Source organism: Amblyomma americanum, chromosome 1 (assembly GCF_052857255.1).
Source record: "Amblyomma americanum isolate KBUSLIRL-KWMA chromosome 1, ASM5285725v1, whole genome shotgun sequence".
Classification (NCBI taxonomy): domain Eukaryota; kingdom Metazoa; phylum Arthropoda; class Arachnida; order Ixodida; family Ixodidae; genus Amblyomma; species Amblyomma americanum.
In genome coordinates this window covers 472,773,448-472,845,536 of record NC_135497.1, presented here as the reverse complement: position 1 = coordinate 472,845,536, position 72,089 = coordinate 472,773,448, and the positions used below count along the sequence as shown (strand labels likewise).

General features: G+C 46.6%; 1 pseudogene; it reads left to right on the top strand.

Annotated features, from left to right (window-relative positions):
- Positions 1–24,166: 24,166 nt before the first annotated feature.
- LOC144126311 (organic cation transporter protein-like) lies at positions 24,167–44,425 on the top strand (annotated as a pseudogene).
- Positions 44,426–72,089: the final 27,664 nt, after the last annotated feature.

The following is a 72,089-nucleotide window of genomic DNA, read 5'->3' as shown; positions in this document are numbered from 1 at the left end:
GGTGTAGGCAGGCTCGATTCAGTTATGACTGTAGAGGACTGCGTAACCCATGTTTACTGATACATTGCCAAGGCCACAGCATCGAGCATCCGTGACGGTGGACATTGACGGAGGACAGCACTTGTCGCGGAGCCCACAAGCCACTGTATACGCGTACCATGTAGAGCCTGCCGAGATGGCGTCCACCTTCCAGTCCATGCAATGGATGGGGCCACCTGTGTCTGTCTTGAGCGCAGTATGTTTTGTAATTTAGCTGAGAGTACCTGCCGGAAGAAGTGGTTCCTCTAAACCAGTTTCCGGTCAATGCAGAAGTCAAACTGCATTTCTTTATCTTCCCCTGCCTTCTTGAGATGAATCACTGCTCATAAAGGGGTGGTGACCTCCTTCACGGCAAGCTTTTCTGCCACACATTTCGGCCAAGAGATTCTGTAATAACGGCCGAGTTTTTGAATGAGCAAAGTAGTGTTCTCGCATTACAATTGCTGCTTCGCCAATTTTCAGGAAGCACTGAGAGTTCGTGGCAGCATGTCGGGTGTAGTGACGTAAAAGCAGTCGAAGTAGTTCCGGCCCGAAGAACATGAATATCCTCTTTTTCTTTGGTATTTTCCATTTGTGTACTGTTGTGTTCGCATCGCTTCAGTATTGATTTTTATTAGTGTGTTCTATAACAGCATTTTCAATGTTCATACAGTACAGAGACCATGTTTGGGTAGGCTCAAGCTTCCTGAATAGTTCTAGGGTCACACAGAAACACCATTGCAATCGGCGGCATACATTCCTGATCAATGCTTAACTGCTGTGCCGTGTGTGCAAGCAGGAAACGTCCACGCGAGCATGCGAGACTGTAAAAACTGTACCCTCTGAAAACAGATGGGCATACACAAAGTAATGAGTTCTTTTGTGTATTCCATTTGAAGCCTGCAACATACCAAGCAACTTGTGTAATATCAAATAGTGTTCACTACATTAATGTTCATTCGCCATGTCTGAGCATGGTCACTGACGAAAGCAGAAAAATGAGGGGTGGCTGCTGTATGGCATCACGTCTGTTGACTGATGTTTGGTAGAGGCGAATTATTTTTCGCAAGAATACATTTATAGCATATTTCCCTTCCAGTAAACATAGTGCCTGACAGTGAAGATACCTTGATTATGAAGGCGGCACTATTCGTTGTAGTCTTTTGCGCATTTGGAGGTGTACAGCACCAGAAGCACCATTGTCCATGCCATCAGCGTGCGATATTTACACATGAACAACGCGACTGTGAAATAACAGGAACAGGAGAGAGAGTTACAAATTTATTACGATTTGAACGTGACATGATGATAACCAATTTTTATGGCCCAAGTGCATCCTGAGCCAAACACCAACATGGCACAAGGTGTTTTCGTCTTCTCAAGGTGCAGTCAAAACCCAATTACCAAGCATTTCATCCTTCAGAAGCCGAGCACCAGGCCAGGGAAAGCTTACATCAATGTATCACCGGTGGGCACCCGGCGGCACTGGGAATTGAACCCATCACTTCCTGCGTGCGGTTTTAACGTGACGTGTGATGGCCATGGCAAAGGCATCGAAGTACTCGGAAAGAAAGAAGACGACACACGAAAAATGGGGATGCAAACGATATGTCCATATTGTTGCGAGGCTGCACTTAAAAATGTGTATAGGATCACCGCGTATCAAAGCCAGTCAGTCACCACAGCTTCTTGTTTCGTAGTTCCCTGTTGTGTTTGTGTTTGCCCTTCCTTTCTTTCCCTGCTGCACTAAACTCTTCATGGCCTGTCTTTTCCAATGGCACGCATTTCTCTCCCGTCTGTGCTGCATTTCCTCCACGAAACTTTAGAAGCAGCCGCCTCCTATCACCGGGAAAGTGTGGTGATGAAGGTAGCGCTAGTTATCTTACGAAGTAAAAAAAACCATTTGTACCTTGCCGCAAAGTATAATGTCAGGCACCCTATGAAGTAGCCGAAGGAAGGAAGAAACTCACAGCAACGCTATAAATGCGACAAGCAGTGATGATCAATTAAAAGGCCAATGCAGGCAACAGTGAATAAGCGTGGCCTGAAAACGCCTTGTCGTGCAACATCTTGGTACAACTGTCCAACCTGACCACCAACCACAGCAGTTGCTATCATATAAGGCAGCTATAAGGCAGCTGTTATAAGAAATTATATCAAAGAGGGCTCTTTCGCAAGCAGATTTGATGTCTGTAAATATAAAGATAGCAGCCACAAGTCGGCAACGACTGTTTTCCTTCGTGCACTGTTGTGACAAGACTAATCACACTGTAGACAGGAACGCGCCCGTCCTGAATCCCGGCCACAATGGCCGAAACAACTTTGCTACTTCCTAGAAATACAAGCTTCGCCAGCACCGTTTGCTCTATCACAAAGACAACACAGCTCGGTAGGACAACAGCGGAAGATGAGGAAAGCTCACAAGCAGCCTTTCCTTATTTCTTATTTGAAATATGGCTGCTGACCTTCCTGTGTTTTGGAACAGTGTGAGAAACTCATCGGCTATTTAAATTCTTTAGTGGTGATGTTCCAGTCTCCCCACCATCAGAATGTAGTCACGTATGAAATCAAATGACAATAACAGCTTATATGTGGCCAAAGCCACGTTCAAATCAAACAGTGCAACAGCAATTCCTGGATGGGCAATACTTGCACGTTCGGCGCAAATCTCCAAAGCAGGATATGCTGACGGAGTCGAAAGTATATATGTGAAATGTCATGCTGCAATGGCGTAGCCCAATATTGGATTCCTAATAGATGTGATGAGTCGCACGTGAATGTCTGCAAGGCGCAATGAAGGCCGCATGCGGCTCCCTCTTTGCTCACTTCTGTTCTTATAACCTGCCATTGTACATGTTCCCTCGGCTGCCGTCGTGGCGTGTTAAGGCTCCATCATAAGTCCCTTTCCCAAGCTGCGACATGCTCCCGCCTTCCTTCTCAGAGTTTGGCGCGTTAAGATGCAGCGTGTTCAGCATGAAGGCTTTAGTGCCGGGCACGGCGCTCAGTCGTGCAAACTGTGTGACATGGCACAGTGCTCGCCCACTCTTTTTATCATAATGCACGCATTTAATGCTATGCTCACTTTTGTTTCCACCTTTGTTACAATGCCATTGTCAACACCGGCAGGCTCTTCAACCTCTTGGCTTAGCGGCTCAACAAAAAGACCACGGCCGCAGCCTGGCAATAATGACTGAGATGTGAACCGCGAAAAGAGTTCATGAGGAACACGATGGCTAACAACGTGGAACTTCAGAGGTCAGCAGTTTAAATATGAAAGGGGATGCGTGAATGAACGCATAATGTGAAGCATTAGAAAACGAGATTGTGTTGTTCCCTTTGGTGGAGGTTAAGAATCTATTCAGGACCGTAAGTACAGAATTTTTTCCTGTGCTCTCTACCTTAGTGAGGAAAGTTTGCAAACTTTCCATGACGGCACACACTCTCACAAGAGTAGGTAACCTTTGCCGACAATAGCAGTTAAATAGTTTTCATGCATGAAAACAACCATCAAAAAAGCAAGCGTCACAAGTGTGTCCCTTTGAGACGGACAACAATAACGTGAAACATTCCCCTCAGCGGTAACTTCTCCCATTACAGCTAAAAATGACAAATAAATATGAAAACAAGACTGAAACATTACATGAAAAATAAACAAGCAAAGAGCAGAGGAAAATTAAACCTATGCAGCATGTGCGCTCTCTAAGCTTTTAGAAATCAGCCCAGCGAAATAAATATAAAATTAAAGGAACGGCTGGCTTGTCAAAAACGAAGTGTTCCCTTGAGGTCCTGCCTCCCCTTCCTTGCCTCCGTGAGACGCACCTGTCGCTCGAGGGCCGCAACTATCCGGTCCATCGACTGCCGAATTCTTGAAAGTTCGTGCTCCATGGATTGACGAAAACCTCTCGGCTCCTCCGTAAGCTGCGATGAATGTAATAATGCCCTCAACAGCAGTATAAACGAGACCGCATGCTGTACTTCACGGTTAAATATACGCACCAAATACTGTAAACAATCATGAGATTCAGCTGCACAGCGTTTACGCAGCCACACCTAAATTGCTCACCGCCTGACTTCAGCAAGTACTGCTGCTGTATTTGTGTTAGCCTATAGAACATTCCGTACAGGATCTATGCATCTGAGAGCCAAATTTGTACTACGTTTATGCTTATAATCTGTACATAAATTTGATTTTCATTTGTTGCAGTATTGATGCAGAATTTATAAACTTTCAACATGTGTACACCACTCATCACATGAACTACATATGGCGCAAACTTTGATGCGTAGGCACGTGTTTAACAGGGGTGATATATTAGCAAACGTTTTTCAGAATTAATGTTGTCTAGCAGCAATGCTGTAATGTACCTGAAAATTTTTATTTCTGTCTGTATGCCACTCACTAAACACACATAGGCGTAGACAGCATTTTTTGGTGCTGTGCCGTAAAAGAAGGAACGCAAATGTACAGTACAGCAAGGAACCTTGAATGGTTCTCGTCACACGGCATTGCAGCATACATTTATGCGAAAACTTAGGCCCACTGAAATATCAATGCCTTCTGTGAGTAATTTCAGCTGTCGCTGGGGTTATCTTTCTCTACACCTACAGACTAAGCACAATTAGGAATCATTGCACACAAGGTATGCAGTGCTCAAATATGAATTTTAGGAAAAAAGGTCTCTATAAGGACCCATTTCTTTCGGAATACCGGCCTTAAAACATTGTGCCACCAAGTTTCCCCGGGCGGCTCCTTGAGGACAAAGAAGTGAGACGCGCGTGCTCTTGCAGCTGGAACACTGCTTGCCTGTTTGCGGCCTGTGCCTAGCCCTTTTGGTTCTACAACCTCTTTGTGAGATATTGTGGTGGAGGTGCTGGGTAAATCGCCCTGTAATATGTTCCATACCCCTCCTAACACCGAGAACCCCAGAGGTGTTGCTTTCGACACGCCAGTGCAGCGGGTCAACAGCCGAAATCTTGGACTCCCCTTGAGCATGTGCTCTTAGAAACAACCTCGCCGCCTGGCCGACTGCCTCCTGCGCTCAGGCCATTCGACTCTACATCGGCGTCTACCCCTCAACCGGTCATGCAAGGCGCTACGTGCTACACCCTCCAGAACCCAAGGCTACCAATTTCCTTTCACGGGACTGAAGTGGAGGACGTGGAAGATTGGCTCTTCTAGTGTGAACGTGTCACCTCTTTTAACCAATGGAATTAGGCTGCCAAGCTGAGGAACGTTTTCTTAAGCTTGGAGGACGGTGCTCGTACGTGATACGATAACCGGGAGGACACTCTTTGATCATGGCCTGAATTCCAACTCAATTGCTCGCCGCGTATGCAAGCGCTGATCGTCTTGAGCGAGCTGAAAGATCCCTGCAGTCTCCTATATAAAAGCCCAACGAAACGGTTACCATGTGCGTCGAAGACACGACGCGGCTCTTCCGACGGGCTGCCCAGCCATGTCGGAAGCCAAAAAGCTGCGCCACCTAATGCGCAGTGTTAAAGAACAGCTTTTTGCCGGCTTCGTGCGCAGCCCCTCAAAAACTTTTGCCGAGATTCTGTAGGAGGCAGTCACGATGGAGCAGGTCCTCCGGCAGCGCTCCACCGCGTGCGACCGGCCAGTCCTTGCTGCTTCTGTTACGGAGTCCCTCCCGGCTTTCAACAGCAATACCGGCTTTCTCCGCGACATGATCCGCGCTGTTGTCCGTGAGGAGCTAGAGAAGATTGGTTTTACGTCGCAGTCAGCTTCCCGCTCCCTTATGAGCGTTATCCACGATGAGGTGCAGCAAGCTGTCAGGCCTCCGTTACACGCGCCGAACCACAGCCAATCGAGGCAGACTACTGCCGCCCAACATACGCTGAAGCTCTGTGACGCCCTGCCCCAAATCCACCGGCATTTCTACCGCCCAACTAGAGAGACTACTGCCGCCCGATCTACGCTGACGTTCTGCGACGCCAAGCCCCAAATCCAGTGGCAGTTTACCCAACTTCACGATGTCCTGCTACCCTCCGTGCAGCCAGTGCAGCACCGCATCACGAGGGATTGATAATCCACGCGCCGTGCGGACGTCTGGCGTGGCCCTGACCGCCGGCGTTTGTGCTTCCTCTGTGGGGGTCCAGTCACCTGTTGCGCCGGTGGCCATATCGAGAGCTTGCCCTGCAGGGTTTTTCCTACGATGCGCCAAGGCCACGGTTTGGCCAGCGGCTTCTTGAAATTGAAGACTACGTAACCCAGCAACCTCTTTCGTCCATGGCGCGCCGCCAGTCCTGATCGCCGTCACCTCGCCGATCATCGTTTCCCCCAAATGCGTAACACCCCTCGCGAGCGACGGCGGACCGCTCGTCCAGCCCTCGCCGGGAAAACTGAGGACAGCGACCTCTGGGGTCGTGGTCGCTGGATATTGACGCTGTAAAGACCCCCTAACGAGGCAGACGACGCGGACATCCGATGATAGAACTTTAACAATGTCGACGACTGCAGCTGAACTAAAGGATCGCTTCTGCCTCGACATGCCCGAGCTTCTCGATGGTCACATAATTAGCGCGTTGGTGGACACAGGAGCAGAGTTTTCAATTATCATTGGCAAATTGGCAGTGCTTCTAAGAAAGTTGCAACTCATTGCTCTGACGTGCATATCCGGATGGCGGGGGTACATAACAATAATGCGCTTGGACAGTGCCCGGCTAGGGTCAGATCATCGACTCGACGGTCATAGTTAGCTACCTGGTGTTCCGCGACTGTTCTCGTGACCTGATTTTGGGCGTAAATTTTCTCCTTGAGAAAGGCGCTGTTATCGACCTGCGGCAGAGAACTGTTAGGTTTTCTACAACGAAAGCCGACGTCACCTCCGAAGTTTGTGAACGCAGCTCCGCCCTTCGTATTTCCACTCAAAATGTATTGATCCCGCCTCGCTGCAGTGTTTTTGCAAGCGTTGAATGCGATGATGGCCTACGTGATGTACGAGCAGTCGCCAAGGGCAACCTTTCCTTGCTGCTGACACACGGCATTTGCTCGGCACGAAGCGTTGTCCACCCGAAGCAAAGTTTTTTTCATAATCTGTAACGATTAAGATCGACACAGTATCGTGGGCTAGATGTTCCCACTCCTCGATGACACTTGCGATAAATAGCTCCAAGTTTTCTGCAGTGTGAGAGTTTGCCATTTTCTTGCAAGATAATGCATGCACTTCTTGCACGATGTCCCTGTAAATGACCTGACAATTTAAACGTAGCTGGCGTTTGCCTGCGATATCCAACCATCAGGTGTGATTAAATGGGACTCCACTCCGCTTGCAAAAACGTCCCCGAGCTTCTTTCTCACTTTCTCTGTGCTTTATGCGTAGAGGTTCGGAATAATGGCTCTCGAGAACGTTGTTCGAGATGGCACTGCATAGTCCGGCATAGTGAACTTCATCATGCCGAGGAAACCCGGCTCTTCAACAATGTTTTATGGGTGCATACCATGAGCTACGAAGCGAGCTATCATTTTTGTCTTCTGTTCGGCTTTTATGGCCAACGCGTTCGTTTTCAGTTCAAAACTGTCGGCTATGGATGGCTGTTAACCACTTGCCTTGCTTGCCCCTTGAGCTCGGATGGCCTTTCGCGTGCGTCCCGCTTCTCTTGGTAGTCCATGTGAAGGCCGGGTGTGTCCTTAAATGCGTTGCTACTGTTGTTTTAGTACTTGTCGGGGTCTTCAGGACTGCCTTGAATTTAAAACATCGAGCTTTGGTTCACGGTTGAATAATTACTTAAAAGTTTCAAATCAGAATGCTGGCCGCATGCAAGTCCCCCATGGTGCTCTCTGGAGTGGTCCAAGGCGGCTGCGATTGATCAAATGCCGTCGCGGCAAAGACAGAGGCGCCAACTAAACGCAATCGACCACACCACCACGCCGACGAGATGCGTTTTTGTACCCCTTTGTTCTGAGCTTTCCTAACTTGGTTTGGATGGGATTGGATTGGGAAAAGTATCACCGAATCCTAAGCCAATACTTCCGAAAACGCCTTCTACCTGCTGCGTCTGGCTATTCGTTCGAGCCGAATACTTCGAAATTTCAGAATAAAAAAGTTCGAACCGAGGCGAATATCAAATAGCGCATTATATATTAAACTATTCGAAAATATCGAATATTCGCACAAGCCTAGTGTTTAGCAGTCACTTACAATAAACCATGAACATCACCGTGATAGAAGCTGAGCACGATAATTTGTGTCACTAAAATTACTCTCCAAGAATACAGTTCTTAATGCTACATCTTAGTCTGCATCTTAGTCTCAGTAATAAAAAGATTTATAAATTATTCATTTAAATATCGGGTATTGCTGCCTTATTTTCATGGGTGACTTGTTTTATTTTATCTTTGGGAACATTTTTCACTGTACATTCGCTTATACAAAACATTTGTACACAGTGCACTACAACTTCATGACTTCTAACTATCACACTTAAATCGCATTTTTATCGTTTTACTTAGACTTGTGGCTACTTGCACATAATCACCAGTGTGTTCTAAGCTTTGTCAAAAAGAACCTCAAATTCTGCTTACCTGGATTTTTGCTTCCATAAAGCGTACCGGATACGTCGGCGCAACTGATCAGCAAATAATGGCCAGGAGCCGGCCCCGCGGCCCCGCGAAACTGCCCCTGCCAGTAAACGTGCGTTAAGCATCACCACAAACATTTGAAACAACCGGCCGCATAACTGTGCGGTTAAAAATGTAACAGCACTTACCCTATTTGAGTCGTAAACGAGGAACCATCGCGCCTCGCGCGGCTGGCATACTTAGTATACAAAAAGCGCCCTTCCTTCGCAGACCAAGAAGGCGGGCCTTCTTCATTTAACAACTCGGCCAGCCTCCACCTCAACCTATTCTTTTGAGCTGCTGTAAAATTTGGGTCCAAATCGCCTCCCGATGCGAGATGGGAGTTGCTCTCCAAAAAAATAAAATTTCTGCTTGCTGCCGAATAATGTGACAGGTAATTTGCCGCGAAGCCATGGCGCCTTTGAATGATGTGAAGTTATCATCTGCACGTTTGGCTGCAAAACAACAAATAATTTTACAGGTATTTTCGCAAAACGCGAATTCTTTATTCCCCCCACCACTGGATAAACTTATTGCACACACAAGGAACAACAGTAGTGCAAAAACTATGCATGTAGAACAGTTCTACGGTAAGCATTAGTATCTTCTGCTCTGTCGGGCTGGAGCATGTCAGGCGAAACTGAATTTCCTTCGATATAAATCACGAAGGTGCCGACAATGCGTTGTGCGACGAGATGACTCTGGCCGAAAATGTATCAAGCGAAAAACAACTGCCGTTCATAAACGTCCTTACATGCGAAAAGAATGAACACGATAAGTAATACTATCATCTGCTGAGTCGTGTTGGCGCCCGCCATGCGAACTTACTTTGTACCGCTCTAAACAGACAACGAAGCAGACGCTCTCCGCTGCGACGAAATGGACTTGGTGGTGTTTGCGATGGCGGCTACACGACTCTTCAAAAGGCTTTACTGCACATCAGCGGAATGAAACAGTGTCCACACGACTCAAGCAGCCATTAATTCATTAGGTCGACTTTTACAAACATACATTTAATAGATTAAACACCTCCGTGTTACCGACCATATGTTTCAACCACCGATGCGGCAGGAAACAACCCTGAGAGAGGCTATCAGGCATGATAGCGCCACGAAATACCTTCCACACAGGCTAAGCTGCCACAAAACGTACATGACAACGTTCACACACGCATTACTGAATATTAACGAGGAATGAATTGTCGATAACACGTTTCAGACACTCACACGACCGGCGCAATTTTTGTTCCGGCTTACACCGCAGTGGCCTTCGTAAAACGAATTCCAATTCAAAATAAGTGGCATCATTTTAGCACTATAGTTTCTCCTCGAGTTTATATTGCATACAATACGCTGCTTGAAATAAAAAATAAATACCTCTACAATTGTAAACATCTGCGATTCCTAAATACGAAACTAAAGCTTTGAGTGAATCAGTAATGTTTCTCTGTCGCTTTTCAGAGTGAATGAAAGCACCGCCGACGAAATTGGCGGCAGCGTTTTTCGTTTCTTCGACAACTGTACGCACTTTTTCATCCGCGCCCAAATGCGACATGCTGCAAGAGAAGACACAGCGAGAATGCCATCCTTGCCCTGAGTGCAGCCGCGCGCCGCGGGTTGCAGGGTTTTTCATACTACTCCCTTTCTTTGCTCTTGTGGGAAGGTCATGCAGCAGCCTGCCGGTCAACAATAGTAACCGCATCCCTTGGAAGTGTAGCGAGCACAGAGAACTTACTTGTACTTTACACGTTTTTATTGACGCATCCTTCCCGTTGAATGGAGTCGAAAAGATATATTACTTCTCAAAATCCAATATATATGTATATTACAGCGATTCCGTACAATAAAAGCCGCCGCGGTGGCTGAGTGGTTATGGCGCTCGGCTGCTGGCCCGAAAGACGCGGGTTCGATCCCGGCCGCGGCGGTCGAATTTCGATGGAGGCGAAATTCTAGAGGCCCGTTTACTGTGCGATGTCAATGCGCGTTAAAGAATCCTAGGTGGTCGAAATTTCCGGAGCCCTTCACTACGGCGTCTCTCATAGCCTGAGTCGCTTTGGGGCGTTAAACCCTCATAAACCAAACCAATTACGTAATATACAAATAACATGTGTCGACGCATCAACATTCTTAAGTTTACCTTAAAGAAAGACTGAGGAGAAATTGAAGTTTGCTTGTATCGTTAGAATACCAGCTCCTTATCGTAAAAACGCCACTCTTACCGAAAGCAAGTCTTGTAAGGTAGAAAATAGCAAGAACCAAAATACAGGTATTGCCGCCACAGTCCAATCTGGCAAGTACAAGCGTGGTGACGTCATAGGACAAGACACGCCACCTTGGAGGAATTTTTCTTACTGCATGGAAGCCACGAAGCTCTGAGGCTGGCAAAGGAAGGTTGCGGGGTGCAATACTGAAGTAAGGTTTGTTTTGAAACCAATAGTGCACTTTTATCACACAAGGAAGACCGAGAAAAGACAACCGAAGGTTGGAAGTAAAGAAAACCGATGCTTGATGGCGCTACAAGCGGCCAGGAGTGGTTCAGTTTGTTATTACGCTTCGCCTCTATGAGCTTTGCGTGCCCCATGGTTTCGTTTTTGACGCGCCTCTATTTACAAGCGCCGAACAGCAGAGGAACACCAAGTGACGCTTGAAGTTCCAGTTAACCTTTGAAGGACACTGTTAAGGGTTATCAGATGATCGCCACGGTCGATGAAAAACTATTTGGCACGATGGTCGGTGATCATACAAGGCAGTTACCAGTATAAATAGCACTTGTGTGAATTCGTACGCTCCCCGCCCAAACGTTTCCGGCGGTGCAGCTCAACTTCGAACTACTTGACGGAAATCGTTAATTAGGAACGGGAGACAAGATACAAGGCAGTTAAGAAAACAAGATTTGGAACCTGCAGATACCGTTCCTCTTCACTCCTCCAACTCCTTTATTTACGGCTCCATTCAATAGCTTGGGCAATAGGGCGGAGCTGTTCTATTAGAGCTCTCGGCTATTTTAATCCATTCACTGTAAACATCTGAAGGTGCATGCAAGTCGGCGAGAGAGCCCTATCCAGTGAACCCCGTTCCTCCGGACACGCGCAGAACCCGTTGAAGCGCCGTGCGTCCGTTTTACTCTCAAGCTGTCAACTTTATAGGCAGCGTCCCTTAGTACCAATCCGTTTTTGTGGCAAAAAATAACCTGGCCGTTACAACCGCGAGAAACCTCCTCGACGCCGCCTGCGGCACGCCGGGACGTCGTAAGAGGGGGCCGAGCTTGAATCGGACAGCAGCAAAACTTTTCTATTTTCGAATCCAAATTTTTTTTTAATAAATGCAACTTTCGTTCCCGCACAAGCGACAACAAAGCCATGAAATGCCGAACTATCAGATTTTGCTAACAAAAAATTGATAGGGTTCTCCTCACTGTTCCTCTAAGTGTATGTCAAACTGATCAGCCGATATTTTTATGCATTATTTTCAGAAATGGTGACGTGTCATAAAATGTGATGAGGTGATCCGGCGCAGCAAGCAGGGGCACGTGGCGGAAGGCGGACTTCAAGGCCTGCATCCAGAGAGTGAAATTTCGGAAGGAAGGCGTGACTCACTTCTTTAACGGGTAGGCCTTAGTGATGCAAGACTATCGATACTACTATCGATACTATTTACAGTTGTGTCACTATCGAATTATCGATGGTAAAAAACTATCGATAGTACTATCGATATTACGATGCTACTATCGATAGTAATATGGATAGTAATATCGATAGCACTATTGATATTACTTTTGAATGTCCAAGCTACCTTTTAAGCTGAATTGTCCTGCTTTTGCGTCCCAATTCAAAGTGGTATTCATTTTATTTTAACTCCAGTAGGCTCTCACAGCACCGTCAATTAACATTAAAATTGGTTACCTTCCATACAGCTCGTGTAGAAGAAAAATGCACTAGTCATGCACAGTGCATGTGCCATGCCATAATGGGGCACAGCAATTAACGTTCGCTCTTCTTCTTGCGTCGTCTTGTTGCATTCTTCTTGCACGTGAAAGAACCACAGCTGGTATAAATCATTCAGACAACTGAAAAACGCACCCCTCATACCATGAGTCTCTTTCGGGCATTAAGCCTCATAAAACCTTGAAACAAACAATTTTTCGGCTGCGTTTTTATGGAGGAAAAACGCTAATGCGCCCGTGTGCTGTGCGATGTCAGTGCACGTTAAAGATCCCCAGGTGGTCGAAATTATTCCGGAGCCCTCCACTACGGCACCTAATTCTTCCTTTATTATTTCACTCCCTCTCTTATCCCTTCCCTTACGGCGCGGTTCAGGTGTCCAACGATATATGAGACAGATACTGCGCCATTTCCTTTCCACAAAAAACCAATTATTATTATTATTATTAAATGTATTGGCAATATCGCTAGGCAACGAACGCAGAATATGATAGTTTTACGGTCAATAGTCTTAATATCGACCACCTTACTATCGATAGCCTTAGTGTCGATGGCCGCTCTATTAATAGCCTCACTATCGATTGTACTATCGATAGTCTACATATAGTAGCACTCGATAGCTTCTGTACACTATCGATAGCTTTAAAAAAACTATCGATACTATCGAGAGTATATTTTCCTATAGTTTTGCATCACTACTAGGTCTGCGTGTGCGGTGGTGCAAAGAAGGTCTATATAGTGGGTCGGAGTGTGTTTTAGGATAAGGGAGAGGACAGTACGGGATATCCGACCGGCGCCGGAATGGCAGATCGCTCATTTAGAATTACTGACAATAGTGGTAGGTTTTCCCCGCTAGGGGACCAACGGAGAAGCTTGTGCTTCGTATAGGCTCCGCATTCGAGCACCTGCTGCAGGTGAAAACACCAGGATACGTCGTTTCTGACACACGAAGAAGGGTGAGCGTATAAGGCACCTTTCAAGAGTACATTTAAGCAAATCGCAGCTCGGGCAACCGAGCTACAACTGTCTTAAGCCAGCGTCACTCCTGCGCCCTAGCTTACCCGAACGCCACTGCGGCAACATGGAGTATTCCGTACGCAGTTCGGACGAACGCCTTCCCCATTGAATTCCATACGACCGAGTATAAAGCGAATGTTTCTCTGGGCAACATTATTTTTCTTTATTTTTCTTTGCCCACACAATATGTGTAATAGAGCTGATGGGTCACATTATTTTTCTTCCTTTTTCTCTGCCCATACTACTATATGTATTACAGCTGAGGGAGGAAATCCGACTGAGCGGCCGACCTTTGCCCCCCCCCCCCCCCCCCCCCCAAACGAATACAGGTCGGAGTAGTTTTCGAAACTAGGCTATTTTCCAGTGCAACGCCAGCGGTGGGGATGAGTTGGCCAGGCCAATCCTCTGGGGATGCAAACCCCAGTGGAGTGGCAGCGACTCCCAAGCGACAGTGAGGGCCAGTCGCGCCATGAGGTTCGAAGCCGGAGCGGAGGCCGGCATGGTTATATCATCAGGCTGGACCCAAGGAATCCGGCACGGAAGGCATGTCAAAGGTCAAAAGGTTTTCAGATATATGCATCAAGTCTCTGGACGCGGGGGCATGCGCGGCTGGCGACCGACGCACAGGTTTCTGGCTACGGAGAGGCCAGGTGCGCGCGGGGTTACAGCAGCCAGGTTTCTGGGAATCGACGTCCTCGGGGGGCCAGCCTCACGGCTAGCCGCGGTGCCATGGGGGTTATTGCGGCATGCCCAGGTAAGGGATGCGTAATACGACCAGTGCAAAAACCGCCGATGTTTTGCAGCACCGCCGGAGTAGTCCCGGTCATCTCACCCCAAAGCCATGTTCTTGGTTTGTTGGTCGCCCGGCCTAGAACACTCTCTGCTCAGTAGGCGCGGATCAAGCTATGGGAGAAAATAAATATATGGTTGGTTGTTTGGTTGGATGCACAGATGGGTCCCTCCGGAGGTGTTAGGTGATGGCACCGAGGGCCAGAGGATCGATAGGCCGACGACCTAAGCCTCTACTGGCTGTACCACACCCCACATTTTTCCGAAGTCTGGAAAACCGGGAAATGCACTTGACGGCTAGTAGCGGGCAGGTCCGAAACAAACACTCAAAATTGTGGAGGAGCCCGAGGTAGCTGGCCCCGGGTTAGGTTCTCCTGTCTCCGGTGGTTGGAGCCCGTTGCGTTTGTGGGTGGTCGGGCATCCCGTGAGTGGAGCAGCACCATTGGGCTATCTCGGCGCTCTCCCTGTTCTGGCAAGACAGGGAAGCAAAGGAGTCGAGACGAATGAAGGATCAGGGCCAAAAGTCGCTGTCCCCATTCCCTTCCGAATTCCCATAACCGCATCTCAAGTCCCAATTCCTATACCCATCATCCAACATCTTCCGCTATGTCCCAGGGGAGATCAGGGGAAACTCCCTGGGCCTGCATCTCGGCTGTGGATCGCTATGTACCATTTATACTCCCTATCACTTTTTTCAATTTTTCTCACCTACGGGTGGCAAAAATGTACCAGTGCCTCGATTGTTTTCATTTATTTTAAGATTGAATTAAGCCTGGCATTCTTCAGTGACGCAAGCAGGTGCTCATTATTTTTCATTCTTTTTAGGTGGCCCCAACATATTATTTGTAATAATGCTGAAAACCCTTCATATTTAGTAGTACGGGCTGGGACATTTTCTTTTTCGTTCTTTTGATCGTCCCTCAATAATTTTTCTAATATAGTTGAGTAATTAACAGCTCAGAAGCCGAATAAGCAGATTGGGAAGCTGAAGGCGAAACCTCTCCCTCCGCGCACTCCAAAGAAACCCCTTCCCGGACGCGTTGAAGAGGACTATAATATCATCTACAGACAAACGGGTGGCGCAGACATCAAACGCTACAGAGAGAGGCACCATCTCGACCGAAGTTGATAAAGAAAACTCCAGAACAAACTCTGCAAAAAATGTTTTCACCATATCCATGCCAGTGCTGAAAAATGAACTACGCTACGTAGCAGTCAAGCAACGCAAGAAAGAAGTTAACTACATCGTCATGACTTCGTACTTCGCCGCTCCGGACAGGGCACTGCAGGGCATCGTCTATCGGGATTACTATGGCGAAACTCAACAAAAATGATGGCAGAATTCCGCAAAAGAAACCCTGAAATCGACCAAGCATGAGCCATAGGAAGAACATCAAAGTCCCTTCTGCTGCTCTTTGCTGCTGGCGAACTGCCAGATAGCATTGTATACTTTAGAGTCCTGTATCCTGTCTACCCCTTCATTGCAAAATTGGAGGCATGCACGAAGTGAAGAAGTGTCGGACACAAAATAGACTTATGTCCGGAGCCACCGCAACAAAGGTGCCCGTACTGCGGCAACCAGCACCTAAAAGAGGAACTTTGTGACCGAGTTTGCATTGTCTGTGGAGGAGGGCCCCGTACAGGCGATATGAAGCTACAAGAAACGATTTCAATGACACCTAACGAAAACAGCAGCAGTCAAGATTCAAATCGCGGACCTGCAACGACCCAACATCCACCCAAAGAAATCACCGCTCGAGCTTCTTCCCATCCTTGGACAGTGGACGCAGCAGCAGCCGCAGCGGAAGCAGCATCTGCCGATGGAGGTAGCAGCACCAGCAGCTGGACTCAGACCCCCAGACCGAAACAGGTGAGCTAGGAGGGAGTGGCATCTCTCGGGAAGAGTACGGAGCTGCCGTCATGACAGTCTAAACTCGCCCAGGGACTCCACAGATTCAAAAGCTCACGGAGCGATTAAGACACTTGGAAAGAGGAAATAGTAAAAAAAAATTGTATACCAACCTCCTACAAAACCACTCCCAAAGCCGGAAGTCACAAAAATTGAAACTACTGTGACCGCATCAGTCGAAACACCAGTAAGCGTAGTAAGCAAAGAAAAAACACCTCGCAAAAACAAGAGTAGCTGACGTAAGAAATCTCTCATTGGAGGATAGATGCCCAGAACATGAACAAAATGTGCAAGACCACAGCTAGAAACTCGATAATCTATCACAAAGAGTTGACAACTTAACACAAAGACTAGAGCAACACATAGAGAATGTAAATTGCAAGTTCGGAGTAATCGACACCGTTCTACAGGAAATTTTACACCGGGTTCCCTCGTCAGCTCAAGGGGCGCCAATCAATCTATCCTCGCAAAATGTCCAAACCTAAAAGCATACCAGTTTGGTAGTAGAACTGCAGGTGTTGCGCCACAAGAAAACAAATCTGCAGTTACACAATCAATCGCAATCCAAAAAACCTGATGTAATAGCGATCCAAGAACCCAGAATGTCTCGACTAAAACTGCCAGGGTACTCGGAAGTTCTGCCATGACAATTCAAAGAACAGCCTTTAACACTACGATGTTACGTAGAAACCTTGCCGTGGTTAATCACGAGATTGAAAACGCAGAGCTCGAATGTATATTAATCGAAATTCTACCGAGCAAAAGAACTCCTCTTCTCTGTTCGTACTTCTCTGTTCATACTTCTCTGTTCATAAAAGCTCGCGTTCGAAAACCTCAGACGTATTTCGCTGACGTCTTGCATAAGAAAAGTGATAACAGTCTAATTTTTGACAAAGGCCATACATCAAGGAACTACAGAATCCCTTCATGTGGTGCTTCAGCACTGAAATTGAATCCCCAGCCTTGCTCATTGATAATCTGCAGCATTGAAACGAGGGCTCTAGTCTGGCTCGCAGAACTTCCAAACACAAAGTGTCTGTACCTAAACACCTGCAAGGCTAAGCCTTTAAAGCTGTGCTCAATGTTTTGGTCTACACATGCCAAGGAAATATCGCTCACGATAGAAACTACTCTTGAACTCATGCAAGCTCCTTTTTTCTTTTTCTTCGTGCAAAATCTCTTCTGTCCACAACTATGGTATTTTCGTTGATGCAGTTTTCAAGGCTCTGCAATTTCATCTTGATTCATTAGTTTTGAAGGAACAATAGGGCCTTTACGTGCGGAAGAATTTTGGGCAGGTTCAAGTGTGGCTCCTATCCTGAGTAATATTTTCTTTTCGTGTGTGGAACAAAACATTTAGCACAGTTTGCAAGGCATTGCCTTACAAGTGTTTAGTTACAACTACTTCGTGTTTGAAAGGCCTTCAAAGAGGAAGGCATAGCATTGAATTTCAGTGTGAAAGTTCCAGATGAAAAGATTGCAGTTCCTTGATGCTCTTTTGGAGGGGAAAACATGACATGTTTGCTAGGCTTACTACCTAAGGTCAAAAGCACCTATCTTGAGTTTCTTGTTGACATTTTCCAAGTTGGTGAAGAGTGATGTCTCGTGCTTCAAGTCAATGCTCATTAGATTTCGCCACCATCTTATGGTATTGCCATTCAGTCTAAAAAAATAGCAATAGCCAGTTATTCGCAGGATCTAGTTGCATCTGCATGTGCAGGTTTGATACAAGGCCAAGTGAAGACACCAGCTCAGGATAGGCCAGTAGGGCACAAGGTTGCTGTCATGCTACCTTAATAAGCTATCTCTTGGCCTTAGCAATGTGAGCGTGAGGTCAAAGTATGTGTGGTTTCACGCACCAAGGAAGATTGCACACCGCTTGAGTTTGGTGTTAGGCACAGGACAGGCTACGTGCCAATTTCGGTGCCATAGGTGCAAATGTTGTGTGGTATGTATTATATGTGCCAAATTCCATGGTGTCAGCGGGCAGCAGGAAGAGAATTTTTTTATCTAGTTACGCTGGCAGGCCTACATCTGTCAGCGCACTGTGCCTCGTGTGGACGGCGTAGTGGAAAAGGATGAAAGAAAAAAATGTAACAATTTGTTCCATAGGACTAAGATTTTCTCTTTCATATTCCTTCAATGGAATCAGTTAAAGTAGATAGCCTCAGAAACCTTTCATATCTGAAGAAATGAAGGTGATTGCATCAGTGGTCTCTCCATTCACTAATATAAGAAATCTGCATTTTTGGCTCGGCAGTGACGGCGAACATGTGAAAGTTGCAGCCTTCATGAATGACGCGCCTTCCCGCACTGCCTATCTTGAGTTTATAAAGAAGTTTCTCTTGTTATTAAACAGGAACTGGGTTTATGTTCTCTGGGTGTTAGCGTTTTTTGTGCTGTTTTATTTTAGTATGATTTCTGAACAACTAGTCCGTTTCGCTGTCTTAACTGGTGTATACCCTAGCTCAAGCTAAGAAGCTAATGAATAAATGATTTTATAGTGCATAGGTCGAATACTTACATAGTAATTGAAGCAGAAATAAATGATTTCGTGATCAATTTTTAGTTATTCTCTGCCCTTTGCCCAGCAGTGGGCATAGTCAGGCTGATGATGAGGGTCTGTATTGATAAATTGCGGCATGCTAACTTGAAAGATCTACTTTCACTGAAAAGAGGTTTTGAAGCTAGTGTCTAATTAAACGCAGGTACCACTACCAGTGGTTCTTTTCACAAGGAAACTGTAGTGTTCTCATGGCAGTTATTGTGAGCATATGCTTGAAGGTACGCTGCACCGCCATTAACTTCAAAACAGTCATGACAGAGTCCTAATTGGTCTTGACCTCGCAAATGGAAACCGGAAGCTGAGAAGTGAGGAAATGTCCCATTTTTAAATTCGGTTGTCTGTGCAATAAACAGAAAGTGCCACAAATTCCGTGACTCAGTTTCTACATGGAACAAAAAGTAGATGGAGTCCTCAGTGCGTCCTTAATTCGTACATGCCAATCTTGACTGCGGACACTGTATCAGGGAATGACTTCTTGTGGTGGTTCACTGAATTGCAACCCCAAGGATCCATAACGGGGCAAGAATACATTTGTACTGCTGCCATTTCTGTATGCAATCATCCTCAATCCTTTTTACAGGCTTGAGGAACACATCAATGACCGCCCACAGCGTGCTGTCCCAGGACCGTTTCTGTGTATGAGTGCACAAGTATTGCTAAGCAGCTCTATGTAAGCCAGGAGCCGAGCCGTACAAGCTCTGCATACAAATAAACCTGTGATGGTAGCAGGTTGTATTTCTCTGTCTGCAAACAGTGAAAGCAGGCAGCCATATTTTTCCTTTACATCACCATAATTTATGCTCTGCAGGTGGCAGTGCATCAATTTATTGTTTATCATGCAGTGAATGTGCTCCTTAATCTTAGTTTAATGCATCACATAGAGTTTAGACGAGTCTCTTATAATTATATCCGGTAGCTGTAATATTTTATTGAGGCCCATTCCACTTGCCGTTTCATCAAATTCCCGACGTCTAGCATGCTGAGCAACAGTATAAAGCAGTAGTACGTTGCGTATGCCAGTCATGCGGCTACCCAGCTTGCTCGTTATGGCCGTCGCTCAATATTCGGTTTATGCCTGGCATAAGAGCTGTAACTGAGCAATGCATTGCAATTTACATTGTACTGTGCCAGGCACTCAGCAATGACCGCCATAATACCAGGCGCCTACCAGTACCTGGTACTATGCTGGCCACGCAACAGTGCCCGCCATATTTCCCGGCACACACCACCACCCGCCAATATGCTGGGCAGTCAACAGTGCCCACCATTTCACCCGACACCCTCCAGTACCCACCATTATGTTGGCCACAGATCATAATACCCACCACCCAAAAATATGGAGGGCACCCACTACCCTACAATATGTTGGGCACCCAACATTACCCAACAACATAATCCACCGTCATGTTGGGTGGCAGGTTCTAGTATACCCAGTAGAGAGTATTTTTCCAATAAGGAGGTGTGCATATATAGCGCTATAAACAGAAAGGAGTAAAAAGAGGCCAGCTATTCTTTAAATCACTCCCATTTATAAAATGGAGTGCGCTAGAAGGCAGTTTACTCGTCTTTAAGAGCGTTAGTTCTTATTCATCACGTTTCTCGATTTCTTGGGGTCTGCTACCACCTGCCTTCGGCAAGGTGGCGGCCCCCATAGAAAATCGATATAGCGACCCAGTTGGTGATTTATTCGTGACGTCATTAGTATATCGAATTGGGGATTTATTGGTGAGGTTAAAGACGTTGTGACGTCAAAATTAACTAGCTATGTGACTATTTTTTATTCCCTAATAACTCAGTAGTTAATGAGGTCTTTATAAAACGAATTAGCTATTTGGAATCCTCTAGATGAACAAAAAACTTCCGAGGCAAAAACTGACCAATGAAGTCTATATTTAGTTTTGGTTAGGCTTATATTCAAATGCTTATAACTAATTAACCGACAATCTTTCGATCTACTTAATGGCGTATTCGTAACGGGCTCGAAGGGATGGAACATCTTAGACACCAATATCGCCTAATTAGGTTAATATTTAGGTTAAATAGGTTAATAATATGGCTAAGCTTACCATGGCTGCTGTGACGTCAGCACTAGGCAGCTCAGTCGGGTGGTAATACATCGCATGGACAATAGATGGCGCTATTGAACAGCTAACGCTCGTTACTTCATCTTCTAGAATGTGGCGGCATTTTTATTACTCCCATATAGACGTATTCTTGATCAGTGTGGTAGATGTTACCGACCAAGAACATCAGACAGCTTCGATGCTTCAATTTGTGCAATCTGACAAGTACAAATGCTAATCGTTATAATTATGTCGCCAGTGCTGACAAGACTGAATTGATGAAAACAAAAGTGGCACTAAGAAACTGGGTTGCAACGCGTGTCTATTGCACCATACTTTCTTCCCATGTGATTGCATCATTTCTATTCACATGGAAGCAAGAAGCAAATAATTCTTCGTGACAAGACAACTTCCGGCTACTCAGCCTTCATTGAACGCGAACATGAACTACTTGTCGCGGATATCCGAGACCTCCATCACACAGCCATCAGCAGAGGGTACGATATTGTTTACCAATGACTGCCAGGACAGAGCAGCATCGCAGGCAACCACCGCGCGGATGAGGCCACGCGAACTGCTCATCATGAGGACGATTTTGTGTCCATCCTCATCTCGAGAGAAGATGCAGCGGGCTGGCTTAGACCACTGTTGCGGGACATCACGCATGCCGCGTGGAATTCAGGACAATTCTAGCATTCGCATTTAAAACCTTTGACCGAGATCTGAAGCTTCGGCTTCCATCCGACCTACCACGACGTGAAGCAACTTTGTTTTGTCGCCTGTGGCTTGGTGTAGCATTCACCAAGCACTACGCCTTCTTAATAGGTATAGCTGACAGCCCTGCATGGGCCATCTGCGGGTGTGATGAGACTATGGCCCAAACACTTTGTGAATGCCCGGCCTACAGCACCGAAACAGAGTATCTAGACCGGTGTCAACTGAGAGAAACGAAGGTTCTCGGCCACGGGCCGCGGCGGTCGTCGGCGGTGAAGGCTTCCAAGGCACGGCTCCACTTTTTGAGCACTTCTGGCCTGCACGGTAAGCTGTGACTTCACTGAACGCTGTGACTTTGCGTAGTGACTTTAATTTCCTGCAACTGTCTTTTCTCCTTCATATTTTTCTCCCCTCACCACTTTTCCCCCGTGCAGGGCAGCAAACCGGCTATTTTAGTTAACCTCCCTGCCTATCCTCTTTCTCTGACACGCAAACACTATCTATGGTCAGCCGGTGTATGACAGATTTCACGCTTCCGACGCAAGATGACGCAGTTAACTCAATTAAAGTTCCTCCTATTGCAACGCCGTGAAAGCTAAAATGAAACTTGAAATATAATGTCGGTTATGATTATATTTGTTTGCGGTTATGATTATATCAGTTGCGGTGTGCTGACTGAAACTTCAATCTCAGCAGCTCATTTACAGGCCTACTGACGGCAGATGTATCCTAGCTGAACCGTTAAATAAGTACTGGCATTATCAGGAATTATCCCCTGCTTGCACTGCAAAAATAAGCCGTAAGCATAAACTTACCCACAGTGAATGACCTCTCCTTGAAGGAGAAATATGTAAACCGGTATTACTGAATACACGGTCATCTAATAGAAGCTTGAGTCTCGCAGCATGTTGACAGGCATACGTCTATTAAACCCGATTCCCACGCTCCAAAAATCGCTACAAGAAATCTCGCGACGTATTCTAACAGCCTTGCGGTTCACAGAGACCGTGCTGTAAATGTGCAACTGTGCGGCGGCATAACGACTACGAAAAGCATCAAACTTAGGACATTCCCCAAATTTATCTTCTTATAAAAATAACAAAGAACTGGCTTTTTAGTGCGGTAAAAATGAAAAGGCAATAATGCGCTTTTTCTCTGTAGGCTCCTCCCTTTCAATGAAGTAAACCACTCTCACACTGACAGCAGGCCGTCACGACAGATCACGAAAACCAAACGCTACTTTCTGTGAAAGATAAGCGCTATTGTCCGAATTTCATTCGCGTTTGTGACTCCCAGAGGCTGTTTTCAACGTACACGCTTTGGCCCCTTCAAACACAAGTTTTTACTTGAAAGTAAAATCCAAAACACAGAAATAATCAGCTCAACAGCCTGACGGCACAGTAAAAGGCTTCTCACAATAGGCGCAATTTTATGTGGTAAAACAACGACGATTCGACAGCGCCGCCAGGTCTCACTTTTCCTTGAAATTTCAAGTGCCATGCACCGTCCTTTTGACGTCAAGGGCGAAAAACGCGGAGGCTCTAACTATCACGAATCTCCGCGTTGATATTGGCCCGCTCGTTAAATTGTGCATGCATGGCCTGCACGGTTTCCAATCAGCCATCCGCTTTGCAGTTTTTCTTGTTCTTTAAAGGAGAATGACGTGTTATTGCACAAGTGCTGATTCGAATAATCCGTCACATATAAGTGAACGTCATGTTTCATTCTTTGTTGTTACTCCTTTGTTCGGGTCTCGCTGCGTTGTTTCACCTTAAAAAATATTTTTTTCACTTTGAAGCCACCAGTGTAACTCGCCTGATAAGAACACAGCAGTGGCTTGACGGTTTTCGTTGGCGCTCAGCTGCTTCGAGGTTTTCAGCTTGCCGGGAAATAATGGGTGTCAGAGGAAGTTTTTTTGTCGTCCGTGAGAGTCACGGACTTTTCATTGAAAGAGCGACCACATTTTTATTCCGCATCGAGCAGAAAACAAGCGTGGAGTCATTTTTTCTCATCGTAAGCTGCGAGAAGCACCCACGAGAGCAAACGCCTGTCTCCTTTTACATGCAAAGATGAGGCAAATGGCTGATGTTAATCTTAGGTTCTGAGGAGCGATAATCGTCCGTGGAAGTGTATATTTGCAAGCTCGGCTTATGCTCAGGGCGCAACCACCGCAGCGGAGACGCCAACGACCGCTGTTTCATCAGTCATGTGGAGAGGAGGAAAATGCGGGTATTCTGATTATAGGTGTCATTTAACCGTGTGGCGTTCTTTCGCCACTCCTAAGGAGGTAATCATAGCAAGTCGACGGAAAGGCCGCTTACAGGAGTGGCGTCAGGCAGCGCTAGGTTGATTCGAATCTTTTCTGTAGGAGCCGCTTTTAAGCTGGGCTTTAAAGAGCCCGCTGAGATATGCCACTTAAATGAGTGACCTTGACAAGGACGTTACTAAGAGTGTCGGGCTTCTTAAGGCTCTTTAATTTAGTGCTTTCTGAAGCATTCAACCCAGCACTTTTCTTGTGACAGCTAAAGGCAAGTCGTATTCCCCCACTTGATTTCTTTAAAGAGTGTGGGACATGGCTTTGACTAACGTGGATGCTGTGCTGGATAAGTTGTCATCTACTCATGCCGTCATTTTCGTGTTTGGCCTCTTAAGAGGCTTGCCTGCAAAGTGGCACTTGATGATGCCCGTATTCGCTGCACCGTCAGCCATCAATTTCCACTGCGCTGACGACCTGGAGACGGCCTCCAACTGGGATTCTTCACCCACGAGCCACCTGTGGGTGAACTGTAGCCTCAGCATTGCAGGCAATGACACGGTAGATTATTTTCAACCTGACATCATTGAAAACGGCCTACAGATCAACGTCACCGTTTCGAAACCCTGCACGGCTGGGTCTACGACCGCAGCATTTACAGCAAAACTGTTACAGCAGAGGTGTGCAGCCTCCATATACTTCCAGGTAATGTTTCTTAAAGCAAGAATGCATCTCAGCCAATTCTTGTATATCCCAATGATTTTCTTACTCACCATATGCTTTCTATGAATTTGCAGGGGACGTATCTCTATCTACGCTAAAAATTTATTGGTCTTTTACGTGTTAGCATGGTTCCTCCGACTATCGTTTTGATGATCCTATTCTTCTGAGTGGAACATGGTATGCGGGAGCAGGTAGATGATTTGTTTGCTCCAAAGTATCCATCTGCCTGGGATGGTCATCGGAACGCTGGCCTTATCCCAATTTTTGGACTGATGAGTACATGACACCACTTTTTATGTTCACTCTGTTTGATTCGATCATTCTTTTGTTTATATATATATATATATATATATATATATATATATATATATATATATATATATATATATATATATATATATATATATATATATATCAGCAGACAAGTTAAAGGAAATGAGGGGCCCGTTTGACAAATTTATGAAGGGAGCCAACAGTCACCGAAACCAAGGTGCATAGGGGAACGTTAATTTTTTTTTTAATGTGTTATGCTTATCAGTAGGATAATAATTCTTAGATTAATAAATTGCTTAAAAAAAATTACTTATAAAGCAGCAGAAAAAACAACCATGCCGCCGGTGGGATCCGAACCCACGACCTCCGAATATCGCGTCCGGTGCTCTTACCAACTGAGCTACGGCGACGGCTGTCCAATCTGCTGCTCTCGTGGGTATTTATGTTTACTGGGTGTAAGCGAGCCTTGAGAGTGTTCACCAGCGCCACCCTCGACCATAGCGGCGGACGTAGCACGTCCTGTAATACCGCGAGCGTGACGTAGAACGTCATCTAACGGCGAGGGCGGAAACTGTGCGAGAGCCCTCTTATGCTACCTTTGGCACTAAGACTGCCAGAACCGAGACCCTCGTTAAGCTATCAGCAGACAAGTTAAAGGAAATGAGGGGCCCGTTTGACAAATTTATGAAGGGAGCCAACAGTCACCGAAACCAAGGTGCATAGGGGAACGTTAATTTTTTTTTTTTAATGTGTTATGCTTATCAGTAGGATAATAATTCTTAGATTAATAAATTGCTTAAAGAAAATTACTTATAAAGCAGCAGAAAAAACAACCATGCCGCCGGTGGGATCCGAACCCACGACCTCCGAATATCGCGTCCGGTGCTCTTACCAACTGAGCTACGGCGACGGCTGTCCAATCTGCTGCTCTCGTGGGTATTTATGTTTACTGGGTGTAAGCGAGCCTTGAGAGTGTTCACCAGCGCCACCCTCGACCATAGCGGCGGACGTAGCACGTCCTGTAATACCGCGAGCGTGACGTAGAACGTCATCTAACGGCGAGGGCGGAAACTGTGCGAGAGCCCTCTTATGCTACCTTTGGCACTAAGACTGCCAGAACCGAGACCCTCGTTAAGCTATCAGCAGACAAGTTAAAGGAAATGAGGGGCCCGTTTGACAAATTTATGAAGGGAGCCAACAGTCACCGAAACCAAGGTGCATAGGGGAACGTTAATTTTTTTTTTTTTAATGTGTTATGCTTATCAGTAGGATAATAATTCTTAGATTAATAAATTGCTTAAAGAAAATTACTTATAAAGCAGCAGAAAAAACAACCATGCCGCCAGTGGGATCCGAACCCACGACCTCCGAATATCGCGTCCGGTGCTCTTACCAACTGAGCTACGGCGACGGCTGTCCAATCTGCTGCTGCTGGTGAACACTCTCAAGGCTCGCTTACACCCAGTAAACATAAATACCCACGAGAGCAGCAGATTGGACAGCCGTCGCCGTAGCTCAGTTGGTAAGAGCACCGGACGCGATATTCGGAGGTCGTGGGTTCGGATCCCACCGGCGGCATGGTTGTTTTTTCTGCTGCTTTATAAGTAATTTTCTTTAAGCAATTTATTAATCTAAGAATTATTATCCTACTGATAAGCATAACACATTAAAAAAAAAAAATTAACGTTCCCCTATGCACCTTGGTTTCGGTGACTGTTGGCTCCCTTCATAAATATATATATATATATATATATATATATATATATATATATATATATATATATATATATATATATATATATATACCCTAAGGAGCAGCGGAAGAGTTGTAGAGGGAAGCTCAGATGGCCTTCCAAAGAAGGAACGTTCAGGATCTCTGAATTAATAACGCATAAAACATGGCGTCAACTGCGGTTGATATTTAATCATTTTTTAATTTTCAACTTAGGCATGCCACCTTCGATTCAAACTCCTGTGTGAACTTTAGTCGCAAAATACCTTCGGTGTCTATTACTTCAAGCTAATCGTACTCCTGTTTTAATATGAACGGTAAAAACCAGTTTACACGAAGTTGAAATTTTCGGGTTATTGCTCTGCTAAAGTACAATATGGCTTTTGAATATTATAAAGGAAATGTAGTTACGAAAGAAAAAGCTATGCTTCTCAGTCATAACTATGCTGTTCCATAACTTAATCCTCATATTTTGTTCCGTCTCGTATTGAAAAGGGAAGTTGGCAAAGGAGCACAATTAAAAGATATATTGTTAAATCAGTTAGTTAGTAGGGTAAATCTGATTTCCTGTTAAATCCGCAACATATAAAACATTTTGAACCGAGTATAATTATTGTACTCCATGCGGTGCTCACAAGCAGCAAGGAGTGCTATGGTTATGGGAGGATGGTGCTTCCAAATTCCCTAAAAATGGCAAAAAAGTCACTTAGTGAAAATTTCTGTACCTCTTGTATGCCTCGTTTTTCTTTTTGTGGTGTAGGGAAGATTTATCCCTGAAATAAACAGAGAAGTAGTAAAAAAAGATTCGTGAACTCCGGCGGCTGTGCATTGCTGGGACACGCTCAATCAATGGTTTTTTTTTCAGTTCCTGTTTTCTTACTAGATACCTTGCGGGGTAGACTTCTTGACTACTGTTTTATTTATTTTAACCTCATTTGTTTTGTCGCACTCCTGAGACCCCGGTGCACGCCAAAATTGTCTCGTGTTTCAAATTTACGAGCTTCCTGTATACTTCCATGCATAATGTTTTTTCTCAATCTGCATGAGTCAACTGACGGACACCTAAAAATAAAAATTAAAAACGAAATCTTGCACTTTGCGAAAATTAAGAGTCTATGAATGTCTTGGCGCCTGCAGGAACGCAGTGCGTGTTAAACCAGCCTTGTCAGCACTTTTTTAACTATGCTGCCATTTCACAAGATATTCATGAAAGGTACATACCAGAAAACAGTTTTCGGAACAAATAACGCTGAAATTTTGTGAGTAGACATGTTATAAATTCTAGCATTAAGAAACAAACAAATTTTAATAAAAGTCGTTACCCCCCTTAAACATGAATTTCAGTTAGTGAGTTAGTGTTAGTGAGGAATGTTTTTGACAAATACCGAGTGCCAACAAACATCACAAAGGGGAGGTGGTTCATGTGTGAGCGTAGTGCATCAATTTTATTGTACGCATAATGCAGGAACGCGTCAAGTTTTTCTTCTAGACTCTTCAGAATGGCGTAACATGCCATTCCTAAGAGTCCCTGTATCTTTTTCAAAGTGCCATGACCAAACATTTCACGCAGGTTAGGCCGCAAGCGGACGATGATGGTTGGCCTCCTCTTGTCGGTCCGCGCGAGTGCCATGACCGCCTTCTCTACTCTGGCCGCCATGTGCCATGCATCGCGCATCCTCTTGGCCCTGGGAATATCCGGATTCACCGAGGTATTTTACACTTTCAGACAGAGACCAGCATGTGACCAGCCAATCTGCAGATGTCTGTTAGGTCCAGCGTGCGTCTGAAGTTCCGAATCCACAGGGCCTGCTTTTGAGCAGTATGTCTCGGCACTGAATACGTTTGTTACGCTACCAATGTTCCAAGCGGTGAGAATATTATTTAAACCACCATCTACTGAGATTTCTACTTTTTTGAAGTTTGAAGTTTATGTATTGCTTTGTTTTACAGGTAACAAACGCGCAATATACCAGGAGCTAAAGGCGAACCTAACAGGGGCTCCTGTCCTATCAAATAATAAGAGCAGACAACAAGCAATTTCACACAAAACTAACAAGCATTTACAACACACCTTGTACAGAAAGCAAACGTTTAATATTGAGCAAAAAATGGCAAAAGCACTACCAATCATATAAAATACATCTCATACACATAGCAAACGCATGTCGCTCTACACTGCTCGAAAGCAGTCACTATGGCCTGTGAGTTTTTTGAAGCAACCTGTAATCAGTATAGAGAAGAAAAAAGAACTCTACTTAAACTAGGCTACGGCCTAATGGGAACGCTCGGCAAGAGCCCTCAAGTTTTAACGAGCCCGCACCTTCTTTAGCCAATAGTTCTAGTTTTCATTCGATTTGCCTCTCACCGACGACATCCCTGCATTTTCTCCTCATTCTTGTTCTCTTTTTACTCTCTTCTTCGGCGCGTCTCACTTCTTCATTTTTTTTTGTCTTTTTTATTGTCTTCTCTCTCTTTTTTGTCTGCTTGACTTTAGCTGAACGCCGATCTAATTTGGGCGGGGCCAGGGACTACAACGGGCTTTACTCGCACGATGACTCAGGGTGGGATACCCAAGAACTGCTCTCACCGTAAAAGGCCTACGCCAATTTACAAAATATGGGCGAGTCACTGGGAGCAGCAATGAAGGGTTCCCAGGTCCCACTGCTCGCACTCTCTCTCTTTTGTGCAGCGTTATCAGCTATACAACGAAATAAAAATCGCCATTGCTGCCGCTTCCAGAGAAAATGAATTGAAAAAAAAAGCTTTTCCTTAGTTTTGTTGACGTGATCAACTAGAACACGCAAACGAATGAATATGTCGATAACGCACAGATGAAGATAGGCTGGTTCCTCTCATTGTGCTTCTTATTCCTTGGTCTGCTTCCGCGTTACGTCGGAGCTCAAGATCAAGATACTGAAACCGGCCCTAAAAATTTAGTCTTTTCTTTGATACGTTCACTGGGTGCTCAAAGAGAAGGGGAGCCCTGGGGAAAATTTTTCCTTTCATCTTCCCTTACTACGGAGAGCACAATGCAATGAATAGCGCTGTATGCTGCGTTCTTTCTTATTTATGCTCTGCTGCCTATTCTTTCTAGTGCTTCCTATTCTTTCTATAAGCAGCAGCTATTCTCTCTATAAAGCAGCAGCTTTGAGGGAGTATCTCTAGCAGGCAGAGCCAAAACACAGGCTGAGTAACGAAGGCTGGACGCGTACGAAATGAACAAAATGGACGGAGAAAATAAAAGCAAAACCCGCCAAGAAACAGAGCGCAGTAATAGACCACCTGATTTTCTTGGCAGACATAAAGTTCTCTGTTCTTGTTAATATTTTCAGCCTACCGGGCCAGAATATATGCATTCTATTCTTTTAAATCCAGCCTCTTTAGAAGACCCCACGTGGATGATAATGTAAACGTCACTACTTGACAAAGGAGATGTTTTCTGCGTTTTAATAATACACTTAGTTATAATAATCTGAAGTTAACCTTTAACCATGCGTCCTTTGGGAAAAATTATCAGCATCTGTACTCTGCTAGAAGCTAAGTTCAAGAAAAAACGGCGACAAAGTTCGATAATATGAACGTTTTTTATGAAGTTTAGACTTCGGCGTCTCCATTCTACGTTACATAATTACTGATTTTTTTTTCGCAGTATTTAGACCTTTCGGAGTTCATTAACACGCAATAACAGCGCACAGCACATTGGTTTTTTAGCGTTTCGCTGGAGCCATTTAGCATGTCGCTTGACCACGTGGCGTCACACTGGGTGGCCCTGCGGCTGATTTATACATCTTTCCCCGATTAGTGATACTCGAATCACACCTAAGATATTGATATATCACGCAAACACACGCATAAAACAACTCGAGTACAATGAAGCATGTATGAAATCGAAATAATCTGGTTCAGTTACCTAATCACTAGGTATAATAATCATAATTATCTATGCACGCATCAGTACATGTCCTCAAGGCAGCAAAACAAAACAAGGACCATAGCGCTTTCACCAGTTTCACCCCCATCTCACTTAAACAACCTGACGTTTATGGCCCAGCGACCGTCTCGCAATCCAATAATCATGGGCTCGAATCCCACCTTGTTCACCCCAAGTTGCTTTGACCCCAACTATATTACTTTGCAGCAATTCAACACGCTAGCGCCAATTTGTCTTTCACGGTTCTGGTTCCGCGTGTTGACAGAGCAGCATAAATATAGCAGTAGTGGGATTTCATTGCGCAACAATTATTTTGTCAGAAAATGCAAATGCAGATGATCCATGCTAGGCTGCTATCAGGACAAGGCTGACAGCGATCTGAGTAGCCCATTCAATGGCCCGGGTTTGAAAGCCCAGGTGTGAGCTTACCAACACGGCCTCCCATTGCTCGAGAGCTGGTAATTGCTTTAGAGATTCCGATAGCGGCTCCTCTTTACAGTTCCACAACATCTGATCTTAAGTGGCTATTTCACCACATAGTGTACATACGGAAGATGAGTGCGATCGCACTGTGGTGTTTGAATTAGTTGCGCGATGTCATGTGCTTGCGTTGTCAGAACTCAATCGATTAGGTCTTTTTCGGACGCATCGCCGGTCGACACAGAAAGCGGTTTTTCTGCGACACTAGGCCTCTAAAGCTACGGCGTTAAAAAGGCACAGAAATGACTGAATGTCCTCTACCATCTCTCCCGGTGCCGCCAGAGATGAAGACGGTGTCCCCTCAATACCGGCACATGCCAACCATGACAGCAGACATGGGTTGGACGTCGTGCATGCTCCTGCTTCCGTGGCTCCACTACCTGACCAGTGAGAGGCGCGCCACGCAGCTCTACGCTGCTTTGCCGCTCGCTCCGCTGTTGTCGCTCAGCTGGTAGGAGTTTGCACAGAATATATCTATTCACTTTTCCATGCCTTGAGTGGGGAAACTGTCTTCTTTTCTAGAGCAGGTTTCTCCGGTGTCGCACTTTGCAAGTCTTGTTTGCTTTTACTTTATTTTGCTTGGCTCTCATCGGTCGTGGGTTCACGATGACGTAGGCCGTTGGGGTTGACACCACTGTCAGAGGACCAACATAAAATAAGACGTAATGTTAGAGTAAAGGCCAGTAGTAGTTTGGGTAACATAAGACCAACCGACAGAATATTACTACGGAATGCACGGCAACGAAGCGGGAATATACGAGGGACGGAGGTGCCAGGCCTGGAGGCCATAAAACATGTCATCGCATCGCTCATGTTTTGCTTGTTCTTAAGCTTACTGCCACATAACCAAATGTAGTCCACTATAAGAAATGTACGCCTCAAGGATAAACAAGATCGTCCGCTGACTGAAGGAAGGGCGTAATAATAAAGCAATCTTGAAAAAAAATTCGGAAAAGTTGTTCTTCCCCAGTTGAGATCTCAGGATGGCCCCATGAGTAAGTGAATAAGAAGGCGATGAAAGATGCGGTGACGGCTACAAAAACAAGGTAGAGTATGTACCTCACGGCGATGGGCAAAGTAAATACCGAACATCTTTTGTGAAAGTGAACGGTCCTATAGCGCACTCCATGCGTAATACGTCCAGTCCGGTACGTGGAAGAGTTTAGCCTCATACAATACTGGTTGCTAAGTTTTGCAATGCGAGCAGATTTCCGTCTCGAAAGTTATGGAGTACTTTCTGTTTTCCCGGGGCGCAAATCTAACTCAGGGCTTTGAAACATATCGTGCATTTGTTAGGGAATGCGCTAGAGATCACTGTTCACTCCCGTGCAGTGCAATTTCTGTTGTCTGTGCTTAACGTGCAGGAAAGAGAAACAATGAGACTAGCGCAGAGATTTGTATACGAGATGAACGAAATCGGCCACATAAAAACAGGTCGGTTTTCCCAAGTGCCAAGTACGTTTATGAAGTTCCAAATGATAGGAGTGTCTCTTCACTTGCCCGCATTGCAGTGTGTCTACGTATCTCGCGACACCCACAGTCTCTGACATAGACTAAAGCATTCGCAAGTTTGTAATACTGAGGTAAAGAATCACATGGGGGTTGCATTCTTTTACCTTTAGTGCGTGTTAAAAAATTATTTAATATTTCATGGGATAAGTAGATCTTGCAGACGAGGACAGTGAATGTAAAATGAGACACTACTCGTCTGCTTCTGCAAGGTGTGCTTATGCCATGATATCTAAGAGGAAGCTAGCCCAGCAACTTAACCTTTTGTAGTACATTCAGAACGCCTAACTTTCAGAAATTTTTCAGTGGTATATTGCATAATCATAACTTGGTCGACGTTGCTGAGTACAGCCAATTATTGTGATGGAACTCAGCATGTAATATTTTGTGAAATGAAAAGGCGAAAGACAAGGCAGCCAAAGTTCCTCAACAACGAAATTCAGCGAATACTATTCGATAAATAAGAGTCTTCCAAATTGCGAATACGTAACCGAATGAAACAGAAGATACCACCTCTAGAGTTTACATTCGCGTTAGCTCGGGCACCTAAATTCAAACTATTCACACCCAAATTTAAGGGCATTAAACGGCATCCTTATTAAGCCAGAAAATCTTCATCACCTACTGACTCTCACTGCAGCATTTGAGAACTGCCCTCGGTGCCAATTAGGGTTATCAGCCGATACTCTGACAATTGTGGCACATTTGAAACTGCATAAATGTCGAGCGTCGTTTCGCTAGAAAACACCTAATCAAGTTAAAATAGAGGCCAGTTGCGCATATTGCACTCACAGTAAAATGTACACATATATTCCGAACTGCTTTAAGTGCTCAGCGAAGGCGCGCTTTGAAATACACCTTTCTTTGCCCTACTAGGAAGTTATTGACTTGTTCGGCAAATTTTAGAACATCTCGCTGAGAGCACATCAAAAGTTTCCGTCGCAATCTGGCACATCCCGAATAAGAACCCTGCGTTTGCTCAGATCTCTGTCTCTATCGACCCGTATGGAGTGTATCATTCCCTCTGTTTTAGAAACGCTGGTAGATTCCTGGTTTTTATTTCATAGATTTCTACCTTCTTTTCCTTTCATTTTCTAGTAAAGACGAAAATTTCGCCATTTGTGCTAGCAAGTTTTATAACGTTCCATCCAAATTTGTGCGTGCTTCTATAGTATCTTGAGAGATGTGAACTTATTAAATTAATAACGCGGTGTGCTACGGTATTGCGCGCTCTTTTTTTATTGGCATGGACATGAAACGAGAGGTTGGTGCCTGATTGTAATGCGGCATGCTGTTTTAGCAGAAAGTAAGAAAAAACTATAGAACTGAAGACATAATCCAAGACAAAAGACAACTGCCACACTTCAGAGAGAAAGAAGCCAGTAATTCTAGCATTCTGAATGAAAAAAGAACTCCCAGTAGTAAACAATCATAATCCAATCATATCGCATAAATAAAACTCCGTACGTCAGCCATACACAATAAGAAAGGGTATAAGAATATATAGCAGCAAGCAGAAACACAAAGTACAATTATGTGGTAATTGTAGCCGCACGAAGGTGCTACACAAAACTAGTTGTCAAACTGACACTGTAGTACGGACCGTGAGAAGTGCCGCTGCACTGGGTCTCTGCCCGCATTTGTTTAAATTTTGCTTCAAGCACAAGTTATTTGGCACACCCTGCACAATTAACATTGCTTCCATTTGAACTCTGGAAGCGTAGTGCGGGAAGAACGAAGGACGATAACCGAGACGGGACAAGCGCTAAGTGGTGTTGAAATTTAGCGCTTGTCCCATCTTGCAACCGTCTTTCGTTCTTCCCGCGCTATGCTTCCCGAGTTGTAATGAATAGCCAACCTTCCCAAGCCTATTCCCTACTGAGTTCCATTTGGAACAGTACTAAGGCGCATCATATTGTCGAATTTGTGCTACACGCGTAATAGGCATTGCAATAGTCATCACTCAGTACTGTAAGCAACTGGCAAGAGCGCGAACGTGGCGGGAACTGTGTGTTAATCCTTCTGCCCAGATTTTGCCAGAGTCTTTCAGATGGCTGATCACCACAGGCTGGTTTCAGGAGGCCAAAAAAGTTATCACCAAGTTTGCAAACAACAGCCGCTGTCAGGTGCACCTTGTTGACGAGATCGTTGTAGAGGCAAAGTAGAGGAAAGCTGCGGTGAGTGCGATCCACTGAACCCTTGTGAATAATTGTTATGATATAATATTTGATTATTTCACTGTCTTTAAATAGAGTTTCTTATAGCGATGATAACAATAATTCAAAAAAAACCATGGGCATGTCCCAATGATCCAGCTATACTTAGCAAATACGGGATGTGCATGCAGTGTGATTTCTCTTGATATTTAAGTTGTTTTGGCTCCCCATGAAAGGTATGTTCTTCGCCAAACACGTGCAGGCCACAGTGCTTGTTATGGGATTATTCAACTTGGTGCGCTTCACATCACCAGCTTTTAAGCTTTAGGGAACATAGGAGGTCTGTAGTCCTCATCTCACTGATGCTAATTCAGTGCAGAACTTAGAAGCAAACCTCTTGGGCTGTATATGTTTTACATATGATAAACATGCCCAGATGATGAACATCTATGGCATACAAAAGAACGTGCGTCACTGAAGTCAGTATGCAAGAGCTGATTGGAGCCGGCTGCTTGCTTGTGCTAAGGCAGTGCCCGGTGTGGTGGCAATCGGGATAGATTCTGCTCTTAAACCTTCGACTTGACGTATCGTACTGGACCTATACGTTCCGACGGTGTCAGTATAGATGTTTCTAGAACTTGTATTCAAAGACGTGGAGGGCCACCCCTGTGAAACACTCGAATGTTGATAATCTAGAGCGTAAGTCGGTACAAAGCGGTTGTTTATTTGCCTTTCAGTGGTGCCGGTAGTTCCTGTATAAATGTCCGCACGTGAATGTCCAGATACCCCGAATTTTCCGCCCTGGATGCGACCATATATGACGAACGGGAAGGAGAATATTAAAAAAATGCATATGACTGGAGTTTTATCTCTTCACCTCCGCCATATGGCTGTTGCAGAAGGGCGAAGTGGAACTCGATGGGCGTGATGCGCAGGATAAAGCGCTCAATTTTTCTCTTTTTGCTGAAATTGTTTTTCAGGCTCAAGACGTGCACAGAGAAAGTGTCGCTGACCCCTTCTTTACTAAAGCGTGGGCCGCATTGACGGGTCTTTTCAGCTTCCAGCCGTGAGTTTTCTCCTTGCGCTCAGAGATAAACGTCCAGAGGGCCGTTCTTTTTTCTTAAAACTTTTAATTTAGGAATGTGTTACGGTGGATACAGTGAAACCCTGCATCTACGTCTTCCAAAAGCGTGCTTTCCTTGTGTGCTCAGGACTGTTAACAAGTGTCACTTAGCGATTTGTGTCTGGACGCTCTAACTTCGCCAGTACATGCTCGGTAATGTAGTAACCATGTAATAGTAGAACGGGCTCACACATTGTGGTCTCCAGCGCTCCAAGTCTAGTAGGACATCAGTGTGTGAGCAGTAAATCTGCATTCAGTCGGCAAGTATATGTTCTGTCGACATAATTATAAGGCGAGAGGTTTTTAATAGCCAGATGGGCTAATGAAGAAGCTGACTGCTGCCTATATGCAGTGTTCGCCTTAGCAGAATCCTTCCCTTAGATTTCCGCATGTCGGTACGTGCGCGCAGTTCACACGGAATTGTTTTTTTGCCGTAAAGGTGATCTCTGAAACAGAACGAAGAAAAGTAACTTAATCTTGAGGCTTATTTTCTCTGCCATCCACACACATATATCTGCGGCCTTTAAGGCGCACATAGAACTATTTGTGCAATATCGCGTTAAACTACCGCACAACCGCTTACCCGCTGAGCATGAAGTCAACACTTTTTTCCCCGCCCAACAGGCCAATGTCTTGCACGAGAAAATGAAGAGAGAGAAACAGAAGACGGAAAGGTAGAGAGCTTAATCAGGCGATGCCCAGAAGGCTACCCTACACATGGAGAGGGGAAAAACGAAGAGTAAAAGGAAAGAAAGAGGGCAACAAAATGAGAGACTGTAAAATCACGACTTGCGAGCGTCTACAAAAAGCAGCAGCATTTGCGAATAAGTGGGTGCTTTTCTGGTTCCAAAGAGTGCTTCTTGGAATTTTAGCTACACCGGAAGGAGAGAGATGGCCTAGGAGGCAATAAATTAAATAATGAATTTAATAAAAAAAGAATGACATGCGTCCGCTCAGGGCAAGAATGGAGACGGAAAGGGCTTAAAATTCTCGAAGTAGGATGCTTGCTGGTCCCTTCCTGACCTGTTGTTCCTGTTTCCTATCTCTGAGTCCTGTGGAATTTTGTATTGGAGGTCGTCATGCTGTACCCTTGTTACTAACTTTAATACCTATTGCTTCAGGTCCGCTTTTAATAGGAAAGCGTCTATATAAAGAACGCTGTGCCTGCCTTCCGGCTGGGTAGAATGTGCTTAGTGATTTCCGGCTGTCCACCGACACGATAGTCTAAAACTTGACGTGTTACCACATGACCGTGTCATCAGCTGTCGTGGGCGGCGACCCGTACGAGAGCTTCAGTATCGGAGCCTCGTCCGAGTACCCGGTGACGCTCTTCAACGCGGTGCTTTTAAGAGCATTAGCTCTTACTCATCACGTTTCTCGATTTCTTGGGGTCTAGTACCACCTCCCTTCGGTGTGCAATTTTCTAAGTGCGAAGAATTCAAGACGGCAGCCTCCTTAGTAAATCGATATTCCAGCCCATTTGATTATTGACTAGTAACGTCATGCGTATATCGAATTGGTGATTGGTTGGTAACGTCACTTATAAATGCAAGATGTCAGATTCATATTTCTATTGCTGTACCTCACTTTAATCTCATTCATATCAATTTTAGTAAACCCCACAGCTAACACTCGTTAATTCAACGTCTTCCAGACGGTGGCGGCATCATTTTTGACAGATGACCACTGAACGTCGCACGAAGGCGGCACGTGTACGCCGCGTTAGCTGCGATCCGACTTTATAGGTCCGTTCGATTCGCCTGCACTACGTGAACTGGTTCTCACGGTGCTGCACTTCGCCATTCGTTGCATCGGTGAAAGATGGCGCAGTCTGCACGACGCCATTCGCTTAAAAAAGTGCAGACGTTGTGCAGGTCTAGTTCAGGAAAGTTCAGGAACACTGTGCACCTCCTCAATGGTCAGTGCCGAAACGCTGCAGCTGCAGTCACCATGAAAGCAGGCGATGGCTTGTGCTTTGAGATAAACGGCGGATATACTCAAATTATTTCACTCGTCGATGATAACAGTGCCTCACATGGGCCCGCCGACTCTCATGGAACGTGAGTGGCTACCCGAGAAGGCGGCGACGGAGCTGGGGACGGCGGCCCTCGCCTGCACCTTGCATCCCACGACCATCATGGTCTCGACGGACCCGTAACCGGCCTCTTTCCTTTCTACCAAAAAGCTTCATTAGTACTCGAAGCCGGTTATGTTAACTAAAAAGCAAACACGTGCATGCAGCGCATGATACACGTTGTTGCAACAACCGCTTATCATGCAAGTCGGCGCGCGCACACCTTGGTCCTGTTCAGTAAATGAACACACGTGCGTTTCGCTTAGCTGCCGCAAGGCTGCATTGAGGTTGATTCCTGGCAACACTTCGCGGCGACGTGCTGTTTGAAAATTCTTCACACGGTTCGGGATGTTGGCGGGCGTTGATTTGGGCGCCACGCTGCTGGATGCAATTTGGGAGCGACGGAAAGGCTAGCAGACGACCAGGCCTGCACTCAACCATTCGTTTTGGAAGTAGGTAGCACTTGAACTGCTGGAACTGGCGCTGCACGCTCGCGGCACCGCCACGGCACCGCTGCGGAACTTTACAGAACTGGTGCCGGGAGTGCAGGCGAATCGAACGGACCTTTCTTTTTCTTGCACCCCAGCGAAGGAAATGAGTATGGGAGCCACACAGTCTGCCCTCTTTGAAGACTCTGGGTGAAAAAAGAAAAAAAAAACAGAAACGCAAAGGGGCCCCTCGAGAATCTGGGCGTGAGGGATGGACACACAAAATGGACAATGCGCGAAGCTTATCGGTGTCTCCCTCCCAAACCAGGAAAAGAGAATGTAAGAGAAGGAGGAGGTGCTCAACTTCATGCGGAACGTGGTGGCGGATTTGTGAACTAGCGGCGCATGAACCAGAATGCTGGCCATGGAAGCACTTGTACCTAATGCTTCATTTTGCACTGATGCATAGGTTTCTAGAAACCTGGCAATGGAAAGGCCAGCGACAGAAATAAGCACGTGCGCATCCTGTTTTGAAAGAGTAGGAGGGGGGTATTTCGTAAGAAGACTGAGTTTTCGTTCCTTTCACTTTTCGCATTACGTGAAAAAGTACGAGTCCATAGGCGTAGATGAAGGACGAGACCAGGACGGCTCGCCTGTCAAGGCACTCCGGATCAACTTCGTCCACCACAACTGGCTTTCAATGCTATTTTTTTCACTCATTCCCCCACAACGAAGAGTGTTTGGTTTGGTTTATGAAGGTTTAACGTCGCAAAGCGACTCAGATTGTGAGGGATGCTGTGGTGAAAGGTCCCGGAAATTTCTATCACCTGGGGCTCTGTAAATTGCACTGACATCGCACAGTACACAGGTTCTAGAATTTCGCCTTCATCTAAATTCCACCGCCGCGGCTGGGCACGATCCCGCGTCTTTCGGGCCGGCAGCCGAGCTACATAACCACTCAGCCACCGCGGCGGCCCAACTTCGAAGAGTGGAAAGTGGTGAACGATGACTTGCAGCGCTGGAAAGTGAATTACTGCAAAGGTCTGGGCAACACCACTCTGAAATAGACAAAGTATTTTTTTGCCCATTCCTTTGAAACGAATACTTCATGGACATGCTGCTGCGCAGCATCGCCTTCAAATGCCAGGAAAATGATGATGAATACGCCATTGAGCCGGCCTTCAGAAAAAATACCATAGAGCTCTGAAACGACGGCCACCGGCAACCCATGGAAGAGCGCAAGCAGTGTCGGTAGATGGGCCTGCTCGAGCTAAACCTATGCGGCAAAGACACTGGAAACGTGACGTACCAGGAATTTGGCAACGAGGAGCTCATCCTCTTCAGCAACATCAACAATGAGGGCTCCTCCTTGCTTTAGCTTGCAGGTTACTGTTTTTTCCGTTCTAGAAAGAGATGAAGGATCCAACAACGGTTCAACGAAAGCGTCGGTTCATCTCTGTCATTTATGTGGCCCTTATTATGTTCGGCCTATAGCGCTTCTTTTGCAGGCAATGCTTTTATGCCAGCGTGGCCCTTCCTTTTAATGACAACTTCTGTTTTTCCGTTATTCGAAGAACGTGCATGTCACTTTTGGCCTTATGACTTTCTCTTTCTTGAAAACTTTTTAGTGCATCAAGCCAAATTGTAAACGTATTGAGTTTCAGAGCTCTGTCTGTTGTGTGTCTTCTTCTATAGGGCTTCTTGTGTGCCGTGAAATGCGCTATATTCAAAGTCAAAAACCAACTCGCCTAACAGAATGTATTGTGGGACAAATCCAAATTGTCCTGCACTGATAGCTTACCATGCGCTTACTAACTACAAAGATGTAACTTTGATTGAAATCGAAGCGTTTGTACAAGCGTGAAATCGGCAGAAAACTATACACTGGTTTGCAATCACCGGTCCTTTTCAAGAGTAAACTGTAGTGCGTAGCACAATTGTTTTAGGCGCTGACCGCATATTCTGGGATACACTTCAGATTATTTTGAAATGGTGTTCACAGTGTTTTGTTTCCTTCTCGTAGAACACAACCTTCAGTCGCCTTCAGAGAAATGGTAAAAAGAAAAATTTCTGAACAATAAATGCGCTTTTTGATACAGTGCTAAGATAACATAAGGACTGGGAACCAAAGAAGTAATTTTCACTATCAATCAAAAATGGATAAAGTGTGTCCATTATGCCTTTAAGGCCAGGAAACATTTTGTGTTTGTTTATAACGAAGGATTCGTGGCAGTGGTTCTGGCTTTGGCGTTCAGCTGCTGATCGCTAGGTGTCGGGTTCGCTCGCGGGTGTGGGCGCTGCAGTTCGTTGATGCAAAATACAAGAACTCCCGTCCACTGAGCAATGTTAGCGCATGTTAAGGAACTCATGGCTGTCTAACTAAATCCGGAGCCCTCCGCTACGGCGGCCCTCATAACCCATGTCTCTCTTCGGGACGTTCAATCCTGCAGTCATAGTTTTCACAAAGGCGACAGCTTCCGACATTTTCTGCGTGCTCTTTTTCTGATAGCAATTCTTGGGGAGGAAGCAACACTATACCTGTGTCAGTTTGCGAGTACATTGTAGTTTAGTGATATGAATATAGATAGAATTGAAATATCTCCTTTTGGGGTGATCTGTGATGCAGGACTAGGAAAATGAATGGCCCTGGCCTCAAAAAGCAAGTAAGCACTCGTCACATCAGCACGGAAGGAACGCAATGTATGAGCATCTAACTACGCGTTTAAGTGACATACGCGCCGGTCTACACAATTTGGTTGTTTGGCCACCTTTCTATATGTGATAACCAAACATAGAGACGAGATTACAGAGGCAGCGTGAGCGCGCTGATGCTCTAAGGAAGGAAGAAGTGGAACCTCTCTTCAATTGGAACATTTTCGTCCTTCCCTGCCTGAAGAAGGGCAGTCGTTTTGCGACGGCTGGTATATGTTCTGTAGACAAGCAAGCAAAGTTACCAGGCTTTGTGCAGAGACAGAGCGGGTTAAGGACATCCTAGTCGAAATTAAAAGGAAGAAATGGGCTCGGGATGGATCGGTATTGCGAAGTCGAGATAGCCACTGGTTCTTAAGGGGGATGGAGTGAATTCCAAGACACGGCAAGCGTAGCAGGGGGCATGAGAATGTTTGGTGGGCGGGAGAGATTAAGAAGATTGCTGGGATACGGTGGCCACAGCTGGCATAGGACAGGGTTAGTTGGAGAGACATTGGAGATGCCTTAGCCCTGCACTGGACGTAATGCGGGTAATGATGATAATGGCGCTTTTTTTTCTCTAGCAAACAAGGAATCGAGACGTGACTGCGTTTGACGTATGCAGAAATTCACCTTTAACATAAATTAGGTGGATAAACCTAGTTAATTCTCTGTGCGATTAACGATGCCAAGACGCACGACTTCGTCCTTTGAAGCATAGGCTACAAGGTAAAGAGGCCTAAGCTGCATGGAAGCTGTTCCAAATTCCTGACAACAATGCGGTGTATGCTATCAAATGACGTGGTTGCTTTTAGGAAATTATGGTTGTTGCTTTGCGTTTTTGCAACTTGCAGTTATTGGAAAGAGTTTTTCTCGTCTCCTCTTAGTACCTTTCTGAAGTATGTACCGTGCAATGTTCCCGCCCTTTACCTTGCAGTGAAGTGGCGTCTGACTGTGGCTGTGCAGTTTGTGCTTACTAGTAAATTTTAGTAAATTTGAGCACCTATCCAGAATACGATGAGTAAAGATCGCTTCGGACACTCAACACGCATTACCGAGCATAGGGGGCAACTGAAATATTGCCGCGACAGTTGTATTCCCCCTGTTCATCAATTACGGAAGAGGTTTTATAGCTTTTATGCGATCCCACGAAGCAAACGAGTAATGTTTTGGTAAGCGAATGCGTTGCCTCAAGTGTACAATGGCACAGCGGCTAGGAAAGTGCTCTGCTAACGGCACCGGTCCTTCTCTCCGCAGCACCGCCCTTCTCGAGGCTAGGGCTTCTCGAGTCGTCTGCCGTGGGATCTCCGTACCAGCTGCAACTGCTACCTTACGGTACGCATCACGACGGTAAGCGATGCCTGTCCCAACCTGTACGTTTTCCGAGTCGCCTCCTGTGCATTAAACTCCTCAAAAGCATGCGAGCAGATAACTGCAGCAATTCACTGTAAGTTTTCGCTTGTGATCCCAAGTGCTCGTGCCAGTCGGGTTATTTCTGGGTCGTCGCGCACGGTTGTTCATGAAGGTGGCCATCTCTTTCGAAGGAATTGTGTCTTGCACGGCATGTCGAAGCAGCGATGAGTAATACGAATGCGTTGCCTTGAGAACAAGTATCCTACACCGTGAGTATTGGAAACATGGCTAAACAAAACTTGTAACCGGGGTATATAGTTTCAAAGGCTCTATTGTGTGTGACACTTCTTCGTCTAAAGCCAACGCCACTTGTATCTCTATTAGCTTTTTCAACAAGCGCTTTCTTCAACAACGTTCTGTCGTCAAAAGGGACTCGTGCCGGGGGACTGGGAGTTATGGCTTGTCCTGTGTACTGCTTCGGCCTCGGTGTTTGTTTTGTAAATGCGCTTTATTACTTTCTGTAAGTGTCCCCTCCAGTTTTAGTGCGAAAGCACTACTTAAGGGGGCCAAACCCACAAAAGGATCTTGTGGCGTCCTTGTACTTGAGGGGACAGGAAAAATACTACGACAACGTGGTTTCGAACCTACGAACAAATCAGCTTCGCTGGCCCCTGCACGAGAGCACTATACTACCGCCGCAACCCACTGCGCCTTGTGATGAACTCAACACACTCTTCCGCTGCGCAATGCACATCGTCGTTTTCATCAACTTCGATCTGCTGCGAGAACAGATCAGATCAGATCAAAGTAACCTCTATCAGAGCTTAACCGGAGTGGAATATCGTCGCCAGCTGTGCCGACGAGCCAGAAATGCACAACCATGCGCCAACCAGGCTAAACACATGCTTTTGCACGTCTACTCGGTTTAACTACGTTGAAACCCGGCCACTTTCTTTTTTCTTGAACTGAGCGGTGGGTGGTGCCTAGGCAGGACACCATTTTTTGTTCTTTTTCAAAGCGCTGACATTGCTTTACACTTGTTCCCCCCACGTATTAGCTGGGTGCCATTTACGTTGCCTACTTGTGCACACCGATTCATGGGTAACCCTACAAGGTCAGTAGCGGTAAAATATAGCGCTTTCTTTAACGCAAATGTATTTGCTGTCAAAATAATAAACAAAACTTGTCAGGCAGCTAGCGGCCTCCAGCCAAAACCCCCACGTGCCAATTAAACTACGAGCAGTGCTAGAGCTCAAACTACCCTCGTTCCTGCTGTCACGTAGTAATAACTGGGGGAATTTGAAGGCCTCCCTTTCCTGGGTACGGGGTTCATGAGCCATGGTCTCGCGCGACGAGTGACACACACACAGTCACCATAAAAGACACCTCTTTATCCCTGACCAACAAAAGCTTTCGTAGGGCACATAAAAACAAGCGGCGCCTAAGAGCATGCGGTCTAGCTCTCAATAGCGCAGCGATAAGGTTACAGCAGAATGGTCGTTCGCATCTTAACATGCCAAAAAAAAACACACTGAGGTACGAACGGCACGAAGCGCCACAGAAAGCGGCTCGAAGCAGGCACTCGCGTAGCTACCACGCACGCCGAAGAGCTATTCCATCTTCTGTCTTCATCATGGTAAGGTGCCGCCTCGTCGTTGAGACGGCTCGTTCGGGGCGCTGAGGGCGTGACTGCCCCCAGCGCTCCCGTCACTTGCGAGCCCACACGGACGCGCCGCCAGCTTTTCTCGTAATGGGACTAGTGAAAGAGTAGTAAAAGGCAAGCACATCTCAAGCTCTCATTTCATGTCCTTTTTCCTGACGCTTTTGCTCATGCTGCTCCTGCCTTTTTTTGCAAGGTTCCTACTACGGGCCAACGCACGTCGATCCGACGTACCTCAATTCGGAGATTTCGATGGAGAGCGAGACGTCCCTGAGCGGCCTCGAGGACGTGCTCATCGGAGCCGGGAGTGGCGAGCAGCCTCCCGCGACGCTGCCGGACGGCATGTTCCCCTCGCCGGCCCTCAACCCCATCGAAAAGCCGTACTCGTTGCAGACGTCCTACTTCAGCAACAACGCGTGCGAGTGCCTGAGCGGCGGCTCCAACTGACGGTGTCAGGGCGCCGCCGCGCCGCGCCGCGACCGCAGGCATCGCAACTCCGCGGCAGTCCGGCACCCCCCGCTGTAGAGCGCACGCACACGGCGGGTGTGTTGTGGTGCGCTGGCCTCTGCGGGCGCGGCCACTGTACAGTGCACCTTTTTCAAACCGGCTTCGCTGTGCTATGTCCACCCACGGAACAATGACCATTGGTGAGGCAAGCGCGATACAAGCAAAGGAATTACAACTACACGTGGTCTCAGCTCAGGTCGGCAAATTCATTTTAATGCTTGATGCTGCGTCCTGGGTCGATCTCCGTTGATGAACGTTGGTGCAGTTCATCCATTTTGCCCCCAACTCATGTAGTGCTTGCTTTAGTCAAGCCTATTGTCCTGTGCGGGTTTCGTTAGAGAATACAGGACGCTGGATATGGAATGACGTGTCCTTAACCGCAAACGGTCGCGTAAAATTCTCTCACGTGCAAGTCACGATGAAAACTCCTAGTATATCGGTTACTTTTCAAAATATGTGCTCCAACAGGCCTTTTTTTCCTCCACCCGAGTACATAGCAAGACCGCTGCTGTATAATTTGCCTTCGTGTAAAGCCTTGAGGAAATGTGCGTACTACGCAGCGCTTCATTGCATTCTTATAACTACGATCTGCGAACGCATGTTGAAAAGGTGCATTATGAACGCGGCGGAAATGAAGCGAGAGGTCGGATGAGGGGAAGTGGCGCAGCTGTGATGCGAAAGAGTGTGCGAAACGCTATTTTTCACCCGTTAAATCCTACTAACAGTAGTCGGCACGTTGGTGCCTGCAGCTGCGGTCGCGCATCGCACTTCGTTCAGATATACTGGGGATCAAAACGGTAAAACTTGGTCGAGATTCACAAATGTTTTTGCACGTCTTCATCTGCTAGAAGGGCTTATGATTGGTCGCTGCCTTAGCCACTGTTTTTTAGCTGTTGCAGTTGGGTCGTCCCCCTACCCACATTATTACCGATGCCACAGGGGCAACAGCATGACAGTGGACGCTCAGCGCGTCGAGTTATTCACGGCATCGCTCATCGACTCAAAACTGACCAGCAGGTGGACTGCGATCATTACGTGGATGATCCAGTCTGTGGAAACATAGAGCTAACTTCTTGAATTTTTGCTCCTTTCCACTATACGCATAAAAAACATTTCTCATTTGCGCGAAGCCCTAACGTCTGGCTTATTTCTCTGTGAGGCATAAGGTTGATTTTAAAAATGAAAGGAAATCCAGTACAGCGATTTTGCTCCCTTTAAAAAAAGATAATCATAGTCTTTGATTATGCTAGTATGCTGGTTCTACTTGAAGTCTAAAATCACATGAAATGAAATTCAAGTAATAAGCGAAAAGGAGTTAATTTTTCATTTGTTTACGAAGTGAAACGGTGCACAGAGTTACCGAATTTCTTGAGAGAAGGGCAGTTCTTCGCTTCTAGCTCGCATTAGTTTTCTTATCTCAGTGATTCGAATCAAAATGAACGGGACGGATTCCTTTCCCAAATCCCGTTCTGTATTGCAGCTTCGGCTATAGTTTGTTGCACCTGTCTGGTTTCTGTGTATATATTTTATTTTCTTACGCTAAACATCCATGTCTGTCACTCAGATATGGATTACCCTGACTGCAGAAACACCGTGACTGCCACTTCAATACTTCTTTTGACATCTTTGGCCACAGCCACTCCGTACTTTCATTGTGTTTCATGGCGGGGAGAAGACAGCAAGACGATGTTCTTGACAGCGCTAGAAAAATGTGAACAAAGGCCGAGAACCCACGTTTCGACAAGTGGACACCCAGACGAAGCCTTGTCGAAATGTTGGTAGCACACTGAGGCTGCCCCCTCACCCCTTGCTCACTTTGGTTCGTTTTGCTTTCAGTGCAGGTCAGGACATGCACTTAATCCAAGTCAAAGAATCGACATACTGTCCTCCGTCTCACGATCTGCTGCCTTGGAGGATTGCGAGCGTTTACAAGTGTCCCGGTATCAAGCGCTTCCTGGTCAGCCACAGGGGTCTGTCACGTTGCGCTTGGAGCATCCACTCAACCCACGACGGGCTATACAGACCGATGGCACAACCGCGCTCGGCAGCATATGCAAGTACTGACGGTTGGTTCTTTGTCCCACAGTCTTAAACTTGACAACATAAGTGAGTACAAAATATCCTTCCCTATTCATCCTTGTACGGTAACAAAGCGGGATGGGGCAGGCTCAACGTTTTTCCTCTGAGAACGCGTTTTGGGTCCAACACTAGTCAGTGGACATGTGATAAAAATCGTGCGCGCTAACCTAAAACACCTAAACGCCAAGCACGGAACGCAAGTGGGCGTATGACGAGTAACGGCCGTAGTACTAAATTTCAAACCCTGTCAGCCTCGCCTTTAGTTTACCACGAACATCAACGTCTTTATGGCGCCATTTCTGGAGATGTTTGAGCAGGTGACCGGACGTTTCGTACCCTCTCTTGCTTTGCACAGCGCCTAGTATTCGACGTCCAAGATTTGCAAGAAAATGCTCAAGGAAGGAGTAGTTCTCTCCATCTAGTCAGCTGTTGCCTCCTGAGCGCCGTTTCTTTCGTGCTCTTCGCTTCATTTCCGCCGGTCGCTGTTGTCGGGCTCGTGTGTACGCGGGCAAGGAGGTGTGTGTGTGTGTGTGTGTGTGTGTGTGTGTGTGTGTGTGTGTGTGTGTGTGTGTGTGTGTGTGTGTGTGTGTGTGTGTGTGTGTGTGTGTGTGTGTGTGTGTGTGTGTGTGTGTGCGTGTGTGTGTGTGCCTGCGTGTGTGTGTGTGTGCGTGTGTGTGTGTGTGTGTGTGTGTGTGTGTGCATGCGTGCGTGCGAGTGCTTATCTACTGCATACGTGTCAGTCAGTACAGAGCCTTCTTGGTTTCCACAAAACATATGGGCACCTGTGCAGCGCAGGCAGCCGGCTTAGTGCAACCTCTTTCAGAAGACCTAGCTGCGCTGTTTCAATGTCACTGCGCAATTATATTGAACAAGAGGCACGGCAATATGTTGAAGGGCTCCCACATCTGTCTTCGACCTCCGCATCTCGGGAATTACTGTCGGTTTTAAGTTTCCTCAGTGCATTTTCGTTGAGCTTTCTCTCCGTCAGGGTATGCCAGCTACTAACCCCGGGATGGCAATTGAACTTTCCCAGTGTCGTTGGGTCTCCGCCAGGGTACAAAAATAGTTGCACTGGAGCACACGTCTGCAGAGCGTACCTGCTAGCGGCTGCGTGAATAATATGTAAATCGCATCTCTGAACTCGGCACTTAAGTTGTGCGTGCAGACACTTACAGAAGTGAGGTGCCATTTAGAAGAAAAAAATTGATCCTGATCTGCGAGTGGGGCCACATCCTATATCCGAGCAGAAAAGACGACAAAAAGGAGCTCCAACGCCATTGCACTCGGCATTCCAGTACCAACCTGCTCGTTTCATATAAGATTCAACTGTTGGTGATTGGACACGATATTAACCCAAATGTGCCGCACAGATGCACCGATGCCATGCGCTGAATGACGCGCAGAGGTCACAACTTGCCGCCACATCGAGCGCAGCGGTTCCAGTTTCAGGTGCTCACGAGAGACATTTTCAAGGTTGCGCTATCATCGCCATGCGTTGAACAAATTCTGCGACCAGGACAAAGTGGGTAGTTTTATGACAGCCCTTTCTCGCAGTGTTACTTGGCTTCTAAAGCCTCCAAATTGAAAACAGTATCTCGTAGCGCCCAGCTGCTCTACTCACTGATACGGCCGCTTTGTTGGCCTGCCAGCGTAGAAACCTTCGGTAAAGTGTGTTCGCAATGACGACGCGCTGCTTTTTCACGTGAAAGTCTGGCTTTGAAAGCCTTTGAATGGCTGGTTTTAAATCGTCAACAGTTCAGGTTCTTAATATAAATAGATGGAAAATTCAAGTGCGGAATTTCTTTTCTGAGAATATCTCATCCAGAAATTCAAGATTGCAAGGCCTCCAGATGCTTCGTACGCACATAGGAAGGTTGATGCATCTGAGGAAAAACTTACCTCATCGGATATCACGTGGTGACCTAATAAGTGTATATGACCCCAACAACACGGCCTGCTTCGGGCGTGCCCTAGTTGAGCCCTCTAGGCACTTCAGTTTGTGCACACGCTTATTCGCCGCCTTCTGCGCGAGTTACTGACGTAAAAATCGTCTTTAACCCTACCCGGACATCCGCTTTTTTTCCTCCGCGCGCAGAACAATGTGCTGTTTGGGCAGTATGTGCTGTTTGGGCAGTATGTGCTTTCTTCCCGTTGCCCGTGAACGCAAAATTATCTCAAGCTCTTGCCGCGCTCAGTACAATATCGTTTTTTGTTTTTCTTGCTTAAAAGAAATCCGCACTTCTGACAATAATTTGTTTTGCACTAGTCATTTACTGCGCCTCTTTAGTGTTCCTTGAACCTTTCAAATGCGTGGCATCTTAAACGGAGGAATTTTTCTCAGTGCTGTGCTGAACAACAAGTTGGCCTTTCTGGCTTCTTGTGTTGTCTATTCCGCTAAGCGCATTTGTCGAATACTGGTTAAATCACGTGACCACTTCATGTAAAAAAATACCGTAACTAAACGAAATGTCGCGTTAATCGCGCCAACGTCTCCATGGTTTCAAGACCCTGGGTGGGCATGTGCTTAATACGCCTCACCTCCTGGACACTGTGTCACTGTGGCGTCACGAGTGCAAAATAAGGTCTTTATTGACAGGTTCCGCTCACGTACGTGCAAGATGATTACTTTTTGTACTTTTTGCATATTTTTGTGAGTTCCGTTGTGGGACAGATTTAAACGCAGTGGGAAATATGTTGCGAGTTACTCTCGCCTTTAATCTCAGGGCATCTTATCCACCTACAATGAAAATAATAAAAGTAATCTCATCTGGAGGCAAAAAAATATGTATGTCTGCTTGTCTTAGAAACATGTTTGCTTGAATATGTGTTTTTGATATATCAAAGAAAAAAAAGACGCGAACGATATACAGTATTACGATTACACTAATTATCATGACCAATATCACATTCGACTTTCGGACGCCAAGATTTCACCTTCCAAGTGCACACATTGTGATGTCGCGTTCACTGAGCTGATATCAAATGATATGTGTCGCACATGAGAGCACGAAATACTCGGCATTGTCATCATCAGCTGTTTTTGATGACGACAAACGATCGTTCGCTGCTTATGTCCTTGTGAAGTGTACAATCGTGGTGGGAAAGTAACCGCCTCTTGTTTTCTGTGGCCCATAAAATTATCCTTCATATCACGCGTCTTTCGCGAAAAAAAGGTAATAAATATATATATGAACCATGTATACACGCAAAAAACTAATAAAAACGTAAACTTTGCCTACATCCGACTACGAGGTTGCAACGAAACGAATAAGTAGAATTAGGTTCGGTGGGGGTAAAAAAATTCATTCCGCATCTTTTCTCGCAGACAATGTGTGCTGATATTTTTTACTCATGAAGATGTGACCCTTTGCGCTGTTTTGCCACGGAGCCTTAACCGATACCGTTTTGGCAGCAATACTGCAACGCGGCCTTGAAGTGTTCCCAGTTCTTAGAGCTTAACACAAAACAAGGAAACGAATCGGGAGTGTCACATGCGTACACGACCGCCGGGTTTTCTACCAAAGGCACGGGAAAGGAAACATGGGAAGTGCGACCCTAGTCATAAGTTATTTTTTTCAGGAAGCCTCCACTGGTGCTATTTTTCTTGCTCTTTTTCCCTCTTGTAATAAAAGAGATACTTCAATCATGGCTGATTTCACTTGGGCGGCAACTGTACCGTCCACAGCCGACGCGAATGGAGTAAAAATGTGCAGCAACCACATGACAAAGTGTTCAGTCGAAAGCAAATAGAACATACGATATGTGGAGCACAAGAGAGCAACTACATGTTCAAGTGTCATTTAGCCGTGACATGCCAAAAAACGGTACATTGTTTAAACTCAGCCGCGGGCCCGCACTTTCTAACTAAGCGTGCTAAGCTACTGCCAGACTGTCCCTGATATAGCTTTCGTGCTTCGTTGTACAGAGAGGCTAAGGGTGCGTTGCAGCGCAAACACTCAAACCGTGGAGTTTTCTACACAGTGTATGTCTGGAACCAGCCCATATTTACCAGCTGCGCACACACAAGACAAGTGTATCCGTGCCATTACCTGCCGCATCACTGGTGGTTGTCGGTGGCCAGCTAGCGCAGTAGCCACCCCCATAGGGCCCTAAAGCTCGAGACAGTATGCTAACACAAGCTTTGGACTGCACAACGCGAGTGACTGTGACACTAGAGATAGACAGAGGAGGAACGAACGAGCGGTGTGGGGAGGCAGCTTCTACTGCCGTCACGACCCGCACTCGTTTTGTCGCAACTTCGAGGTGTTACACAGTGTCTGAATTCTCGCAGAAAATTTCTTCCTTTGTATGCGATAAACTGCAGGGGAAGACAACTTTCAATAAAGTGAATGGTATGCCTATTTTCCGAAGACTCTTGACTTTCCAACCACTTCATGACCATATGCCTTCCCTTGGCGGTCTAAAAACACAGCAAACAAAAACTTGGCACAGAACTTCAATGACACAAGTAAGAAAAATACCCAACAGGTATAATCAATATTGAAAAAATGGCAGCCCGCAATACATCCCCACAAGGATCATGAAAGCTTGCTACCAAAACTCCAGCTCAACTCAACTGCTCATATTAGTAGAAACCAACTTCCAGAAATCGTTGGAAAACCTATTCTACAAAACCACAATTGACAGCCCCATCCAAACGAACGGCCAATGATTAGGTGACCGAATCAAGTATGTTCCAGATTTTAAAACAAACAAGAGAATACACTCTAAGAGGATTCTGGTGTGGGCTGGTGGGTGCATACTTTCTACGACACAGATTGACACAGCGCAACAGAACGAGGACGAGAATAAACACGAAACACAGGACGGGCGTTGACTACCAACTTTTATTGCGTCATAAAAAACCAGCACAATATATACCATTCACACGGACCACGTGAAACTGTCAGCCAGTGGAAACTGCGCAAAAGCGCCTCACACTCTGGCGATCATTACACAGTTAAAAGGCACTAAAGACACGTGCAAACAGTAAGATGACAAAGCATTGCTAAAGTAATAATAAACGGACCGCAGAAAAGAGAGAATCGCGCTTGTGCCTCTGCTATTATCGGCGGTGTCAGGGGCAGTAACAGGTAAAAGAAAGGCGGCGATTAGAGGTGAAATGACGATGAAAAAGGGGCGTACAATCAGGGTACGAATAAAAAAGGATAAAAAATTTATAGGCAATAGGCACAGTCAGGAGGCTAAAAGCGAAAATCAAAAAAGTAACCAACGCCAGCAAAAAACACAACAAAAAGTTAAAATCGTGCATAAAGCGAACACCGGAGAAACATTTAAAACGTTGAAACACCATTCAAGCCTTTTAAATACAAAGGTGAAACGATCAGCTTAAGACCAGCAAACAGAAAGGCAAAATAGCTAAGAGCAAATAAAAACAATCTGGTGATGTGCGAAAAAACCGTTTGCCAGCATGTCTAGATGTTGTCAAAACGCAAGAACCGCGCCTGTTCTAAGAAGGAGCTTTCTTCTTTCAATAGACAGACAGAAGGGCTGCTGATGCACGTGTCCCAAGCCTTTTTCAATCAAAAATCCCTCAATAACCTCCCTCTCTATTTTACTGCTTGCTGTTGCCAGAAACTTAGTGGCGGATAACATAGGCCGACATTCGTGGCGGGGTTGATTACAATGAACTGCCAAGTGGCTCGCAGACTTGTTTTTTTACGTTGAGGAGGTGTTCATTTGCTCCGTCTTTGAAACAGCGTCAGGTCTGGCCGATGTATACTTTACCGCACGTGAGGGGGATCTGATAAACTACACCGGAGCGACATTCGGTGTACTGATTCCAATGCTTTACTGTGCAGGTCGCCTGTTTTGTCCGTTTAACCATCGGGCATATCCTAGCCAACTTACACGGGGCAGAAAAAACAACGTTAACGTCATACTTTGCTGCAACCTTCTTGATATTGTGCGACAGTTTGTGGATGTATGGAATGACGGCCAAACGTTAAAAGAATGCTATCTGGAATCATTAGCAAGAAAAGTGGAAAAGGCAAAATCTAGATGCCTTGAATATTCTGAACTGGCAAAACTCATAAGCCTAAATGCCCGCTACGAACAATAGCTTCACAAAAAGGCACCTGGGAGGAACACTTTATACATTATCTTCGCGTCAGCTGAAATGCTTGACTGGAGTTTACCCGTTCCAAGAGCGCGGCTCCTTGGAGGTCGTTGAAGACCTACGCAAGGGTTTGCATGGTGCTGCGACGGCCTTTTCAATTGACGTAGAGGACGTTTTTTACTCTATTCCACATGAAGGATTATTCAAAGCTGTGCTGCAAAGAATAGACGAGATCGGCGTCTTAACCTTTCAGAATGCAACCGGAGAAACCCAATACAAGTTCTTCAGCCTATTTGAGTTTTACCTGCAGTCCACAGTAGTGTCATACAATGACCATTCCTGAAACAAAAATCGGGAATATATATTGGTTCGTCCGTCGCCCCAGTGCTCTCAGATATTTACTTGACCGAAATGAATAGGATAGTTCAAGAACATCTGCATGACAAGCACATCCTCAAGATCCACCGTAATGTCGAAGATTTCCTAATTGTGTTAGACAATGCAGCGGTCGTCGACATGCCTGAAACCGTAAAGGACATCGTCGGGGTATTCAAAGCCTTGTCTGGGGGAATGAACTTTACTTGGGAAATGCCAAAAGAGAACAGGATCCAATTTCTAGATCTGATGCTGGTTTTTAGCAGCGAGCGTGTGTGTTGGTCATAAAAGGTTAGGTCAAAGAAAAGTTTGCTCCCCTTCGACAGTGCGCATTCTAAACTTGTCAAGCGGGCAGTCGTAACTGGTGCACTTAATGCGGCACTAACAAAGAGTTGCGAACACATTGCTGTTCTAACTTCGACAACCAGGTTCAACGCCTTCTTTTGGCTCGCTACTCAACTTTCCTTTCATCAGGCCTGTTCGAAGCCTTACTCCAGAAAGTAAAGCTAGGTGAAGCAGGGAAAAAGCCCACGGAAAAGAAACGTTTGGCCGTCATTCCATACATCCACAAACTGCGCACAATAACAAAAAGTTTGCAGCAAGGTCTGATGTTAACGTTGTTTTTTCTCCTCCGTGCAAGTTGGCTAAGATATGCCCGATTGTTAACCGGAGGAAACAGGTGACCTGCGAAGTAAAGCATTCGAATCAGTACACCGAATGTCGCTCCGGTGTAGTTTATCAGATCCCCCTGACGTGCGGTAAAGTATACATCGGGCAGACCGGACGCTGTTTCAATGACAGAGCAAATTAACACCTCCTCAACGTAAAAAAAAACAGCTCTATGAGCCACATGACCGTAAATTGTGATCAACCCCGCCACGAATGTCGGCATATGTTATCCGCCACAAAGTTTCTGGCAACAGCAGGCAGTAAAATAGAGAGGGAGGTTATTGAGAGATTTTTGATTGAAAAGGCTATGGACAGGTGCATCAGCAGCTCTTCTGTGTGTCTATTTAAATAAGAAAGGTCCTTCTTAGAACGGGCGCGGTTCATGCGTCTTAACCACATCTAGACATCATGGCAAACGGTTTTTTCGCACCACACCTCATTGTTTTTATTAGCCTTCAGTTATTTTGCCGTGTTGTTTGTTGGCCTTAAGCGGATCGTTTCACCTTTGTATTTTAAAGGCTTTAGTGGTGTTTTTAACGTCTTCAATGTTTATCCGATGTTCGTATTAAGTACGATTTTAACGTTTTGTCTTGTTTTTTGTTGGCATCGGTTACCTTTTTTTCAGTTTTCGCTTTTAGCCTTCTGACTGTGCCTATTGCCTATAAGGGTTTCATTATTTTTTTTCTATTCAGTCTCTGATTGCACACCCACTTTGATCGCCATTTCACCTGTCATATTCGCATTTCTTTTACTCGTTACTGCCCCTGGCACCGCCGATAAAATTGCAGAGGCACAAGCGCGATTCTCTTTATCCGTGGTTCGTTTATTAATACTTTAATAATGCTTTTGCTTGCACGTGCTATTAGTGCCTTTTTACTGTGTAATATTCGCGAGAGTGTGAGGCTCTTTTTCGCAGGTTTGACTGGCTGACAGTATATCACGTGAACCATGTGAATGGTATAAATTGTGCTGGTTTTTTATGGCGCAATAAATGTTGGTATTCAGCGCCCGTCCTGTGTTTCGTGTTTCTCCTCGTCCTCGGTCTGTTGCGCTGTGTCAATCTGTGTCGTAGAAAGAGAATACGCGATACAACAAAGGTAGCAATTCATTTACTCCGTACTTCGTGACAAGAAAATCGCACAAGCGTTAATGGTACCTTCAGTGCTGTTCAACGCATACATTCTCTTTCTGACCCTATCTTAATTGTACAGCTCGATATACAGTAACATGTTGTTAGATGCGGGCCCCTGGTTCGCCTGTGCCGTCTCTCGCCAAGGTCGGTGTCCCCGGGTTCCGGATCGGGAGACTGCTGTAGTGGGGTTGACGAAGAGATGAGAGGGTCTTCGAGGTGAAGAAGAGACTGAAGGGTTTATTTACATTTATACAAAGATTGAAAGAGTGAATCGGGAGCTAGCGAACACACGCCAGATCGCTGCTTAAATAGGGTCCGCTGTCCCCAGGTCCCTAGTTGGGGAATCTACTTCATTAAAAATGTGTCGAATCACTGTGATGTAGATCACGTGTCCAGTCTTCCGGGTCCGCCCCCAGCCACACACTCTTGCCACTTCTGGCAGATTAGTGTCCGCGCTGTCCAGGCTTCAGTGATGAATAGCCCGAAGGGGGTCCCATTGAGAGCGTCGAAGGTCAGTCACCTGCACTTCACAGCGGTAGCGTGGGGGCGAATGGATCCCACCGCAGTTCGCAGAAGCTTTCACGTAGAGCGTGGGAAAGCACAGTCTAAGTCGAAGTTGTTTTCGAAGCACGAGGATTCCGGAGACGTTGGCTTAGTCAAACCCGGCCGCATTTGTCACGGCTCATTTGCAGTTCCGCCGCTCGCCGGCTCCCCCGTCGTCCCCTCCGGGAGAAAAATGTCCCGGGTGGGTCCGGCGTTGAGAACAAAAGACAGGTTCACCAAAGCCGTTCTCAGACAGCGGGGAGCCGTTTCACCCCGTAAACAGCAGGGGGGGGGGGGGGGAAGGACCCTTGTAGACGCCACCACCTGCACTCGTAGCGCTGCAACCACATCGACGGCCCTTTGAAGCCTCGGTAGATTGATGATTCCCAGTGGCTTGAATATTCTTGGAATGTTGGCGTCTCCAAACGTAACAATGTACAGCCGGGGCACACCAAAGCCTACCATTCAGAGAGGTGCTCACCTAGGAGGAAGAAAAGTGGAGGCTTATCAAAACGGTTCAACTTAAGGACAGCGTAGGAAGGTATAAAAAAAATGATAGGACTAGCGTTAAAAGACCGGAAGCCGGACGAGTGGGTCAGGTATCAAACACGAGTAAATGACATCCTAGTCCAAATCAAGGGGACGAAATGGGCTTGAGCAGGGCCTCTAATGCAAAGGCAAGATGAACAATGATCCTGAAGTATAACAGACTGGATTGCAAGCGAAGGTAACTTAGCAGAGGTCGATAGAAATTTATGAGCGCGGATGACATTAAGAAATTAGCAATGATCAATTCCACACATTTGGGACAAAACTATTAAAATTGCAAAATTTTAAGATACTTTTATATTAATATTGAAGGTAGCGGTCCATTATTCTGATATGTAGCAAAATTTTTCTTCTAAAGTGGTTCTATCATTCGCATCCAGACGTTAAGACTCCTATAGAGAACCAATAGGGACCGCTTTTGACGGCATCAAAAAACGTTAACAGAAAAAATTCAAGACTGGCGTCGGATGATCTGTAGTTATATTGATTGTTATTGTAAAATCTTACATTATATGAAATAATTGTGCTCATATATGGTTTACCGCTCAAAATTGCATTTCTCCAGAATTGCGGGGTATGAGGGGGGCTGCAGCTGGCACAGGAGAGAGTTAATTGGAGAGGCATGGGAGATGCCTTTGTCCTGCAGTAGGCACAGTAAGGCTGATGATGATGATGACGAGATGCCATCACCTATTCCTCATTCTAAGGTGTCATGATATTCTACACAGGTAAAGCGGAACGCATACCAATTCACAGATCTTCATAGAGAACGGCCGAGTAACGATGAGATATGGAGGAGCTCACAGTAAAAAACACTCGTAACATAAGCCACGTATAGACATCCTCGTATTCACACAGTCTTCAAATTCTCCCAATGGTTTAGAAAGGCCCTGCCAGCAATTTATGTATATAATTTATAGCTGAAAACATTAAAAAAACACGCAGGAAGAGAATACGATCCCGATAGAATAACAAAACAACTGCGTATGTTCAAATGATGGAGGCCTGTTTATGACTCCTCCATTTCTGCAAAAAAAGAGGGGCCACATTTGAGAAAACTTTTGCAAAACTATGCACGCACTTGGCACCACCACACTACCAACGGTGCCTCACAGCATGCCAAGCGAGTGAAAATACATGAGCCCAAGAAACACGAAAAATGCCTAAGTAGGCATGATAATATTGTCACGAAGGCAACGAAGCTGGCAGGGCGCGGTTCGGAGCTCTCGCGCTAGGCCAGCAACCTATAAAATCATTTCACTGCCATCCTTCATCTCGCCTCATTCTTCGGCTGGTTGCCGCGCAGCAATATCAATCACATCCTAGCTGACTTCCTGGCCTTCGGCAAACCCTGGTAATAAACCAAAAGGAGCATAATTGTCAAACCCCACTAAGCAAGCTTGAGCGAGACTTACGCTTGAAGAGAATATAAATCAAGGTGTATATCAAAACCTCAACACCGTCCACACTACAGAGTTATGAGCATAAAAGACAGCATGATTACAGCAGTTCTGAAGGAGTCATCTCGCGCCGTAAGATATAACTCAAGCATCAACCTTCTTATTTCGTGTTTATTTAGAAATACTACAAGCTTTCTAAGGAGGAGAGGTTTACAAGCTTGCAAAATCAATGGATGAAAGCCTTTTCCTTAAGAAGATTCGAAAACTAATCTCATCAAATCCGTAAATGTTTTACCAGCACAAGACAAGAAATTGCATTCTATATACACCATTATGCTTATGTATACCATCACAAAAACAACTATTTACCGTTATTGACAGTACTAACGAAGCCGTACCAATAACGCCCAAGGAAACTTAACCACACCAAATAAATACAAAATGCCCTGTATTTAAAGTAAACATAGCGTGGACGCAAGAGCACCAGGGTATAGGCCGAGAAAAAAATTCCGAGGGCACTTACGTCTGCTTACGTGGAGGAATGCAAAAGCATGTATTTTGAGGAAAGTAAACGTTTTTGAAGAAAGAAAAGGACGCAGTAGCTCTCAGATCTAGACGCCTCGGTTAACACCTCAACTGCGCATTAAAGCATGTAAATTAAAAAGTATATGTCATCGGTCCGAACACCTGTCGCAACTCGCAGAAAGAACAAAATTTAGGGTGCATATTTCATTGCTCCGAACCCCTGTCGCAAGCTAGCCTCCCACCTGACTAAAACATGTAAGCTGTATGCACAAAGACAGGCTATGACACTACCCATAATGCTGTGCGAAGAAATTCGGCAATACTGTCACCACATCCGCTCCTCGGTTCAAGCCCATATGAAACATACACTCAACAAGCAATGGGAAGGGTTAGTAAAGCTCACTTTAAAACAGTATTTCGCCAATTCAAATCGCTTTACAAGTTGTTTCACTCTACTGTGAATAGTCATGCTATCCCGACATAAATCGCTCAAAGCAATTCCTGTTAGTTGTTCAAAGATGCTTATGGTACCTCTATAATTGGCTTGCCTTACATGCTTAGCGTCATGTCTACTTGTGAATGTCAATGTATCTGGTAACCTTGGCTTGTGTACATATGTAAAAAAAAATTTCTAATCAGGATCTCCATCACACCGATTACGAAATAAGCATACCCTTAAACACTAAAGGCCTCCAAGAGAACCGTGTTGCACCTTCTACGCCGAGTATCCTGTCTTATTACGGGTTTAGACGAAGCGGACAACATAAAAGTAATACATGCACTTTGGCTTAGCCGCATTCTATACGCTGCCCCATATCTATAATTCAACCGCATGGAAACATTACGCGTGAACGCCATGATCCGCCATGCCATTACGGCAGCTCTAAACCTACCTCGTAGCACTAGCAAAGCCAAACTCCTTGCACTAGCATGCATAACAACCTTCAGGAACTAGTTGACGGGAACCTCCAGACACAGCACCTTACACTTGCGGCTAGCGCCACTGGCCGCCATATACTCTCCTCCTTTCGCATCAAGATACCCTCCAACCGGTCAACCCTTACAGCCATCCCTCGATTCATCCATATACCGCTCGTTATTCAACCCCTTCCTTGAAACGTCCATTCCTAATATCATATCACTCGCCGCGCAGCTCCCGCTCATGCCCTTCATAAGTATTACAGACAAGACCACGATGCCATTTGGGTAGACGCCGCATGTACAGCGCATGAAGCTGTAGCAGTTGGCAACAATTCAATCCTATCCCCTAAGTGACCGCCTTCAATCGGGATCTACGTCTTAGGATCCAGAGGAGGCTCCATCGCCCTAGCCCTTGCACATTCGGAGGCCCAGTGCACCTTTAGCGGCTCCAAAACGCCAAAACGGTTCTGTATAACTTTGCCAGAGGCAGGATTCACACCCCTACCAAGCACTTGTTGAACACCCCAACTCAAAATTTACAACATAGGGTAGAACTCCAGTGAGTGCCGGATCACTCTGGGAACTCTGGAAACGAGGCTGCCGATAAATTGGCCCTAGATTTCACTTGCCGGGCTCCGGACAGTATCGATTCAGGATTCTCGAGGGAGCAGGAGCACACTTTTGCAGAGCTCACGCAAATACCCCGTTTGGACCGTCGGACTCACCCCCTCACCCCCTCACCCCCCTCCTTGGCACTCAAAACACATCCTCTTTAGACGCCTCCAGACCAGCTCTCTGTCATCCTCTGAGCTGTTATGCTACTAATGTGACACGTCTCTTTCATGCACCCTATGCGGTGACCCTCACGCCGCACTCTCCTACATCCTTTTCAGCTGCCCTGGTGATCCTCTCCCGCAGCGACAGCACGCCATCTCGAGCTGAGAGGGCTGCGAGATCCTGCCCCTGTCTGAAGACACGACATTGAAGCTTGCTGCGGTGACTCGGGCTGGCGACTTCATGTCCCGACATGACAGACATGATGTAGTGCGGTACCGCACAGTGGCCCAGCGGGGGTCTAAAACTCATCTGCCAAAATAAAGTTTTTCTGTCTGTCTCTCGAAGTACCCGAAAAGTAAACGCAAGGAATTTAGTGGAGAAAGCAACTGCTTAAAATAACTACTGAGCAATAGACAACAGCTTCTAACCTCCCCTTATACATACATTTTTATATCTAGCGGCTGATGGAGGCGAAACGCAAAAGCGCCCGTGTGCTGTCCGATGTCAGAACACGTTAAAGATCCCCAGGAGGTCGAAATTATTCCGCAGCCCTCCACTACGGCATCTCTTTCTTCCTTTTTTCTTTCACTCTCTCATTTATCCCTTCCCTTACGGCGCGGTCCAGGTCTCCGCCGATTTGTGAGACAGTGCGCCATTTCCTTTCCCTAAAAACCAATTTTCACGGTGGCTGCGTGGTTATGGTGCTCGGCAGCTGACCCGAAAGACGTGGATTTGATCCCGGCCGCGGCAGTCCAATTTCGATGGAGGCAAAATTCTAGAGTCCCGTGCGCTGTACGATTTCAGTGAGCGGTAAAGAACCCCGGGTGGTCGATATTACGGAGCAGTCCAGAAAGGTGTCCTTCTTAGCCGGAGTTGCTTTGGGACCTTAAACCCGATAATCAAAACAAACCAACTTTCTCTATCTCTAAGGAATAAGCAGCCGTTCAAGCACGAACATCCTCCCTAAGGAAATGACCCTCCTGCGCGCCCTCAAGTCTCCATCGCCACAAAAATGGCAAACATGTGGCGCCTATTCAGATTTATACATACTTGCTAAAAATTCCCCGAGCCGCAAACATCCCAACCTCCAAAGCCCCAAATCTTTGGAGGACATGCCCGCTCCAGCTCTAGACCTACAGATAACCAGCTGATCTTTAATCACCAAACACATACCACTGTACGCTTGATGCATTTTATGAGCGTAGAGCAGATAAGTTCGTCTGAAACTCAATCACCCGACTAAGCGGACTGAGACCGTCAGACTAGGGCAGAGGAAAATAATAGAGATTTTCGTCTATTCCTTGCAGACATAGCATCGCTCTCCAGTTTATTCCCGCAGATGAAGAGCACAGTGTAATGCAGTTCCAAGGGGGCATAGCTTCGACGTAGCGCAGGCGTGAGTAGCAGGCACTCCAGGTGCGGAACGTGAACCCTCCGAACGGAACTATATAGAATGGTCAACGCTCCTTCCGCTATATTATTGCTTAAAGCTGCGTCATGCACAGTCGAATTCAAGTCTAGAGAATTCTTGGCGAAACATTGCGCCCTCCTTGAACATGAATGACATACACCTGATAGAAGTCAATAATATAATTTCTCTGAGCGACAACATACCACCTTTCGCAAATAAAATTTTTCACCGTTTCCCTCTGTTCAGTTGTCGTAAATTGAAGTTGGGTGAAAAGTAAGACAATGGAGCCTTTCACAAATAATAAGGGGTAGAAGAGTGCCTTGTAACGTACCTAAAATCGTCCCATGTCAATCAGCGATTTCCGCTGATCAAGGTCTCTACCACCTACATCACAGCCAACCAGAAGGCCTCTGATTTGGAGCGATTTCGTTTTCGTGTAAAAAACACAGCAGCCACGACATATATGCACGCAATTTTCTTGACGCTGGCTGGTATATGCTGCCATGTTGAGCATGGACGCATTTTCTTTTCCGGACCAAAAGTGCAGTGGTCGGGCTAGATTATTTTATGATGGTAAATTCCGGTCTCCTAATAAAAAGCGATCCCAATGGGAACGAAAAAAATTCCAAGAATTTCTTGCCTTACCTGCAACGGCATGTACTAGTGAAATCTGATATAGTATTTCGACAGCAGGGTTTCTCTTTACGTATAGGTCGAGTCACAACTTGTAAGCTTATTATCCTGTTTTATTAACTCATAGAATGTGTTTACCCTTCGGAATGAGCACATTCTATGAACACATTCTGATGATGAGGAAAATGTAAAGCAAAGTCAACACAGCAAACCAAGGCTGCAGCCAATGCAAGAGTTCGTGGTTCATTTCGCGCAGTAAATGAGCTCATGCAGCCCAGGCTCTGTGATAACTGATTCTACAACTGGTAGCTTCTCGGACTTTAGACGCCCGAAGCGGTAAACAGCAAACTACTATATTTCCGACTTCCAGTATAAGCCTGCATGTCGCGGTCCTGCCCAATTCTTGTGACCACTGTGCCCGGGCCGGCACGTTCCCCGTGTCGGCTTCAGAAGAGAACGCTGTATATGCAGGCAGAGAAGAAAAACTTGTTCCCTTCACACCATCTATAAATCATTCAAGCAAAAACCCAAAAAACACTGGACATTAAATGCAATATCCTCTTCTCTCGACAAGAGAAACCACTCAGAAGAAAATACTTTCATACCTTGGCCAGGAATCTTCATCTTCAAAGTGCATGAAGGAGAAGGACAAAGGAAACGATTTCCGTAAAAGCCCGTATAGCCATTCGGCTGTTCTCGTTTTTAGTGCCTATTTATAAATAAATTAGCAATGGAGGAAAAAGAAGTTGCTAGCCCGTTTTGTTAGCTGGGGATTCTCGTGGTGGTGGCAGATCCTATTCTTTCATGACCGGTTACACTCCTCCTCACCGTAGTCCCTTTCAGTTTTAAAATTTTTAAGAGCCTTTCTTGGGTCATTATTATTGACGTGAATAGAAGTTGTGGACGGAAGTTCTCCACGCGAACTGTCAATCTTAAGTTGTACGGTTAATCAACATAAATGCAAAAGTTCATTAAGTAACAGTTCTTAAGCGACATATATGTGACGAAATTAAGAAGCAAAAATAAAAATGAAAAGAAAAGCCAAATTTTTAAAATAAAAACAAAAATAAGCTAGAACAAAAAATGAAGGACGCTTAAGCTCCGTCTTTAAAAATGGGACGCGACCGCGTGTTGCAGCGTGGCCAAGGAGTCCACGGAACACCATCGCCCGTTTGGCACGACGCGTTGTCCAGTGGACAATTTAAAAAAAGAAAGGCAGCCAGGATCACATGTCTCGGTAGACATTCGAACCGCACAGTAAGGAAAATGAAATGAAAATTGGTTTTGAGAAAGGAAAATGAAATAACACTTGGTTTTAAGGAAATAAAATGACGCCAGTCTCATATATATCGGGGGACACCCGAACCGCCCCTTAAAGGAGGAGGAATAAACTTTATTACGTTGTTCTGTCGTATTCAGCCCACTTTCGCCCAGGGTGGACTCCATGAAGGGGCGAACTCGATGATCCAATCTGCAAAGTTGCTTGTACTTGTTTGTCGTCACTGCGTATGATCTTTTCCCAGCTGCAGCTGAGGGATATGGGAGGAACTTTCTAGAGTTGGATTTCCCTCGCATCCCCATAGAATATGCTTATCTGCGTTAAGGTTTCTGTAAAAAATCTGGCAAATAGGACTAACTTCACCTTTTGTAATTAACGCCATTCGATATGAGGTCATAAGAGTTTCCGTCTCATCTCTTCTAAGCGCCGTGGCTTGTGCATTGGAAAGCTCTGGCTATTGGAATGGGTAAAGGCGTCTGTTTTAATAATAATAATAATAAATGGTCTTTTGTGATATGAAATGGCGCAGTATCAGTCTCATATATCGCTCGACACATGAACCACGCCGTAAGGGAAGAGATAAATGAGGGGGTGAAAGAATTAAAGAAGGAAGAGGTGCCGTAGTGGAGGGCTCTTGAATAATTTCGACTACCTGGGGATCTTTACCGTACACTGACATCGGTCAGCACATGGGCGCCTTAGCGTTTTGCCTCCATAAAAACGCAGCCGCCGCCGTTGTGCTCGCGCTTCCTTCCTGCTGTTGAGTTAGGCGAATTTGGACATGGGGAGGATTCTCTTAGGAGCACCGCGAGGGTGGGTGAGGCCTCTGTGGGAGACGCGGCTCCAGGAATGCCGGAAGCAGCGACGATAATAGCGTCCACAAGTATTCGTTCCGGTCATCAGGCGACGAAGTACAGGATCAGTGTTGCCCTCTTCAGTCACGCTGGGATTGAACAATTGCCCGAGTGCCGCGCCTTCGACAGAGGTTCCGCGTTCCGGTCATCAGTACAAGATCTTTTATCCCCTGCTGGGAGACTGTCTGCATTTCTGTGTCACCCAGGCGCCTTCCGGCTCCATATGGGCACGGTCCAGACACTCTTGCGCGCCCGCCTGGAGGCCGCAGGGACGACAATGTGACCGGGTCCTGTTGTTCCCTTTCCTTCGACCGAGCTGCGAGAGAGCATCAGGACCACCCTGCCATGGGTAGTACCATCAGTGCCATCGTGTGATTGTGCATCATTCTTCGAACCATATTCCCCAGCTAGGGATCTGGGGAATACGAGGAGTATTTAAGGAGCTGCTGGTATGGTACCAGGAGAGAGCCCCCCTCTTGAGAGATACCAGAGACTTCCGACTGCTAAGGAGCTCTCTTTACTGAGAAGCACTCTCAATTGCCCTACTTGTACATTATGTAAAGTCTTTGTACAAAGTTTTCCAAGTTTTCTTCTTCCGATCGTGCTCCTCTCTTCTCCGGCCCAGTGACGCTACCTGAATCAAAACAACTGGATGGCAATTGTGGGACGTCCACGTGAAGTTAACGACTCCAACGGACCTCGGCAGCTATGCGACTGACGGGCGTCAGCTATACCTTGGCAGGGTGAGTGCCCAATGTTTTCCGTTCATTTCGCCAGACCGTACTAGCACAGGCAGATGCTAGGTGCGGATTCCTGTTGTCTGAGAAATTGATTTAGGGAAACTGTTTTGTCCACTTCAAGCTAGGGCTTTTGTTCAGTGGGCTTGCTAACTCATGGTGGAACTCATGATGGAGAAGTTCACAGTGCAGGAGCATCGCGAAATTTGCAGGAGTTGGGGATTTCGCTACCTTCCGCGAAAAGAAAAAAAAGAAATTCTCGAGGTTATGCGGCAGGAGGAAGTGACTGTTGAGGAGGTCGACGAGGCTTAAAAAACAGCAGAAAAGACGCGAGTTGTGCCAGCAGAAAGAAAAAGAAGAGGTTCGGTTGGCTCAAGAAAGACGGGTGTTGTTCGAGCAGAAAGAAAAAGAAGGGCTTCGGTTGGTTCTAGAGAGGCGGGAGGTTCGTGAGGCAGAGAAAAAAGCGAGAGAACATGCTCGAAAACTGAGAGTTCGACATCGTGTAGAACAGAGAGAATATGGTGCGTCTTAGCCCTGTAGCTTCGGTAGAGGAGCAAGGGAGGCAGAGATTGCAGGATCTCGTCTCACCATACCGCGTGGAAGGCGATATTCCACTCTTTTTGGTAAAGTTCAAACGTACATGCGGAAAGGTGCACATCGACAAGAGCGCTTGGTCGGAGAAGTTACTTCCTCTCCTTCCGTGCGAAGCGGCCGAATTGGTAGCTTGCCTCTCACGGGAAGAGTGTGATGACTACGATAAGGTAAACAGCGCACTGTTTAGGAAGTACCGGCTTTCTGCTGAAGCCTTTAGGCAGGGATTCAGGCAGACAAAGGAAGTCGGAGAGTCGCATACTGACTTCGCGTACTGGCTTAAAGTCAACTTAAACGAGTGGATTATGACCGCTTAGGTACACGGAAGTCATGACAAGGTACTGGAGTGCATCGCACTAGAGCAGTACTGTAGCACAATTCCAGAAGATCTGAGGATATGACTGCAAGATAGACTAAAAGATATAGACCTAGACAAACGGGCACAACTCGCAGACGAGTATTACGTTCGCCGAAACCTCCAAAGCAAGGCAGGGTACGATAACAGGTTAGGAAAGAAGAAACCTATTTCAAGAGAATCCCCGACAGAAGGGTGCCACCAGCACGCGGGGTCACCGAGCAGAGGATGCGGGATGAAAAGGAGGAGGTAGCGAAAAAAAGATTTTGTCACCCAAATCTGCCGATTCGCCCAAACAGCGGGCACCTGGAGCTCGCACGTTTGAAGCGCGAAAGCCCATTGTCTGCTATAATTGCAACAAGGAGGGTCACTTCTTATTGAACTGCAAAAAGCAAAAGATGGGGTTCGCGTGCATGCGAGAGTCGGAGGAAAACCTTAAATTGCTAGAGCCTTACATGCGGGACGTGGTGTTAAATGGCAGGAAATTCAGAGCACTGCGAGATTCAGCGGCTACCATGAATGTTGCTCACGCGTCCTGTGTTTCCTCCACGGACTATACTGGCGAATATCCCTGGATTAAGCAGGTCGCCGAAAAACAGATTGGATGCTTGCCTATAGCGAAGGTGACTATAGAGGGGCCGGCTAGACACAGAAGCGGCAGTTAGCGCAAACTTGCCGACACACTTGCCCTAACTGTTTTCGAACAAATCCGAGCAGCTGCTGAGAGAGAAAGGTCTTTCTTTCGCCTCGGACTTCGCTTGCATGGGGCTAACACGTTCTCGAGCGCGAGGGCTCTCAAAGAAAGTCCACTACGCCCCTATAAATGAGCAGGCACCGAAACCTTCTCCCGACCAGCCGCGGGATCTTTGCAGGAAAACTGATCCGCCTAATCCACATGAGCATGATCATAACGAAGATGTTCCCGAACCAGCGGTAGCTCTTGAAATCCAAGAAACTGCCGATTCCGTAGAGAATGGGGCAACAGGAACCAACGCGAAGAGTTCGACACTAACACCCGCTTCGACTTGATGGAGGAGTTGACTAAGGTTGATTGGAAAGCACTCATTGCAGAGCAGAAAAGCAACCCATCGTTAAGATCTCTAAGAAATAAGGTTAGAGAGGGAGTCGCCAGAAAGAACATCAGTTTTCATGAAAAATCAGGCCTTCAGTATCGGAAATACTGCGGCTCGAAAGACGCGCATATGAGCAACTCCTAGTGCCTGAGAAGTACCGGCGGTAGCTTCTAGAGCTCGCACCCGGAAATGCATAGGCGGGCTAACTGGGCAAAAAGAAAACAAAAGCTGGATTAGCCCTCAAACACTGCTGGCCTCGCTGCTGAAAAGATGTGGAACAGCTTGTTAGATCCTGCGACACCTGTCAGCGGGTCGGCAAGTCGATGGATAAATGGAAAGCGCCCATGACACTAGTTCCCATCATTACAGTGCCCTTTCGACGTCTCGTAATAGATACTATCGGCACGCTGCCAGCGTCCAATTCTGGTTGTCGCTACATTCTGACCTCACTGTGCGTGGCAAATTTCCCGAGGCCGTTCCCTTGAAGCAGCTAAGTTCCGAATGTGCAATAGACGCCCATTTGTCAATTTTCTCTCGCGTGGAGTTCCCTGCAGAGATATAAAGCGATAACGGGAGCGTGTTCACAAGCTGCATGACACAGTGTGGGATTAAAATAATCCGCAGTTCCATTCACCACCTTCAGTCAAATCCAGTCGAGCGTATGCACTCAGTGCTAAAGCGGATACTTAGGCCTCTGTGTTTTGAGAATAAGGGAGATTGCGAAGGCTGCATTCCAGCAGCAGTCTTTGCAATGAGATCTGTCCCCCACGAAAGCACAGGATTTAGCCCCGCTAAACTAGTCTATGGGCGTGACTTGAGGACCCCATTGCGCATGCTGAGGGAGTCATGGGAGGGTTACGGAGAGGATTCCTGTGTAGCGGAATACGTCCTGAAGCTACTGGAAAGACTTTATAAAACCAGAAACCTAGTGGAAGCAAATGTCAGAGCAGCGCAGTCATTGTCTATTGTGTACTACGGCCTATCGGCACTCAAGCGCACCTTTCAACCTGGCGACCAGGTGACGTTGTGTCCGTCAAAAAAGAACAAGCTTGAGGTGCAATAGGAAGGGCCAGCTAAGGTGGTGTCCAAGCTTTCGGACAAAAACTATTAGGTAAAGTTTAAGAACAAACACAATCGGATAATCGACAGTAATTTGACGAAGGCTTATGTGCAGCGCAAGGACATGTTTAACATGGCGCTGAACATGCCAGAGGAAGAGATCTCAGACATACCTTATTCCCACATGAGCACAAGCAAGCAGCGAATGCGCTGCTAAATTCAATCGACAGAGAGTCACGTTTGACGGAAAGTCAACGAGGAGACATGAAAAAAGTCGTCCGCGAAATTGAGGCGGTGTTTTCAAACAAGCCATGAAAAACAACCCTCTTCGAACACGACATTCAGCTGTCCAGCGAAGAGTCGATCAGGAGCAAACCGTACCGTGTCTCTCCAAGACAAAAATAAATCATTGAGACGGAGATCCGCCGTACGTGCGAACTTGGCGTCATAGTGCCCTGCGAAAGTGACTATATGTCACCAATCTTTATTGTAGAGGTTCCAGACAAGGATTCGAGACCTTGCGTGGAGTACCGGAGACTGAAATCAATCACAGTGGGCCAGAACTACCCCATTCCGAACATCGAGGAGAGGGTTGAAACAGTCGCTCAATCCGAATATATATCCCCACTTGATTTAGTTCGTGGTTAATGGCAGGTGCCACTCACTGAGCGCGCCAGCAGGAACGCAGCATTCGTGTCCCCCGCGGGCACGTTTCGCCCTGAAATGTTGAGCTTCGGCTTGAAAAATGCTCCGTAGTGTTTTTCAAAGTTAATGGACCAAGTGCTGCGGGGACTTGCAGATTTCGCTCTCCCCTACCTTGACGACGTGGCCGTTTTCTCACAAAACTGGGAGAAACACATTGAACACCAGCGTATTGTGTTGAGTCGACTGCTTGAGGCTGGTTCAACGGTAAGGGCGGGAAAATGACACCTGGGGTGCTCCGAAGTGAACTATTTTGGGCACGTGGATGGACGAGGCAAATGCAGACCTGCAGAACTTAAAGTGGCTGCCGTGGTGGAGTGCCGTCGCCCAACCACAAAATCGCAACTCAGGGCTATTATTGGCCTAGCAGACTATTATCAGCATTATGTAAAGGGATACTCTGATTTAGCCAGCGCCCTGACCGACGCGCTGAGAAAAAGTGAGCCTACCAATCTTTCTTGGGACTAAAAGAAAGAGAAGGCAATTCAGAGTCTGAAAACGGCCCTAAGCTAGCGCCTAACACTGGCAGCGCCAGATTTCTCCAAACCCTTTATCATACAATGTGATGCCAGCTTCCGCGGGTTAGACGCTATTCTTTGCCAGAAAAGCAATGGCAGGTACACAAGCCTCCTTTGGGCTATTGAAAAACTAGCTGTGAGGGGAAAAGGCCCCCAGCAGGTTCGAGCGTCCTCCGAGGTGGGGCCCCGGAGGATCCAGAAAAGTCGTCCCAGACCGTGCACGTCCGTAGATGTAACAAAAATGGTTTACTTAATATAGGAGAGCAGTCACTGATGAGTAGGGAGCTGTGCGGCCGAGGGTCGGGGAGTGGCTCCGGTGTGAGGTTCCGCGGCCCGTCGCCGGAAAGGCGCCGGGGCCAGGTACCTCCGCAGGGTTGTTCTTCCTGCGGCCGGAAGCCGGGCGCGGAGCACCAGCACCGGTGGCGCTGACGACGCACCAGAAAGGTGACGGCTAGAGCTGAGGGCGCTGGTGGCGCATCACACTAGCATGCTACGTCTCCGGGTCCCGTTTCACAGTAGAAACGGACCATTGCTCTTTGACTTGGCTGCACAATATGTCGCCCAAAAATGGTCGTCTACTGAGGTGGAGCCTGGCACTCCAGCGCCACAGCTTCGAGGTTCTCTACAAGAAAGGCAAGCTCCACACAAATGCCGACGGGCTAAGCCGAGCCTTTTAGCTGGTAATGATTTTACCAAAAGGGGATGTCCGCCCAAATTTTTAGTTTTGGAGATTTATTTCATATTCTCTTCCTACTGGAGAACGTATATCTACCACTTTCTTTGCAGTAATGTTATTCATAATCAGGTGTCGTAACTAGGTGTACGTTTTCCTTATTTCGGCCAAGGATAGTAAGAGCGAGTGGTGTAACGCACCTTGACTCTTAGTATTGGGGCGGGAAAAATTGAACCCCACGTCGGCCAAATCCAGCCACCCATTCCTGTACCGCGTGCCCTCTAAGACCAACCTTATTTCATTTAGCGAATTTTTTTTCTCTTCCAAGTGCGCCTATAACAATAGCACACGCCTTGGACAGGTGCCCTGTCTCCACTCCTCGTCGGGAGACATCATGTGTTCATTCAGTCAAAACATTTGATATCTTCAAGATTCAGTTGCTGTTTTTTTGCTAAGTGCAGTTTTGGCCCTGAGTTTTGGTCTGAGGGGATGAGTGGGTTCTGAGGACACTTGCTTTTTTCAGGCGTGGTTTGGCGTCCGTGATCTCTTTTGGCTAGCATTGCAGAGAATTTCCCAAAACGGCCATCTGAAGAAGAGAAGCGATGCCGAGCTTCGACACTGAAGGTAATTCGAAGACTCCCAGAGAGCATCTGGTTCCTGGAACGCCCATTCAGCCGAGCTACGTGCGAGCAGTTCATCTTCCGGACGCAATATCTGGCGGCGGGGGTGCTGTTGTGCTCACGCTTACTTTCTGCTGTTGAGTTCGGGGAATTTGGGCGCGGGGAGGATTACCTGAGGACAACCGCGAGGGTGTGTAAGCCCTCTGGGGGAGACGAGGCTCCAGGAATGCCGGCAGCAGCGACGATAATAGCGTCCCCACGTGTTCGAACAGGAATGCCGGAAGCAGCGACAACCATAGTGTCCCCACGTATTCGTTCCCGTCATCAGGCGACGAACTACAGGATCAGTGTTGCTTTCTTCACTCACGCTGGGATTGAACAATTGCCCGAGTGCCGCGCCTTTGACAGAGGTTTCGCGTTCCGAACATCAGTACAAGATCTTTCAACCCCTGCTGGGAGACAGCCTGCATTCCTGTATCACGCAGGCGCCTTCCGGGTTCACATGGGCGCGGACCGGACACACGTGCGCGCTCGCCCGGAGGCCGCGGGGCCGACAACGTGACCGGGTCCTGTTTCATTTCCCTCGACCGAGCTGCGAGTGAACATCAGGACCGCTCTGCCATCAGTGCCATCGTGTGATTGGACATCATTCTTCGAACTGTATTCCCCAGATAGGAATCTGGGGAATACGAAGAGTATTTAGGAGCTGCTGGTTTGCTACCAGGAGAGAGCCCCCTCTTGAGAGATACCAGAGACTCCCGACTGCTAAGAAGATCTCTTTACTGAGAAGCACTCTTAATTGCCCTACTTGGACAATATGTAAATAGTGTTTGTATAGTCTTCAATGTTTTCTTCCTCCGATCGTCCTTGTCTCTTCTCCGGCCCAGTCATGCTACCTGAATCCCAACTGGTGGCAGCGGCGGGAAGCTGCTACTTGAATCCTAACACCGCGGTCGGGTTCGAACCCGGGAACTCCGGAGGAGTAGCCGAGTGCCCTGACCACTGATCCACCGCTGTTTTCACTGTACATGTTTGTAACATTGTTGCAAGTGGTGCGTGGCTCCGCCGGGGGTCGTTTGTGCAAACGTCCCGGTTGGTTAGCCCTTGGGTACATTCGGCCGCCTTCTCGTTTCCTGAGCAGCCGGAGTAGGCCAGCGCTCATGCAAGGTTGATGGAGGATGGAGGTGTGTAATTTCTGAGCAATGACGCGGTAAGTTTACCCACTCTGCGCTATGATAGATGGTGATTGCGCATTCCGAGCCAGAGGGAACGCAGCCGCCGCCGCGAGAGGACGTCAGTGCATCGGCTCCGCCAATTTTTGGCTGGAGCCACGGATCTTCGACCGCAACCCCGTCAACACAGCCGCGTTTGACTTCCCGAAGTCGACAGCTGCCTGTGCATACCTCTCGCACACAGGTGAGGCAAAATTTAGGCCTTTTAGGGCCGATCTTCACTTGGGTATCGTGGCGGCGGAGCTAGGCCTAACGCCTACGCCGGCCGCCCGGCCGGGAGTGAGTCGCCCACTCGCGGCAAGATGGCTTCGCCAAACCTACAACGTGGCTACGACCCGGACGCCATGGCCTGGTCCGAGGTTCCATCAAATCCAGCGCCTGATAGCCCGGACTCTGCGCCCATCAAGAACTTGAAGTTATTCAAGCTAGTGGAACACCGCTCCCGCAAGCGGAACGCTAACTCCAAGAAAGCTGACGCGACGTCGCCAGGCCGCTCAACACGGCACAACGCTGTTGCGCGCGCTGCATAGCTTCACGTTGGGCCCCAGGAACCTGTTTGGAAACCAAAGCCGCTTCCGCGGCTTCATCCCGAAGACATCGTTATCATCCTGAAACCCCGGTTGACCGTCGCTCTGAAGGATGTCTTTCAACATGGTGAGCTGGGAGCAGCGTTCGCGGCCTACCTGGGCACCAAGGCCGCAGCATCGCTCAGCCTGCTCCCCACATGGGAGCAAACCCTGATCCTGGCAGGCACCCGAGAGCCGCACGTCGCCGACAAGCTACTGCGGGACTTCGAACTAACAACACCGAAAGGCCAG